Source organism: Podarcis muralis, chromosome 6 (assembly GCF_964188315.1).
Source record: "Podarcis muralis chromosome 6, rPodMur119.hap1.1, whole genome shotgun sequence".
Classification (NCBI taxonomy): domain Eukaryota; kingdom Metazoa; phylum Chordata; class Lepidosauria; order Squamata; family Lacertidae; genus Podarcis; species Podarcis muralis.
Window position 1 is genome coordinate 52,561,236 of NC_135660.1, and position 72,089 is coordinate 52,633,324.

General features: G+C 42.3%; 1 protein-coding gene and 1 non-coding gene across 4 annotated transcripts; one reads left to right on the forward strand and one right to left on the reverse strand.

Moving 5' to 3' along the window:
• Window positions 1–9,674: 9,674 nt before the first annotated feature.
• Window positions 9,675–48,333, reverse strand: CACUL1 (CDK2 associated cullin domain 1). 3 transcript variants are annotated; one of them, XM_077930282.1, is made up of 9 exons: window positions 47,936–48,332; window positions 43,655–43,781; window positions 36,975–37,077; window positions 26,161–26,256; window positions 21,761–21,863; window positions 18,577–18,666; window positions 17,337–17,475; window positions 15,227–15,270; window positions 9,675–14,321 (listed from the first exon to the last, which is right to left on the reverse strand). In XM_077930282.1, the coding sequence occupies exons 1-9, from the start codon at window positions 48,108–48,110 to the stop codon at window positions 14,281–14,283; spliced, it is 918 nt and encodes a 305-aa protein (XP_077786408.1). In that variant the 5' UTR covers window positions 48,111–48,332; the 3' UTR covers window positions 9,675–14,280. The 3 variants fall into 3 exon arrangements, with proteins under 3 accessions (XP_077786408.1, XP_028585943.2, XP_028585945.2); XM_028730110.2 differs by having other exon boundaries at window positions 47,732–48,330; XM_028730112.2 differs by lacking the exon at window positions 17,337–17,475 and having other exon boundaries at window positions 47,732–48,333.
• On the forward strand, window positions 25,836–25,913 carry TRNAQ-CUG (transfer RNA glutamine (anticodon CUG)). Its single transcript has one exon. It is a non-coding gene; the product is annotated as a tRNA-Gln (tRNA).
• Window positions 48,334–72,089: the final 23,756 nt, after the last annotated feature.

A 72,089-nucleotide genomic window follows, 5' to 3' on the forward strand; every position in this document is an offset into this window, starting at 1 on the left:
CAAGCAAATTGCAGACCCCTGGGGGAATTCCAAAAGTTATTGTTTGGGGCACCATCCATCAAGAGGTTCTCATTATGCTCTGAATTGCTCGTTCTGCCCCTAAATCCAGAAGAATGTGATATTATTGGCACCATCTAGCTATATCTCACGGCTTGCTCATAACTGACATTCCTGTAGCATGTGAAGTGTTGGCATAAAGAAAGCTTTCTATGTTCCATTGCAGCCTGTTGACAAAACTCAAGGAAGATAAAGAGGAAAAGGGGAGAGCAAAACAAAGCTTGTGGTGCAGAGAGAATGGGGGACAGGTGAGAGAAAGCAGTGGTAGGTTTCCGGTTCCATCCCTGACATCTCCAGGAAGGGCTGGGTGAGATGCCGGTCTGAAATCCTAAAGCACCACTGCTAGACAGTGTAGACAATGTTGAGCTAGATGGACCAGGTAAAGGGAAAAGGGACGCGGGTGGTGCTGTGGTCTAAACCACTGAGCCTCTTGGGCTCGCCAGTCAGAAGGTCGACGGTTCGAATCATGACCCAGAAAACCGTCTGTGGACAAATGCCAGCTCCCTCGGCCTGAAAAGCGAGATGAGCGGCGCACCCGAGTCACCTTTGACTGGACTTAACTGTCAAGGCAGGAGTGCCAACTTGACCCTGCAACTCCGAGTGTCCGGGGCCATGGGTGCCCTGCAGTGTGCATGGCCTTGGCACTGAAAGTTGTGGGTGCCTGGCCCCTTCATGGGGAATTTTGTGGGTGCTTGGGCACCCAGGGCCCCAGAGAGTTGGCATCTATGGTCCAGGGGTCCTTTACCTTTAACCTTTAGATGGACCAATGGTCTGACCTGATCTAAATCAATTTCCTATGTTGGCTGCCATCTTTTGAGTAGTCCCTGGAACTATGCCTTTAAAGACCACCTGGATGTACTGATATCAGCAGGTGATAATGCTTAGCTCTGTGCTTTATCAACTGGGTTCTGCATACCAAGCAGCTGTTAAAGACTGAAGAGCAAGCTAGGCTTTTGAAAATGAAAGGAAAACTGAAAAACGTAAAATACAGGGGGCAGGGTAAGAGATGGGGCTGGGGGTGGGGGGAGCCTCTGGGTGGGGAGGGAGAAAAAAGCATGCAGATTAAGGCAACCAAGATAATCAACAGTCTGGAAACCAAGTCTTATGAGGAATGGTTGTAGGGGCTGGGTATGTTTAGTCTGGTAAAGAGGAGACTGAGAAGAGGTAGGATAACCATCCTCAGATATCTAAAGGGCTGTCACATGGAAGAGGGAACAAGCTTGTTTTCTCCTGCTCCGGCAGAGAGGACCTGAAGCAATGGCTTCTAGTTACAAGAAATGAGATTCTGACTAAACAGTTCAAGAAGGACACTGACAAACTGGAACGTGTCCAGAGGAGGGCAACCGAAATGGTCAAAGGCCTGGAAATGATGCCTTATGAGGAACGGCTAAGGGAGCTGGGCATGTTTAGCCTGGAGAAGAGGAGGTTAAGGGGTGATATGATAGCCATGTTCAAATATATAAAAGGATGTCACATAGAGGAGGGAGAAAGGTTGTTTTCTGCTGCTCCAGAGAAGCCGACACGGAGCAATGGATCCAAACTACAAGAAAGAAGATTCCACCTAAACATTAGGAAGAACTTCCTGACAGTAAGAGCTGTTCGACAGTGGAATTTGCTGCCAAGGAGTGTGGTGGAGTCTCCGTCTTTGGAGGTCTTTAAGCAGAGGCTTGACAACCATATGTCAGGAGTGCTCTGATGGTGTTTCCTGCTTGGCAGGGGGTTGGACTCGATGGCCCTTGTGGTCTCTTCCAACTCTATGATTCTATAACATCAGGAATAACTTTCTGGCAGTAAGAGCTGTTAAACAGTTGAACGGACTCCCTCAGGAGGTGGTAGACTCTCCTTCCTTGGAGGCTTTTACACAGAGGCTGGATGACCATCTGTCATGATAATACCTGCACTGGACTAGATGACTCTTGGGGTCCCAACTCTACAATTCGATGTTTCTATATCCAGCCACAAAGATACCAAAATACAGTTCATCATGACAACAAAAACCAGCATCAGGACACAACTCGGGAGCAAGCAGACAGCCACAAGTGGATCTTGAGGGCTTTCCTACTGAGGCCTGTCAGCATAAAGAGAGTAGAGTGCGTCGTACAATAAAGTGCAGTGAAAAGAGGAAAATAGCATTGATGACGTACAAGAAAATTGGAGAAAATCTCACATACCTCATGAGGCAGAGGAGCATGCTATAGAGTCAAAAGGGAAGGTCAACAAAAGGGTTCAGAGAAGTAGTAGAGAGAGGAATTTGTCACCACTTCTGTCCCCCGAGAAGTAACCAGGCAGTGTCTTCACTCTCACAGCCCATGGAAGGGAATTTGTTTTGCTTTGTGAACTGCATTCATGGGAGCCACTTGAATATTAGACAGACGCCATCTCTGTTCTCTTTTCAACGCTTCCCTCTTTTCAGACCCTCCCTCTTTCAAGATCTTTTGAAAGATCCCTCTTGAGATCTTTCCCGGTCTTCTGTATCTGCATTGGAATTGTTTAAAAGACTTTGTATTGTTTTTTCCACTTGTTTGCTGTCCTGGGCTCCTTCAGGAGGAAGGTCAGGGTATAACTTTAATAAGTAATAAATGAATATAAATAAATAAATCCAGCAGAATAAATCTGGCGGTCACCCTTGCTGTTAACCTTCAGGTATCTCTTGAAATCTTTATTTTATGCTGACAAAAAGTAAAGTCTTTTATAAGTTAACTGTTGTTGGATTGTTTGTTTTTTAAGCTGAATTCAGCCAAGCTTGGCTAGAAAAAAAAGAATTCAGTGCAATAATTAAAAAGGAATCGAATCAACTGTATCTCAATTGCACCTGACACACATCTCAATCGTTTATAACCCTTCTGTTAGGCTTTGTTGGTACAGTTATTTCATGTAATTACCCCTTTGACTCTTTTACTATTGTTCTGTACAATGGTTGTATAAAAGAAATTTATACAAGGAACAGTATTTCAAAAGAAAGAATTAATCTAGGCACTACTTAATTTTCAGGAGTTTGTCCGAAAGCTGTAAGTGATCCAAATGCAAAGACAACATTCTTTCCTTAAGCGATGCAAGGTTATTCAAAACGTGGCAATCGTAGAATCGGAAGGGATCTCAAAGGTCATCTAGTCCAACCACCTGCCATACATGACTAAATCATTCTGTGGATCTATGGCACAGGGTGAGGAAATGTAAAACATCTGCAGTGACTCTGCAGAAATGTCCACTTCACACTGATGAGTTGCTGAAGGTCAGACTCCTTTGAGCAAACGGTTGCTAAAGCAACCAACATTGGCCGCTTGGACGAAACCTTTTGTGTATAATACATGTTTATGGAGCGGTAATTTCATTAGTGCTCTCAAAATAGATACTTGAGAGCACACAGCTGCTCACCAAACAGCACTGAACCTTCCGTAGGACCAAGACTTCGGTTGATAAGCCGCCCCCCTCTCCCTTAACTGCAGTCTTGAACAGTAATTGACATCGGTTCCTGGAAGCAAAGATGGTAGCCTGGGGGAAGCCATTTGAGTTTTTCACAAAGCCTTTCAGTAACAGATTCTTTAAAAGAGAGAGGGGGAAGTGAAGTTGATTTGGCACTGGAAGTAAATTCAAAGATTAAATGGTTTACACTGGCTATGTGTGTACCGCAAATTAGAAGGTGAATTGCGGTAGTTTGGGAAAGGTTCTTGCTAGTGCTATTTTTCTGGGGGTGCACAAGGGCACTTCCTGTAACAACTTCATGATGAGTACCAGCGCAAAAATATTTGTTATTTAACTTAATTAGAAGACTCAATTAGCAAATTAATCACATCATGGAGAATTTCATAGAAATGAAAACAAAGTATAAAGATGAGCATTGCCTTGGAACTTACAATTTATAAATAATCTCCAGTGTTCAGTCAATCTATTTGTTACCCTTCCTTTCCTATTCCTTCTATAATTTGTGAGAAATGCTATTTCCCTAACTCTTTTATACCACTATCAGTAGTTTTGAAGATTTCCAGTTGCTAGCAGTGACTTGCCTAGCTGCTCTTATCTAATATTCTGTATGTTTGAGATCTGATTCTTCAACCATTTCTTTTAAATTGCCAAAGGGAGTGGTTTTGCTGTCCTTGGGATATCATAACCAGTAATGGCTTCCATATCTCTCGCACAAGTCTTGAGCACAAGTCCAAAATAAATGTTACAGGCTTGCAATTGACATCTCCAGTGATTATCATCCTGAAGATTGTGTTTTCTGCAAATGAACAAACATCAGATACTAAGTTGCAAGTTATATAAATTCTCTTTTAATGTCACTGGAATCAGATTTATACAACCACACCCATTCTTCTGCAATAATTGGTTTACCAAATCTTCTCTCCATATACCTTCAAAACTATATGTGTGATCCTGACTTCAGCAGTTGAAGCCATTTAGGTTTATCACATTGACAGCAATCAAAACAGCATGTTACTTACATCCCTTGAGAATTGATAAGTGCGTCAGGTAAAGAAGTCAATGCAGTGAGATTGCAATGCCTAGCAAACTGTACGTTTTGTTACTTTCCAATCAACCCTTGTCAAAGGCAACAAACCTTCTAGAGGGAACAAGGAACCAGAGGAGTCAATCACACTTGATACAGCAATGTGCCTGCTTATATAACCAAACCCATGCATTTTACCTGAAATTTGTTGACAGACAATGTCATTTATCAGGTGAAGGAAAAACTCAAGAGGCATTGTTCTGAAGCTTAGTAACTTGTGTGTTGCATCACAGATTGGCTTTCTTTTCAAAAATTAATCTGTGGTTCAAGAGAAGCTACACTAACATCTTCAATCCAATGCCACTCTAATTCCACTTTTTAAAATGTCACTGCTTATGTAGCCTGTAAAGAGGAGAGGAGATATAGCCATCTTCTACATAGACAAACTCTGGTCCTCCAGATGTTTGCTTCTACAATTCCCATCATCCCTGACCACTGGTCCTGTTAGCTAGGGATGATGATGGGAACAGTTGTCCCAAACATCTGGAGGGCTGGAGTTTGCCTATGCCTGATCTAAAGGGCTGTCACATGGACGATAGAGCATGCTTGTTTTCTCCTGCTCTGGACGCTGGGACCCAAACCAATGGATTCAAGATAAAAGGAGATTCTGACTAAACACCAGTAAGAGTTGTTCAAAAGTGGGGTCAACTCTCTCAGAAGGTGGTGGACTCAGCTAATATAAACAAATTTGCAAAGCCATTTCCCCTAAAATAATGCATTTATGTGTGTGGGGGTGGTTTGAACTACTACAGTAGTACCTTGGTTCTCAAACTTAATCTTTTTTGGAAGTCCGTTCCAAAACCAAAGCATTCCAAAACCAAGGCGTGCTTTCCCATAAAAAGTAATGCAAAATGAATTCATTCCAGACTTTTAAAAACAACCCCTAAAACAGCAATTTAACATGAATTTTACTATCTAATGAGACCATTGATCCATAAAATGAAAGCAATAAACAATGTACTGCAGTCACACAATCAATCAATCAGTAGCTGAACTGGGTTCCACACAGTCTCAAAAACAAAAAAGCAGCAAAAACAAAAACACAAAATAAATAGCAAAAACAGACCTCAGCGTAACACTCAAAACCGAAGTGTAGCACTCAACTTGGAAGCGTAACACTCAAAATGGAGTACGTTCAGCTTCCGAAAAAAGTTCGCAAACCGGAACACTTCTGGGTGTGGGTTCCAAGTTGTTTGAGTACCAAAGCGTTTGAGAACCAAGGTACCACTGTATATGCCTTTTTAAGTGCATGTACCAGTCAAACAGACATCTATTAATGACTGGACTACTAACTGGGCCTTTCCAACTAATCTCAATACGTGGTACTGGGAGAGGCACCTTTTATATATTACATTAGAAGAGACCCCATGTGTTTCTTAATGCCATCATAGATTAATCTTAGAGAAATGTGGCTCTGGCTTCTGTCACAGTTACCCTTGCCCCGCTTATCCAAGATGGGAAGTTCCAGGCCACAGAACTTACCTGGAATTAGCCTTCTTTAGAGATTCAGACTAAACATCAGGAAGAACTTTCTGTCAGTAAGAGCTTTTTCAACAGTGGAACCGATTCTTGTGAGAGGTGGTGGACTCTCCTTCCTTGGTGGTTTTTCAACAGAGGTTGAATGGCCATCTGTCACGTATGATCTAGTTGAGATGCCTGCATTGCAGGGAGTTGGATTAGATGACCCTCAGGACCCCTTCCTACAGTTCTATGATTCTAAGTCACACACAGCAAACCTGATGTTTGCTAAGAATAGACAGGGACACCCCCCCCCCCAATACACACACACACACACACACACACACACACACACACACACACACACCAAATGGACAAGTCAAGCCCTATGGGAACAGAGCATGCTCACTGGACACAGAATGCTGATAGACGGTTGAGAGGGAGATGCAGAAAAGTGGGTGAGAAAATGAAATTGAGCAACTGGGAAAGGATGATCGGGAAAGTGAGGCAAGTACAGAGAGATGAAAACTTTCTCACTGCTGCCTGGTCCACAAGAGAAAAGGCCATTTTTAGATGCTCCCTGAGATGCCTAGAAAAATGAGAGAAATCCAGGATTTTCATTTAGCTGCCATTGCCCATTCTCACACTGAAAATGGAGGGGGAGGGAAACCTCACCAGCACCCAAATATGCTCAGTGAGCAAGAAATACTGAGGGTTGGAGAGACAAGAGAAGTTTTATATTTGATATCCCGCTTTATCACTACCCGAAGGAGTCTCAAAGCGGCTAACAATCTCCTTTCCCTTCCTCCCCCACAACAAACACTCTGTGAGGTGAGAGTGAGGCTGAGAGACTTCAGAGAAGTGTGACTAGCCCAAGGTCACCCAGCAGCTGCATGTGGAGGAGCGGGGAAGCGAACCCGGTTCACCAGATTACGAGTCCACCGCTCTTAACCACTACATCACACTGGAGGAGATGACAGGGAGAAACTGAGAACAAAGGGTAACAGAATGAGGTAACTAGCATTCTGAACTGAAGCTGCAGGCACCACTTTCCCCTTCCAATAGCAATGTGGCTCATTGGCTGGCTCAAATGGGTTGGAAACAAAATGGGGCTAACTGTAAGAATACAGGTTTCTGCATATCTGGGGGACCCTGAGCCATGCAGATGTTTATGGCTTCTAAAAGAAACCTACTCCGTTAGGACTATGTGCATAATAGCTGGGCAGATAGCTCACTCAGGCAGGTGCAGCAACTCAGTGGTGGTGGTAGCCCAGGTCCTGCTGCAGGGGATAATACTGGCTGCTCTGAAAGGAACAGAAGATGCTGCTATTTTGGATGACAGAGTAGGAGCATGGATTGATAACAACCCTGTGTCTGGTGGAATGCATGAAAGCGGTACCTAGAGCTTGCAAGGTGGTCCTTGTTTGACAGCCGAAGGAGGGAGGGAAGGATGGCATGTGGTGAGCGGATGCAAGAGATCCCAATGGACACAGAGAGTGGGGATGGGGGGGCAGTCTGAGTTGGTGGGCAGAAAGAAATGGAAGAGGGAAAGTCCTAAGGCTATGTCTGTGTACACACAAAGAGCAGGGATGTAGTTTGGAGAGCTTCCTGCAGAAGAGCAGTGAACAAGTGTATCTGAAGGTGTTGGCTGTGGCTTTTATAAGTCTACTATTGAGCTATAGAAGTAGCCCTCGAGCAGATTCATTTCTCTCCTTGCCAACTGAGGATTTTCAGTTTATCATTTGCTGGATTGGAAGCAACAGTGATTGACAGTATCCGGCAATTGTTTCTGACCTATGTGTCCCTCATGCCTACAAGGGAAGTCTGGTATATATGCTAAAGCTCTAAAGTTGGGTTCAGAGTCTGAAAACATTTACTAACAACCTGATCCTGTGGCCTATCTACTAGGAAACAGGCCCCACCTACTCAGGAACAAGGCACATTATAATGATTTGTACTACAAATTTTACCTATGCTGATACTCGTCCATCATCTCTCACCACTGCTTTCTCTTCAGCAGCTAATGCACCAACGCCAGTCAACCTGGCAATGAGGATAAACTTTGTGGCTCCCACCCAATATCCAAGAGCTAAGGTAACTCAATATGCATGAGACCCCGCTGCCACATTTTGCCAAAGGGCCCGCCTGTTCACATCCTATGTCTGACCACTGCCCTCCACCTCACTCACATTTGTGGATAGGGCCTAATGGAGCCACTGATTCTGGTGCAAGGAGAAAGGAGCAAAGAAAACTTGGTAGGAACAGTCAACCTCACCCTCCAACCCAGGATATAAAGAAGTGTATGTAAGTATGCCCGTTTATGAGGGGGGAAATTGGGGTCGTTGTTAGATGTCAACGTTGTGTATGTACCAGGCAAACGCCATCTGCTCTCTTAAGTTTTACGGGCAAGCAGGAGGTGCAATCACATAATTTACATCACTTGAGCAAATTAGTAGGTTCCCTTCTCACAACAGTGGTTGTGTTGTCTAAGCCAACCCACCACGTTCACAATTAAGAAGTCCTGGTAAAATGCCACAGCAACTATAGCATTCACTGCACAGTGGTACCTCTAGGCTAGGGAACCTCATACATGGGACTAACCCCAAGGGGACACATTATATTTTTTGCTGCTTGCTGATAAGAAATCTCCCATCACTATATGACAGATCCCTCAAGAGAATTGGCCTTCAGCTCTTAGGGGTCAGGACTCACTACTGAGTCACAGCACGATCCAAGGTGGTTCGCAACAGCAGCACTACCACAAAACAAATATATGATAAACGATTAAGAAATGGGCCACCAAAATCTATCTTTGAGTCTCAGATTCTGAAATAATAGGAGGCTACTGATCTAGAGAATAGAGCTCCAAGGTTATCTCATTCCATCAGCAACAGAAAGAGCAATCACTACCATTATATGGAGGATAGAGGGGGAAGCCATCCTAATCGGCCTAGATAGATGAATTTTTTTATTTAAAAAATTGTTTCAGAATAAGGGGTTTCTAGCCACACAATCACCCTACCCTAGCAACAAAAAACTGGCTGACAGCTTTAGAAATTAGAAAGGTTCATCCAGAGGGTGGAAATACATAAGCAAACAAGCCACAGACCAGTGAAGTGGCTAAATCACAACACTTTTTGTGATGTCTTAAATATGAACTGCTGTTCCATTACCAGCAAATGTAAACTGGCATAATTATGTCTGGCAGACAAAATAGGGATTCAGGAAATGAAGATCAAAAGATCACTATATATGCAAAGCACTTTTCATAGCTCTCCTGCAACCTAAAAAAAAGCAGCGAGGTATAAGACCGATGCTGAAAATTTGCTCATGTCAGTGAATGGCGTGTGAAGAGTTCGAACAGCCTGCAACTCCTATGTGCACTCTGCACAGTAATATATTCAACAGTATAATAGTAGGAACCTTTGCACAATAGATCCGAGGTGGAATTCTCAGAGAAAATAATGTCATTACTTCTCTGGCTGATTACTGCAGAAGCATCCTTCAAAAGGCAGGCAGAGTTTTCATTGGGACACTTCTGCACTCACTGTGTAATGCCAGCACTGTTACTGGCCATCAAAGTCTCTCTCAGCCGGGCAAACCAGTATGGATAAGTGCATGCAAGTTAAAAATGGAAACTTCAAAACCAAAATGTTTGTCTAAAAATATTTTAATAGAGCAAATTTCCCAAGAAACAAATCTGATATATAAGATGACACCTGATGCATAAAATTTTGCTATTTAGGTCTCATTTGAGGGAGGAAACAAAACACACACACACACATACACGTGTGGCAAGTTGTCTGATTCACAGAAGCACCATAGCTAAGACCATGCTGCTTTGGTTAAGTCATGGCTTTAGAGACCTGACACAGATTGACCAAGAAAAATGTCTACAGAGTAACCATTGTTTCATATGTTTTGTTGTGTTCTTTCATGCTCAGCTCACAAAGATAAAACCCTTTGAAGATAAGGAAACAAATGATTTCAGCATTAGATGCCAAAACATACAGAAATCTTAATACTAATTTACAACATAACACAACATTTTTTTTATTTTTACAAAAAGTGTTCAGTATCCTAGTCAGGCAAGATGCTACATAGGGCTAAAACATTTTTTCCCCAAAGAATGTGTAGAATATTGACATTAGAGGAAGGCTTTGTCCTAACTTTTAGAGAAGGACTGGTTTCAAAAAGGTAATGTCCTAAGACTCAACATTCAATGACACAAATAAAATTATATAACCTGAAACAAAAGTTGCATTCTACAGGTTATTTACAAATCACAAATTAGTTACGAGTTAAAAAAAAAAAAAAGCAACTCAACATACATAATAAACCTGCACACTCTTGGAAATCAAAAGGGTGTTTTATATTAACATTCTCATCCGCTTGATTCTGGTAGCTCTAGTTCTGCCAACAACAAAATATCAAATGAGAATCCCATTCTAATCCGTTGCAACATAGACTATGTGGAATATATTCAGTCTCAAACAGTACCAACACTCCAAATGAAGGGAATTCCATGGCAATGGTATAAGTCACCATGAATACTTTCTGCTTATGTTTCCTTCTTGCAGGAGTATATCTCATTGGTCAAAGCAAAAATGGCAGAAAGGTGGAAGATTTAACTACATGGCCTTTCTGGTTAAACAAGAACCACAAATCCCAGGCACGATCGTCAACCTCCCACCCTTTCAGTGGTACCAAATATTTCACTTGTGCTTCAGATGCTATCCTTCAGATTACTTTACCTCTGACCACTCTAAACGAAGATAAAGTGGACCAAACGGCAGAGGACCATTGGTAGGAAGTATATGATGGGTTATACTAAGCAATGCAGTGCTTTACCAGGGCGATCTGTAATGCAGTAGCGAGATTAACTGGGGAGGGCAGAACAATATGGGTTGCACCCAACTAAGTTGCCCCATGAGCACAAGGACTTCCACCTGTGCAATGGAACTTCCCGTCCCTCTCCTCGGTGCTTCTCAAATCTCTTCTGGAGGGTTGGAGGGGAAAGCCAGAACAGATTTGAAGGGGAGAAGGAAAAGGAAGGAAGTCCCACTGTGGAAAACCTTGCACTAATGAGATGACTTCAATGGATAAAACTCTTAGGTTTCCATCTTTTAGAGAAGACCCAGTGCCATGGAATGGCTGTAGGCATGGTGTTCCATATGCTTGGTTCCAGTCCTCATTCACTAACCAGAGCAGGGATGAGGAACCTATAGCCCTCCAGATGCTGTTCAGACTACAGGTGATGAAAAACAGCCCGACATGTTCCCCACTCCTGCTCCAGCCGTTGTAGCTCTGCCATCTTCTGCCACACAACTAAAGCCTGAATGGGAGGGTTCTGAGGAGAATGCTACAACAATAGGAATCACCTGGATGTAGTGAAGTACCCATCCATAAAAATAAATAAATCATAAAAATTATTTTCACAACTGCGGAAGCAAGTAGCTTTTATATCAGGGATGTTGGTTTTGTTTTCTTCAATCTGTTTTTGTGTGGTTACTAAAACTACTAAGTTGTGCATACATTCTGCACGCTCCATTTTCCATATCCAAAGGTACACTCAGTCAACTGGTGTGAGTGGCATTTGTACAGATACATTCTGCATTAAATACAGTATTGGATATATATGACCTCCCTACAAAAGATACCCCCCAGATCTTTCCAACATCAGAAGGCCTTATGTGAACTCTGTCCTTGAGGGCAACTGAGGTCTGGTGGGTGGGGTGCCAATCTGGAGCAGATGCCAACTGGGCTAATGTAATTCTAGTGGCATGACTATGTACTTGCTCATCACATTCAATGACTGGGAGCTCAGTGTGCAAACTTATGGACACTGAGTGGGATGTCACAATATACTGCTCATGGTATCAATTTGCTGGGGATGAAACCACAAAAAATGTTACACTGGTAAAGGTCCTAGGTGGTCCATTGTTTCTAATGGAAAACATTCCACAGCAGAATCTGCTCTAACAAAATTATACCCGCCTCTCACTTAGTACTTTTCATCTAATTAATTGTTTCGAAGAAAAATACTGAACAAACCAAGAACATGCAAGGGATTAATTTTTAAAACATTTCAAAAATTAACAATCTGTAATTTCCTAGTGTCTTTCATTTGAATATCAAAAGAAAGGAGGACAGCCTATGTAAAAGTAGAAAGGAATTTTCTTGCCATATCTACTGTCATGGTTTCTTTGAAGTGATGCATAATTTTTGACCATTAACTAGGAGCCCAGTTTTCCCATCAGGTCTAAAAGATTTTTTGATATTGCAAGGGTTTTGTTGTTCTTTTTAAAACAAACCAACACTTTTTCCAAGTACCATTTTGCTATTTAAGATTATGCTCTCACACCATAATGGACAAACATATCTCTCAAGAGTCCTACCCAATGAGATTTCAAAACTGTGCAGGGCACTCTGTGCACCAGATAAGCCCAGTGTGACCAGTGCACAAAAGTGGGGAAGGCATGTAATAAGATTATTTTTTTACTAATAAAGAGAGCTGCCATTTATTACTTCTGGAAATGCAAAATGCTTCCTCTCCATGGCCTTCCACGGGCACAACACTTATATTAAAGGTTCATTCATAATGAACTTCCCCTGAGCACTAACTTCTCAGAACAACTGCATCCAGTTTGGCTTTACTGTCTCAGTGGCAATCGATATCTGCACTTACCTTTTATTGCAGAGAACAACCTACTCTTTCTATTAAAAAAACCTCCTCATTGTGTGATATCCAACTAAATCCTACCCAGAAGGGACCTGATGAAATCAATGGACTTTAGACATGACTAACAAGTCTGCTCTATGGATCTACTCTGAGTATGACCTAGCTGGTTACCACCCATAAGACACAGGGGATCCCTTAGTTCTCTATGCATGCATGGTGCTTCTTCACAGAGAACACGGGGTGGGCAGGACAGCACCTTGTGACTTGCCTCTGATCTGGGACTAGAAGTAGAATACAGGGATCCAAATTCATCCCATATGAGGTACAGATTGCTGCATATATATTCATACCCACAATGCAGTGCAATCTATTGCAGGACGTTCAAGCTTTAACAAGAGGAAAAAATCCTTTACGTGCAAATCAAGTACACAATTCACTTACCTTCTGAAAAGGGTACAAACTTTTCATGGGTGTATAAAATTGACCTAGAGTACCTTGCTACCCAGAGGTAAGCTACAAGCAAAGTTTCAGCTACGTTCTTTAAATCTATTATAGCAGTCCAATAACAAGGTAATCAAACAGATTACTTAAAACCATAAAGAAAAATCTATCTGTACTGTCACAGCCCAACACGGTAGATGTGAGCCAATAACCTGACCCACAATGTCTTGTCAAATCCTTCTATCTGTATGTACCAGCGTTTCAACTCTGAATTGAAATCGCATGTGGGAACCGCTTTCTATCTGGGGTTTAAGCTTTTGCAATCATTACTGAAGCCAACAACAAAATACAATAAATGCTGAGACTTGCATTAATACTTCTCATGTGGAAGGAAACAGGGAACATAATTGCAATTTTCGTTCACTCTTGGTTTCCTAAGTGATAGGTTGCAAGAAAATCTTGCAAATTTGCAGCATGTTTAATCAAATCACAGCTTAAGAGAGACAAAGCTGCAAAGCACACAAGCTGAAATCAAGGAGACTGAGGGCACAGAAGGACCTATTAATAGATATCTGAATAAAGGGGGGGAATAGGGGGAAGGGGGCTGAATAGGTGAACCATATAGATCTGGAATGTCAAGAGCCAATAACATAAGACTGACTCTAGGATGCAAACTTTTTGTGGAACAAAAGAAATACTGCCAAGTGATCAATTTTTATTCTTTCTAAGCAAAACATTCCAGACAAAACCTAAAGGGCACAAGCTCAGCAATGTCCACACATTTCGAAAGTGCAAAGTTTCTTTCAGAGGAAGCTGCTTTTTTTTTTTTTTTTTTTGGCTACCATGTTTTATATGCACTGGTCTTTTTAAAACAGAAACAGGAAGGTCTGCTCCTCACAGGACTGCCCAAGAAGAACTTGTCAGGACTGGTCACATTGTTCCAAGTTAGCCCCCAAATAGCAGCAAACAGATATTTTATTACATGGCAAGAAACATGTCCAAACTCCTCTTGTAGGTATAGCTTGCATCAAAGAACCTGAGTATCAGTAGAGCCCAACGGGGCTTCTGGATACCCTCCCTTCCAATGTCACTCCAGTGTCCGCTCGTATTGAGAATAAAATACTTGTTGCAGTCACTATCTGCATCCTCTTGAGCTTGCACACGAAGCGGAACCATCTAAAACAGTAAAAAATAAAAATAAAGTTTAAAGAGAAAAATGATTCAAGGTAGCATCTTTGCTGGTGCCCTCCCACCTGATCCATTATCTCAAAAGACAAGCATCCCACCCATTCTTCTATGTGTACAAATACCCTAAGAAACTTAAAGGACATCTTTCCATATGCCAGAAAAGTACATAGATGGCTGTTAAGCACTAAAGCCCTAAACACCACCATATTATACAACACACTACAGTAGTTTCATCAGTTTGGAGCACCAAGGACTGCAGAACGACACTGTTTGGCAGAACAGACCTGCAAGATAAGGCCTGGGTATTTCTGATCCTGCCAATTCAAGTAGTATCCATTCACTGATATCATGCTGAAGGTAAAGTCAACCTACACCTACACACACACACACACACACACACACACACACACACACTCTCTCTCTCTCTCTCTCTCTTCAGTGATCCAATACTAAATTTACAACTTCTTGAATCTTGTTTTGCTCATCTCTACAAACTTTATTATGGGCTCAGGCTACCAATATTTTAGAGATGTAGAGCAGGCATAGGCAAACTCGGCCCTCCATATGTTTTTGAGACTACAATTCCCATCATCCCTGACCACTGGTCCTGTTAGTGAGGGATGATGGGAGTTGTAGTCCCAAAACATCTGGAGGGCCGAGTTTGCCTATGCCTGATGTAGAGGGAAGTGGAACTACAGAGAGCCAGTTTTTCTTACTCCTCAAGGTTACATTCCAAACCTTCTGCACCCTGGCACCTTCTCTTTGACCCATGTTGCAAGTTGCCATACACAGGAACTTAACTTGTTGGTGAGAAGGAGTTGTTTGCTTCACTGTCTCAAACAAAGCTTCTGTTGTTAATCAAATAATTTATAATGGTAATCTAAATTACTTACTGTAGGTTAATTCTTCTCCAGCTCTTTTACGTGACTGGTCACCTCTTAAAAAAAAAGGTAGCAATGGAAGGAATTATAGAAAGTTAGCATGAAGCCTGACATCAATATAGAGTTCAAAAACAATACAAGTAAAATATAATTTTTATCTATGCCAGAAGAGCAACAATAACAGAAGGAACAGAATGTACCAGAATCAATTTATTCTGCCTGACAAGTATTATCCCTAATATTTAGGGCCAAGTTTTGAATTACCTGTGTGTCAGGGTTTTACTTCAGTATGGTCTTATTCCACACCAGCAGTTATTTGAAAGGAGCAGCTGCAAAGCATAAGCAAATGATGTGCTTACTTCCCATGCTGGCAGCATAACGCTCTGTGGCTAGTAACACTGGCATGTGAAGCAGACACAAAATCTACCTATCCAACACAATGGCCACCTTTCTAAATGTTATAGGGACGGATCCAACCATGCAGAAGTAGCTATCCTACCCAAAAACATAACATGAGATTGACACCTATGGCAACTTTCTTTTGGAGGTGAACAGCAACTTCAATGAGGGGCTGTTTTCATTAGGATGCCGTAACCTTTCCCATCCATGCTGCTAACAGCCCAGAATGGGCTATCTTAAAAAAATAATTATAATAACCAAGCATGTTAGCAAACATACATATATTTAATGAGCCATCTAATTTTGCCTAAAAGATCTGAGACACAAGGAGCAACCCTGCCATTAGTCACAGGAAAGCAGCTTTATTTAAGCAGCTTATTTAGAAACTGGGAAAGGGCAACAATTACTAACATGGGGAGTTTCATTTGGCATTTGTGCCTCAGCCATCAGACTAGTTAGTGTCTTGATGAAATTTCTCAAATTTACTATTTCTCCAAAGGGGTTTGAACTGAGCATCTTGGAAACCACACTCATAAGCTAATGAAAGAAATGCTACCAAGCCAACATTGTTCCATTTAGTGAACAAAATGGAAGAGTTAACATTCCTCCAACATATGTATGACTCATAGCTAAAACTATTTTGTATTGTAAGTGACCTCTAGCACTACAGCTAACTTATCCTCCTGGAACATTGCTAGTGCTAAATATCGGCCCCAAGGCTAAATTTACCGAGAGTCACTGGGGAACAGCAGTTTAAAATTCAAAATGAAAATGAAACAAAGCACTTGATCAGATTTCCAGGCTAAAGTGATTGGTGTAACTGCGCAATAAACCTACAGCCATTCTGCAAGGGTTCAAGTACAGTGGTACCTCGGGTTACATACGCTTCAGGTTACAGACTCCGCTAACCCAGAAATAATACATCGGGTTAAAAACTTTACTTCAGGATGAGAACAGAAATCGCTCGGCGGCACGGTGGCAGCAGGAGGCCCCATTAGCTAAAGTGGTGTTTCAGGTTAAGAACGGACCTCCGGAACGAATTAAGTACGTAACCAGAGGTACTACTGTACAACCTTTTAAGGAGGGTGTTGAGAGAACTCCTGCTTTTCCTGGCAAAAGCTGAAAGTGTGCACACACATACATAAGAAGGACATATAACAACAAACAAAGCAGAACAGTAATAATTCCCATCCACTCCGCCATCACAACATTCAAAACTCTAGTAGCTGGTTTATCAAGGCTATCATATGGCTTTAAGCAGACAGCTTTGGGTGCTTTTGTAGCAGTTGTTCAAAAGGCAATATCTTTGTTTTGTCCTGTTCACAGTCCTTGAAAACTGTCCCCATCCCGGATAGCTCCTCAGTGAACACATTCTCCACGGTCAATGGAAACACCAAGGAAGAGAACAAAGAAACACGTGCTCCTTCCCCAAAACATTTACAGCAAACAGACAGTACAGGGGTAGGTAATCAGGTGTTATTATTGCACTTTAAACTCTACTCTCAGGGCAGTTCATAAAATGTTTGCTTTACACACAAAGCTGTTCTGACTTTTCTGGGCAAGTACAAGGACTGCTGGCAGCAATTATTCTGACTGTGGCTGCACTTTATTTCAGCTCATAGTCATAGCCATGACTGACCCCACTCCCAAACCCCAACAACATCAATTTGAGACACTCGCTGAAAAAAACTGGGTACTAATTTTTAAATGCCAGGGTTATTACCTAGAAAATCCTTCCTGAATAAGTTCTTGTTGGAGTTTCTGGTCTTGAGCAGCATATTCCTCAAGCTCAGATTCTACAGCAGGAGGGAGGATGTTTGGAATAAATTTAGAAAATAAAGCTGGTGCCATCTGAACCCATTCTGTGTAGAAATGGAAAGTAATAGTGAATGAAACAAAATCACTCGCACACACACACACATTTAATTCATATGGCAGGCCTGTAACATCCTAGCACTGAGCTTTCACACAACATAGAAAGGATAGCTCAGTTGGTTAGAGCGTGGTGCTGATAATGGCAAGATTGCAGGTTCGATCCCCGCATTTTCTTGCATTGCTGTGGGCTGGACAAGATGATTCTCAGGGTCCCTTCCAAGTCAACAACTCTATGATTCTATGAAAGGATTAAATATTATCTTGCTGCATGCTTAATGCATGTACAAGGCACCAGATTGCTTATAGAAGAGAAAGATGTGTGTCAGGGAGCAGCCTGGTGGAGTAGGTGTTCCTAGTGTTTCGACAGCAATCATAATCACAAATGTACCACAAATGCATCCAATTTCCCATGTGCCACACAGTTTTACACACCTTGATATTAATGGCTCTGATCTAGGACTTCACCTGCAAGTCCACAATCTGGCCAAAATAGATTATAAGAAAGGACTGTAACACGCGCACACACACACACACACACACAGAGAGAGAGAGAGAGAGAGAGAGAGATACGCCTTCTTGTTGATCTGGTTATTGAGACTTGCCTAAAATATACCGCTCTGGAAGGCTTCAAAGCCAAGCCCTTTAATTTTTTGCCATGCGTACATAAGCCAGGCCATGATGCCAACAGGGCAGAAGTCACAGAATCATGGAATTGTTGGAAGGGACCCTGAGGATCATCTATCCCAACCCCTTGCTATGCAGAAGAATGCAGCTGTCCCATCCAGGGACCAAACCTTCAACCATGGCATTATCAGCACCATGGAGACAAAGGAACTTGCTGCTTGATTTTCCAGGGACATCAGTCCTGTTAATTTTAGACTATTCAAAAGAAAAATGATTTAGCTCATTTCCTATGTTTGTATTCCTTCTGTGAAGCGCAAGATACACTACGTATCAATATTCTTTATATCTCCTATCCATCAAAATGTGATCACCAATTCTCCCTCATTGTGTTATTGTTTTCTAAACGATGTGCAAAATTAATAAGAGTATTTAAAATAATAATAAAAATAACAATAATAATTTACCTGGCCTAAGCATATACAATCCTTTGACAATGTTTGCCATAGTGGAAGGGTCTATCCAAAAAGGCGTGGTCTGAGCTTCTAGGAGTAAAGCTGAAATGATAAAATAAACTCACTTAACATTAATTGTATGCCAATTAAGCAGGTAATGGTGGCATCCAAATAACCTTTTCAGAAGACAAAACTGAATGAACCATATTATCAATTGTTAGTAGTTCAGAAATGAGGAATATTCTAATATTTTCCAACAACCTTTTCTGAATATAGAGACAACTGCCTTTACCATCTTTATTAACAACAGTATGAAAATACTGGATCGCTCCAATATCTATTGATACCCCCACATGACACAGTAAGAACTTTAAAGCCTGTTAAAACTTCCCAAGATAAGAAAACATTTTAAGCCTCTTAAAAATAAAATCAAGTAAGATAACAGTTTGTATTAAAAACAGAGGAAAATCTCTGTATGCAATGCTAAGTTAACAGAAGAGTTTGAAGGTAACCCTGGGTGGGTTACGGGGACCCCCTGGTGTCCATGGACCACCAACTGGGAACCACTGCATGATGAACTGCATGGAAAATGTACTCACCCATTAATATAACTGGGTGGCCAAGATCTCTTTTATTATGAGAAAATGGGTGAGGAGTTGGCTAATAATAATAATAATAATAATTTATTATTTATCCCTGCCATCTGGCTGGGTTTCCCCAGCCACTCTGGGCGGCTTCCAACAAAATATTAAAATACAATAGTCTGTTAAACATTAAAAGCTTCCCTAAAAAGGGCTGGCTTCAGATGTCTTCTAAAAGTCTGGTAGTTGTTTTTCTCTTTGACATCTGGTGGGAGGGCATTCCACAGGGCAGGTGCCTATACGAAGAAGGCCCTCTGCCGGGTTCCCTGTAACTTGGTTTCCCGTAGTGAGGGAACCGACAGAAGGCCCTTGGCACTGGACCTCAATGTCCGGGCAGAACAATGGGGGTGGAGACGCTCCTTCAGGCCCATGCACTTTCTCCAAACCAGACATACATTTATAGACCGCTATCGTGTTTCGATTGTCTTTTCTCCATACTAGAAAACCTAGCACGTCAACCTTTTGATTGTTCCAAAAAATCCCTTATATTTACTGAGGTGACTCAGCCTTTTAATGTCTATTGATTACGCCCAATAGTGGCACAGGAAATTACTTCTTGACTTTTAACAATGCCTTTACATCTAAATGCCTTGACCTTTACACCTAAATAAAAAACTGCTGCCATATGTCAGACGCATGAGTCAGTCTCACTAAAATTATAACGTTAATGATTTAGAAAAAGTATCGGTTGCAAGTACAGTGGTACCTCAGGTTACAGACGCTTCGGGTTACAGACTCCGCTAACCCAGAAATAGTACCTTGGGTTAAGAACTTTGCTTCAGGATGAGAACAGAAATTGCGGGGTGGCGGCGCAGCAGCAGCGGGAGGCCCCATTAGCTAAAGTGGTGCCTCAGGTTGAGAACAGTTTCAGGTTAAGAACAGACCTCCAGAACGAATTAAGTTCTTAACCCGAGGTACTACTATAAATGGATCTGACGCTGAAGCACTAAACAGCAAAAAGGTAGAATACTACAAAATGGCATTGCTGGGTGTTCATTAGCTGTGGACTGGGATGTAAGAAGTGAAGAACAGACATTTCCTTTTATTGACTATGATCAGTTGTTTACCTTGATTTGATATAAGGGAATTTTAAATAAGTGCTATTAAACTACTAGCAGAAAGCATTCAGATGCAATACTTATGGGACTTTAGGGTGTATCTAATAATTCTTACTTACACCTCGGTTGGGCTGATACAATGACAGTAACAAGTTTACCTTAATCAAAGCCGATACAGTCAAACCTCAGTTGTTGAATGTAATCCGTTAAGGAAGCCTGTTCTGCTTCTGAAACATTCAGCAACCAAGGCACAGCTTCCAACTGGTTGCAAGAGCTTCCTGCACTTAAGCGGAAGCCGGGTCAGACATTCGGCTTCCAAAAAAACATTAAAAAACTGGAGCATTTACTTCTGGGATTTTGGGATTCGGGAGCCGAAACATTCCAAAACAGAGCCGCTTGGGAACCGCGGTTTGACTGTACAGGTTCACAAAAAGCAGGTGGTGCAGCTCTCCTAAAGACAGGCATGGAAAATTGCATGGTTCATGCTTCCACACATACAAAAAAAATGAAATATGTAACTCATTATATGCAGAAAACTGGTGACAGTTTATGAAAATGTCTGAAGAACAGAATTTCCATGAACGATTTCAATGGAGGCCAAAGTAATCACTGAAGTGTTCTTATTTTCTTACTGGGTTGGTTCGAATCCAGAGATGGTTGCTGTTTTGCCAATGTCAACATTGACATCTGAAAAGGACTGTTTCCATTTATAGCAAAAGATTTGTTAAAAAGTAACAAAAAGCTGGATGTTGTAGTAAGAACAAATCAACAGTGAACTCTGTGGCTGCAGACTTCCTGGCTTACAATGGTCTTTTGTGAATGACCAGCATGCTACTGTATGCTTCCCAATGTTCCCACTAAACTCCTTTCCAGGCATGAGCAGGACAAACAAACTCGGAAGCCCAGATCTAAACTGTGGATCTCCTTAACTACCTCGATGAATAACCTTCACCTCCCATGGCTTAAGGTTAGCTAGAGATCAAGGCTTGCTAGGGAGAAACAAATCACAACCCCCTGTTCAGATGGAACAGGAAGTCTAGGCTTTCTGGTTAGTATATCCTGCTCATATCAGGGATGGAGTGCAGTGGAAGTGACTTGGCATGCTGCTTGTTCATAATAAAACCACAAAAGCCAGAAAATCTGTGCATGGAGCCAGTTTTTCCCAGTGATACATTATGACTGTATTTTAGTACAACTTAATACTGTCAAAGACATCTGCTTCAAACCTCTTCAGCAGATAGCTGTATTTATTGAAATAATCAATCATATTGCATTTTCTAATATAGGCCAGGAATAAATGACATCCATCATCTGGTCTTCAAAGCCTATTTTGAAATAAGCTATTAAAGGTTCCTTGATATAATATTTGGTCTTAGAATTTTTACATGTTCAATTTCCCCATTAATATTGAAACTTCAGCATTTTGTAACTCCACAATACAAAAGAAGCCAATTAACTTAATATTTTAGAAAACGTAAGCCCAAGAACTTTACTTACGCATTAGGCTGTAAATGTGCTTTTCTGCAACATGTTCCGTAAACAGTTTTATAAGGTCATTTTTTAAGTCTCGATTAAGCTTGGTTTCTATGTAAAACTTATTCTGAAAAACAAAACAGAAGAAACCATGTTAACTGTTTTGGATTTACAGCAACACAAAAAAAAGGCCTGTGAAAATCTTCAGAAAAGCATCATTCATCATCACTCCTTAGAACCTTTGTTGTTGTTGCTTTTGAGCACTGTATTTCTTCAGGGATAAACTGTTGGGGACCACATGGTGGTGGTAGACATGGGCTGTACTAGAGACACAAGTGGCCCAACTTCTATTATTATCCATTGTTGTTATTACAAGGTATTTATAGGCAGCTTTCCTGCATGATACCCATTTCAAGGGGAGAGAGGAAATCAACAATACAGAAGTTAAAAACCACTAGATCACCCCAAGATTTAGGAATTCTTTTCTCTTTCTCTCTCTGCCACTCCCCTTTCCCTTGTTTGCCACATGCATGAAATTAGGCCAAGGGGTGCTTGAAATGAAAATGAGGGCTGCATGTTGCTCATACCTGTAAACATAGCTTTCTTTGAAAGTGATTCTAACAACTTTGCTACCCCATTACGGTACATAGAAAGTGTTCACAGAGTGATAAAACAGTTCAATGTAAAACCACAGTAGAGATATCTTGCTTATCAGTACTGCAGGTATCACATATTTCTACAGGAGCCGTTTCCTGTTTGTATCACTGCTGTTCTTCAGGATCACACATCAGTTGCCATTATGGTCCTCCAGATAGCAAGCATATAAAATGAATACTAATGATACCTGTCTCTGCCTAGCTGTTCCCACTATTACTTATTTAGTTAATTGCATTTATATACCACCTTCTTCCCCAATGAGCTCAAGGTGCTGCACATAGCTCTCCTCCTCATTTGATCCCCTGTTAAGTAGGTAAGACTGAGAGACAGTGACTGGTCTAAGGTCACCCAGTGTGCTTCATGGCTGAGTGGGAATTCAAATCCTGGTCTCACAGGTCATAGCCCAACATTAACCATTATGCCACACTATATTCTACCACTATCAAATGCAACCTAGCAGATGTCAGGAGACAAAATGTGCTGGGGCTTCTAAGGTGATGATGATTTTTTAACATAGAGCAAAGAGAAAAACACATCATGTTTTGAATCCTCCATCCAAACGTATCATGGGAATTGGGGTTGCTTGTGTGTAACCTCCACCTGCTCCAAACTGCGTGAGGCGGTTGCGTTTTCCCCGGCTGAGCAGCCCCCCTTGGGCACGACTGCTTCAGTCGCTGGCAGAATCCGTCAGTGGACGTTTCCTAAACTTCTTCCAACATAAAAATTCCTTAACGGACAGCCTCCTTCTCGCCTCTCTGCGCGGCAGCCTTCTGCGCAGAGTGGGCGTGCCTATCGGTGGTCCTCCACTCTCCTCACTAACCTCACTTGAAGAGTCTCGGAGCCTCCCCTCCGAAGTGCTCTCCAACCCTCCTTTCTTCCTGGTGTCACCTGATTTTCCTTCCCCCGCGGGAGCCCTCTCTCCTCCTGTACTGGTTCCTTCTCCGGCATCATTGGAGAGCCTCGCCTCTCTATTTTGCTCCGATGTCAGTTCCCTGACAAAACGGCTCCTTAAACCAAGGTTACATTTACCAAAATGGAATGTCTACTTGTCATTTGGGGGCAAATCAGCTCGAAAGTCTTATTTTTCAAATAATGGACTGCCTGTGATTGATTATCTGTTAAACATCTGGCTAGTTCAGATGACAACCTTGAGCTGGGTTAAAAACTCTGAGGAGTTAAAGAAGAAACATCACTTGATCCAGGGACAGTCCACATATATATTGGCCTATTCCGACCTCTTTTTCTTAATGGTGACTGCTCCTGTTCAGGCTCCACAGAAAAAGCATTTCGGTTCCTGAAATTCATTCCAAGTGTACAGATGAAATATATTTGATAGAATTCTACAGGATGTGGTATTAGGGTGTGAAAACAGTCCAGATCCAATGATCCTCAGGCTTGAGTGCCATTGGGAGATGAGAATACAGAAATTATTATATGAATCTAAGCGAGTGAAGTCTATTGGATTCAGCAGAAGCACACGGTTGATTCAGAGACAGAGCAAAACAAGAACCAAGACACTGAATCTGACTAAAGCAAAAGTTAACACACTGCCCACTTCATACTCCATTTAGAATCACTACAGACCTGAACATACCACCCAGAGATTTCAGCCAAATACAGGACACCTCCAAGCACTTCATTTTCTCTTGAGAGAGACACATGCTTCAAAACAACTTCAAAACGTTCCTCACAAAAGGTCAATTGTGAACTAGTATACTAGCACATATTCTGATAACACTAAAACCCTTCAGTACCGTTCAGAATTTTTATCATTTAGTCAAAAGTCATTAAAAAAAATCAAATCAAGAAATATTACAACACAAAAGAAAGGCTACATAATGACCAGGCTCAGGTAGTTTTAAAGGACAACACCATAATCTTTACAACATTCATTTTAGTTGTTGCCATGGCAAATAATATAACCCTCCTAATGTGTGTATCATTATTCAATACTATGAAGGATAGCTAATGGGATGCTCTCTAAAAGCAATGATACCAAGGATACCAGCTAATCAGTTTTCTGGTGACAGTTTGGAGATGTGCCTAGATCCAGTCATGGGAGTTACAAATGGCCTCCATGGACCAAGAGCTTTCTAACAGCTTAGCTTGGTTTGTCAGCTGAGATTTCTGGAAAGAAACATAAAAAGCACCTGAAAAGATGTTAAGTTACATATCTTTAAAGGCTCTTAATGAAACACAAGTTTGCATTGGTCCAGTGTTCTTTTAGGACTACAGATAACATGATCTGAAGTCAAAGGGTTATAAACATTCTCTGTGGTACAGTCATTTAAATCAAACAATTACTAAGCAATAAAATTATGGCACATATTTGTAAATCTTATCTGTGACCTGCCAATACACTTCTTTTTAAAATCTGAGATCTAGTAACAGTTGGCTCTACGTGGATAAGAGAGTTTTGACAAAACCCAAATCATAACTGTGCATAAACAAATCCTATTTTTGAGATGGTGTGTTGACAGAGGGTTGTTTTTAATTACAAGCTTATTTTGGTACATTAAAAACACAGCTAGAGCCAAAATTCAATAAATGAATGAAGTGGTCTTGCAATAATAAGCATTACAACTTCGGCTTCTCGGCATGGGACCAGCAAAGGAGATCAGAACTCTCTTGATATGCATAGTTATCAAATTTCTCAAATCGGTTTGCAATGTTTTAGCTGCAAGACATTTTAGAGCAGAACCCATCTAATACCCCTTCCTCATGTAAATCACATTAACATATGCAATGTAAGTGCATGTTTTGAATTAAATAGTCTGAATATGTAAAAAAAAACCACAAGAAGCAAACCTTACTGATCCAGGAAAGATTATGCAAGATACAAAATGTCTATAAATATGAAAGCCTGGTAACCCATCTGCAAAAAAATAAATGTACATACACACTTAAGCTTAACACACCAAGCTAATGGCAGAACTGATTCTTCCAAATGAGTTCTTATACCAATTTTAGAACACTCATGAGCAATGCTTGATGCAGTACAACCATACTCAACCCGAGTGGTTGCCATGCAACTCCAGGCACTTTTAGATGAGATTAAGTTAACTGTAACCTGAGTTATGCAAGCATGTCCTCTTTGCTGCACCTTTCTGCAATCCCTTATAAAGCCTCCCAAGCAGCCAAGGGGAAAACGGGCAAAAAACAGGTACGGGCAGCTTGTAAGAGCCAAACCTCATGGTTGCATTGCAGATTGACCAATGCTGCTGGGTTTCAATACCACCAGCCATGGCATGCTTCTGGACAGGCTGTTTGGGTTGAGAACAGAATGCACCGTGTTATGATGGTTCTGTTCCTAACTGGGTGGTTAATTTCAGAAGGTGGCGCTGGGGGATAAAAGAGTGCAGCACAGAAGTACCTCGGCACACTAGGCGAGGTTCTGTTACGGCCTGGGCTTTAATTAAACTGGTGGAATAAGTCCAAGTGAACCCCTGAGGGATAGCTCAGTTGGTAGAGCATGAGACTCTGAATCTCAGGTTTGTGGGTTCGAGCCCCACTTTGAGTGAAAGATTCCTGTGTTGCAGAGGGTTGAACTAGATGATCCTCGTGGTCCCTTCCAACTCTACAATGCTATGATTCTATTCTATGAGCAGAGAGAGGAAATCTGTGGTTCTAGCAGGTGATCATCCCACTTAACTCCCAATTTGAGTCTTCAGGAGAATCTAATTGCTGACCACTGCTATACCTCGCACCTAATCAGTTCCTTCCTTCCAGACTATGCACAATTTGAAAAAAATAGTCTAAAAACTTACCATATATATGAAAAGAGGCACAATGCTCTGTAATGCTCCCATATACTGTCCAAGTGCTATGTTAAACCTTTCGATGTAGATGTCTGGAGGGCTGGCCTGCAAGAAAGAAAACATAGCTGCCTTACTAGAATGAAGTAACCAGGTTGGACTTGCAGGTAAAAAACAAGACTAAATAAGGTGAAATAATACAATATCTAGGGTCATATTGGCTAAATGCACTACTAATTTGTCCTTAAGTGGGGGGAAAGAGCTTGCTCAAAAATTGAAAATGTGCAGGGAGAGCCAAAAAGAGCACCACTGTATCTGCTGATATAATATCATATTAATCAGTGATGGGTAGCCTGCAGCTTGCAGGCTTCATTAGGCCAGCCAGGATGTTTTGAGTGAACCAAGGACACTTTTCCATGCTTGGTGTCCTATGATGTCAAGTGTGGGAAAGTTCAAGAAAGAATTCAAGTCATGGCAGGAAAGAAAGAAAAAAATCTTCCTTTACTGCTATGAGTTGAAGTTTCAATTATCTGGTGTCAGGTGATTAGCAGGTGGTTGATTACGCTCACTTTTCCAAGTGGTCTGCAGAGTGCCACTTTCAGAAACCTGCTGTATACCAACAGTGAAATCACTCCATGAGTGCGTAACCTTATGTAACCAAATTGGGAAGTTATCAGCAGGCTTGGGCAAATCCCCAATGTTTGTAGGTAAAAAATGTGGTGGGCAGAGAATACTAAGGAAGGGAGAGGACCTGAAACCAAGCCGATGAGGACTGAGCATGCTCAGTAGCCACAGAATGTCAAATGTCTGTTGCAGGGGACAGGGGGATGGTATGGAATATCCCAGAAAAGGGCATGGCTGGCTGGAATCTGGAGCTGAGGCACTGCACCATAGTGGTCCAGGTTCTACTTGCTCCAGGTTTTATAAAGCATGAAGAACATCAGTACACACACATTCTATTAGACTTTTCAGGGGGGAGGGGAAATCCGGTTAAATTATTATTTATATTCAAGCAAAAGAATGTGTGTTTGTATCCTAATTTTCCTAAAGAGCATCTAAGAATTGTTGAAGGAATCATTATATCTGTACTCTATTCTGCACTAACATTACAATTACTGCAACACTTACTGACCAAGAAATGCTTTTAGCAATCATAATTGGGTCTTGATGACGTCAAGTGTGGGAAGGTTTAAGAACAAATTCAAGTGATGGCAGGAAAGAAAGAAAGAAAGAAAGAAAGAAAGAAAGAAAGAAAGAAAGAAAATCTTCCTTTGTTGCTATGGGTTGAAGGATCTCTTCTTGAAAGGGACACTTCAGAATATTCCAAGAAGTCGGCATCAATTTAATGTAATTATTTCTGTTCTGAGGAGGAGCATTTGCTCTTCCACTTGTAACTGAATATGCTGAATACACATCAAAATTCAACAGTAATTCTCTTAAAAAAGGTAAAGCATAAAACTCAGGCTCAACAAATCCCAAGTTGCATATGCAATTCATGGAGGGAAGCTTGTCTAGCACAAACTGATTTCCACTTGTGCAACAGGACTTCCATCCCTCCAGTCCTGCCCCTGTGTGCGCTCTCCTCAAATCTGTTCCAGAGGGTTGGGAGAACCCCTAAATAATGCCAAGAGTGTATAGGGGAAGAAGAGGGGGGAAGTCCCACTTTGCAAGCAGAAATTCTTGCGCAGACGCAACCCTGATGCAGTGCTATGCTAGATACAAACCAATACAACTATCTGAAGAACTCCCTAATAAGTTAATTGCTGACACTTAAGGTTTTTTAAACAAGCTGCACAATGAATTGGTGGAAATTGTTGCAACAGGCTAACACAGCTACGTTACCCCTCTGAAAATACGACTGAGAGTTAGTTTAATTTTTTTTTCAATTTAGTTTAATTTTGAATCACATCTGCAAAAACCAGAACCCTTTGCTTCACATATACCCTCTGCCCGCAAAAATGTTTATCCCATGTTGTAGAAAAGATTTCCAAAACCTAATGTATAATAGAGACAATCTTTTGGCATAAAAAAAATGTGATTCTCACAGTATTTCTGTCAGTTTTCCTTAGTATAGAATGAAAAGTGATTTTCCGAGACTGCTAAATTAAAAATTCATATAAACTGTGAAGAAGTTCAAAAGATACCTAGGGAGTTCTTGTATGCATAATTAAATTCATTATTAGATCAAGTGCATACTGTAACAACTTTCAAACAGACTTGCAAGGGCAACAGGTCTTCCAGCATTATACTTATTTTTAAGCACAAACTTTTTCAGCTGATACTTTCTTATTGAAGCATGTTCCTTTTTCTTCATTATATTCCTTTTCTTTTCCAGCAACAGTATTTAAGAATTGCCAATCTGTTTGCTTGAAATTTCTCTGTATGAATTATCATTATTCTTTTTAAAAAGTTATGCTTCACTTCTACAAGCTACTATACGGGAGGATTATTTCCAGCACTATGATTAGGGTACAAAGGATGGTTTTGCACTGATGCTGGAAGCCAAACCTAAGTCCTACCTTTCAGTTTCAAGTCTTAACAAGTTAAAATTACCCCTTCAGGATGAAATTACTCAATGCTAAACTCAAAATGAAATACTGAAATGCATTCAACCATTTGAACGGTTGGAAATGGAGAAAAACACCACAACATAAGGTCAACCAGAAAAAGTGATGATTAGCTAACATTTCATTTATATAAAGAAAAGATTAGTATCACCCAGAAAAGAAAGAAACTGAGGGTGGGGAGGCACAATTTTTCCATATGAAGGACTACAGAAATACAGTGGGACCTCGGGTTGCGAACGTGATCTGTGCGGGAGGCACATTTGCAACTCGCAGCATTCGCAACCCGCAGCGCCGCGTCTGCGCACGCGCGTGATGCGATTCAGCACTTCTGCGCATGCACAAAGCGCAATTTAGCATTTCTGCGCATGCGCGAGCACCGAAACTTGGAAGTAACCCGTTCTAGTACTTCTGGGTTCAGTGCGGTCCATAACCTGAAAACGCGCAACCCACAGCGTTCGTAACCTGAAATATGACTGTATCTAAAAACCTGCAAACCTCTACTAACACTGCTGCTAAGAACATCTTGCTCCAATAACATTTTTGCTTAAGATTTTGCTTAAAGGTAAAGGGAACCCAGACCATTAGGTCCAGTCGTGACCAACTCTGGGGTTGCGGCGCTCATCTTGCTTTATTGGCTGAGGGAGCCAGTATACAGCTTCCGGGTCATGTGGCCAGCATGACTAAGCCGCTTCTGGCGAACCACAGCAGCGCACAGAAACGCTGTTTACCTTCCCGCCAGAGTACCTATTTATCTACTTGCACTTTGACGTGCTTTCGAACTACTAGGTTGGCAGGAGCTGGGACCAATCAACGGCAGCTCACCCTGTTGCGGGGATTTGAACCACCGACCTTCTGATCTTCAAGTCCTAGGCTCTGTGGTTTAACCCACAGCGTCACCCGCGTCCCTAAGATTTTGCTTAACCGAGGTTCAATTCAACAGGTAAGATTAAGAGTTTTGCAAGGCACAAGAGCAGACTTCCTCAGGAGCTTGTGGACTCTCCTTCCTTGGAGGTTTTTATACAGAGGTTGGATGGCTATCTGTCCTGGATGGTTTAGCTGAGATTCCTGCATTGCAGACAGTTGGACTAGATGACCCTTCAGGTCCCTTCAACTCTACAGTTCTGTGATTAATTTCATATTTTCAGGGGAGAATGAAAGTTTGCCTTATGCTGCTTCTTACCATAAAATAATTTAAGAGGTGGCAATGGTGGGTATTTTTGCTTGTACATTATTTAACATGCTAGAAGCTTCATAATGAATGCCTTGACTTTCGAGTGCCTGCTTGTGTTTGGAGGGAGGGGACTGCCTTCCAGCAAGCCTTACGAGGTGATGATGGCTGCGTGCAAGGCTGTCTGCAGAGTGCTGGAGAAGTTTTGGACAAATTATTTTCAAGCAGAGCAGCAGAGAATTTTTGAAGAAGTTAAAGGAAGTTTCCAACCCGCCCTTCCAACCCATCCACTGTTCTACTTTAACAACAATAAGAATAACCATCCGTTGATTTCCAGTGTTCCACAGGCAGCATTTTGAAGTCCACAAACCTAAAGAAACATTAAGAAACCAGAGATACAGTGTGCACAAAAGTACAGAGACAGAGTACCATTTGGCCAACTTGGGGCACTTGGCTGACATTTCGTTTCACCATAGTGAGGGGTAAAGACATCTCAAATCACTTGCTATTCAGCCCTAGCAAAGGTGCTGCACACCTCTAGTAAAAGTATGTGCTCCTCTTCCTTCCAATCCACTGCATGCAGAGCTGGTGTGGGGATAGAGTGTGTTAGAGTTCCTGCTCCATGATTGCAGTCATGGGATTGTTGTCTATCACATGATGGTGTACGTTTTCATTCCACAGAGTGGGAAGTGACGGAGACAGGATATTTGTGTCACTGTGTTCCGTGAAGTGGGACTATTGTCCTTTGCTCTTTTTCTCTTTGCTGTCTGATGCTAGAGAGAGAGGGAGCCATGTTGTAGTGCTCCGTGCGTGTTTATATGTAAATAAAGTAGATTAGCCAAAATGCTGAGTTACTGAGGTCTGTTACGCAAACCGCGAACACTCTGCAGATCCCTAAGTGTGCCGGTGTCCGTTGGCATCGGTCGCTGTGATGTTCGGGCAGAAGAAAGCTTTTGAAGCTCCCAAACGATCGACCAGGAGGGAGAGAACATGCTAGTCAGGCATGTGTCTCTACCAGGGTCCTATTTGAGAGTAGGACGAGCTCCTGACAGAGAGGGGCTTGCCAAGGACCCCATGCCCCTGAAAAGCAGAAAGGCAAAGACAACCTATCTCCATCTTCCCCTCCACAATTTAGAGTTAGGCAGGAACGGCAGAGTTGTGCCTTATTTTGGCCCTCCACTTACATCCAGCAAGGATGGAGCCAAAGCAAATCTGCTCATCTCTGGGGCTGGGAAAAGGGGACAAGAATAATCTCTGCCCCTGCAGTTCCATGGTTTGGAGGAACTCTCAGATTTTGTTACACTTGCCTGAAGATGGCTAGGCAGTCACTATGGAAACCAAGATTGAGCCCTGCAGCTGTTTATGTATATATTTTGACAAAATGTTTGTTTCATTTTCTTTTTCCCTTAGAGAAAGGATCCCAAAGGGGAAATTTATTTATGCTGCAGACATATATGCAAAGTAAATTCAAGAAACCACCCGCATTTCCATTCTTTATAAAATGCTGAATAAAGCAGTCCTTCTATCTGAAGCAGCAGCAAAACGAAAACCTAGCATGTTCTCTTTGACAGAAAAGCCAATATATAGTTTTGTTCACTGCACTACCTTTCTGATTAAAAAAAGTAAGCAGTGTAGACAGCCATTTACCAAGCAGTATCTTATCATATGCCTATATAACCACTTGGTTAGCCATTATTGAATGTCACCACACTGTGCCTGAAGGACATGATACTTCTTTGCCTGATAAAAAAAATCCAAGAAAAAAGAGAAATTGCAATATTCTCCCTACCTCTTGGTAATACAGTAAAACCAAACTACATGCCACGTGGATATATGCAAATAGTTAAAGTTAGTTACCAACTAATCAGTAATATGAGTTTATTATGAATGTTCATATATAGCCACCCAGGGCTCAAACTAAAGCCATAGTATTCTGACATAGCTCAATGGAAGACCAAAAAAAGAAAGAAAAATCACTCACAGTAGTTCCACTATTCCTAAATTTAATGTAAAAAACAACAACAGATAAGCCCAAGTATAAACTCTGAAGTGTGTGTTCAACACTTTCAGTGTTTAAAATTTCTGTAAAATAGCAATTCATGTATTTTTAATTATTTCTAGTTCTTAGCAAGTGACTCATAGAGTCAACCTAACTGCTGTTGTCTAAACCAGAGCTTTCCAAACTGTGTGTCACGACACGTCTGTCGCAGCAGTGTGTAGGTGTGTCGCACAAACACTACTCGCACTCCTCCCGGGGCTGGAAAGGGGTTAGTTTCGGTTTTCTAGTAAAACTTTATCACTGTGTCGCAAATGATGCACATCTATAAAGTGGGTCACCAACATGGAAAGTTTGGAAAGCTCTGGTCTAAACTCTGGTAACCTCCGGGCTAGACAACTGCAATGCATTGGGGCTGCCTTTGTTTTTTTTTTTTTTAATATTTTTTATTGCTTTGTTTTCCAGGGTCAAAGTACAACATCGATACATCGTCAATAACACAACAAAGGGGCTGCCTTTGAAGACAGTTCAGGAACTGCAGCAGGTGCAGAATTTGGAAGCCAGGTTGCTCACTAGGACAAGATGGTCCGAGTACATAAGATCAGTTCTGGCAGAACTGCACTGGGTCTTGGATGTACTGTACATACAAACCCCTGAAGTGTTTTTCTCAGGCTGTGCTTCAGATTCCATTAACATCCATTATAATACAATATGCCAAGTAGACTTATGCAACCTTTCTATGATATTTAGACAACTGATTGTCATCCACATCTATCTCCAAGACCTGTTGAATGCTTACAGATGCATAATGAAGGAAGGGTAATTACAGAGTTGTTACTATGCTAGACCAAACCTAGCAGTTACTATGTGACATAAAGGGGGGAGGTATCAGGCATAAGCTGTATCTAGTGTAGTGCATGTGGAGGATAATAGGGAGGTGATAAGAGATACAGAAAATAGTTAGTATGGAACAAAGCTTCAGGTTCTGTAAATCTATGAGACAATCTAATGCACAGGAAAGCTACGAGGTTTTCAAAAGAGAAAATCTATCTTGTCTTTTCTGCAGTTTAAACAGTATTCAGACAGTGAAAGCATTCTGCTGCCACCTACAGTACAATTTACAAAATGGAAAACCCTTTCCCCTCCCTTAGCTGGTGAAGAGTCCACAGTAGACCTCATCTATTCAGGCTGCTCACTGCAAGTTAAGCTCACTTGTCACTAGTCACACAAAAAGCAAAATTAGTACTTCACTGCACTATATAGAAGAATGGGATAAGAGCTGAATATTATGAAGAAATCCATCGAGTGCTAAAATAATGACAATATTTAATGTTAAATGAGAGATAGGCAAAGACTCTCTGAATGATATATTACATCCTGCAGAAAGACAGAACATTCCTCTGCGGCTGTCACAGATCACGCATAAGCTTGTGCCAACCTATGAAAGGCAAACACATTCAGCTTTAACCTGCTTATCTTATCCCTACCCTCCCTTTCAAGCCAAACCTTGCTACAGTTTCACCAGTGCAAGATTGCACCAGCAACAACTCTGGCCTCATCTTGGATACTGATCAGCTCCTCCTATGATTAAGCAGGCCCCTTCAGAATTCAAGCACCTTTACCAGCGCTGGGAACTAGGAAGAGGAATCACCAAAATCCTAACACAAACAGAGGAAAGGAATGAGCTACAGAAATCCTAGCACTGTGAACATTTTACACACAAACGTTCTCCCGTTTGCTCAGGCCTGGGCAATATGCAGTTAGTTATGTGGTGAGATCTTTAAGCTCACTTTTCCAGTCTAGAACGGAGCAATCAAGGCAGCTTCTATCTAGTCAAGAGAAATAAAAACAGGATGACAAGAAGGGCAGTGAATGAGAACCTATGGCCCTACTCCACAGGTTGGACTGCAACTCCCATAATCTGACCACTGACTTTGCTAACTGGCACTGATGGAAACTGAACTCCAGCTCCAATGAGGAGTCTCACAGGATCCCAATTTGTGCCATAAAAACAAAAAATTGTTAAACAAAAGGGGAGGTCAAAAGTTTTACAAATAAAAAATGTATTATGGGACCTTAGGGTGAAGGGCAGGTTAATAATTAATAATAAGAATCAGAATAAGAATAGCAGAGATATGTTAGCCACTCTCTGCTATTAATATTATTAAGCAAATCACATGACAGAAGGAGTTGTGCTTTCTGGGCACCACAATGAAACAGGTGCTGTCTCATGTTCCTGCCAACCTGCATCGGATATCTGCTGAAGGGAAGGGTATAAATCTCTTAAGTAATAAATAAGTACAGTTGGGAAACCATACATAAACACAGGTCTTTCTGGTTCCCATGAGTATCTCAATGTAGATCCAAGAAACATCTTGTTTAAAAACGGCTGATTATTTAACTTGTAAATACTTACAAACGGACACTTGCTGCTGCTGCCTCAAAACATTCAGCTACCAATGTTGACATTTTGCAATGAAGTCTTTAACAAGTATAAGGAAGCACTACTTTTAATAACTAATCACGATGTTCAACCTTATTCCATAGGAAAACAATACGCGAGTATCTGAACATATACTGAAAACAGTATCTGAAAACAATACGCGAGTATCTGAACATTTGAATTTACTAGGGAATAATGCTTCAGAGGCACAATGTGCTATCCAGCGGCAAGTTTTCTTTTTAGCAAACAACCTTTATACACTGACACTTCACACCAGTAGAATCATTGCCAATAAAATTGTGTGATGCTGAAAATAAGATTTACAGATTATAGAGTGTGTGTCTAAATAATTAATTCATGAAAAAGCATCAGATTACATGTAAATTATGGCATCTTGTTAAAGAAACTTAGAAGTTGGGAGTGAATCATGTTTACTTTCCCATCTCTATCAGGACAGAGGAGCAGGGAGAAGACTGGAAGAGGCCAGAAAAAAGCTAGCCTTTCCCATAGTAAATGCCTGCATTTTTTTTAAGCGGCTTGCCACACACTTTTCTGTTCCTCTCCTTATGGGAATATTCATTCCAAAGATTGACAAATTGAGATACAATAAAATCTGATATGTGGATCAACATATTTTGGGGGGTGAGCAGGCTTCAGGGCTGCAAGATCCCTGATCTGAAGGCACGTAAGACCACTACCTTGCTGAAATAAAGCAGATACCTGGATCTCTGGCAGGTACTGGATAGGTACCTGCCAGAGAATCACATGTTCATCTCCTTGAACACGAGGGTACAAAGGTGGGATCCAAGTGTAAAGTTTGTATTCATTTATTTAGCCAGAACATTGGGGTGCAACAGTAAAGCCAGTCACAAAGCAAAAGCCTGGGAGAGGCCAGGTAACTGCAACTGCATGTTGGATACCACAAGCCATACATCAGGATGACTATAAGAGGCACTACACCTGACCCCAAAAAATCTACACAAAAACTACATAAAGACCTACTGTAGGTACGGTGATTAAATGTATTAAGGCTTGTGCATTTAACATAATACAAACTTTATATGCCTATCAATCTCAGCATCCACCTCTGAAATTTATCCATATCAACCTCTGCCTTGAAAGGCTTGCAGAAAAGAAAAGAAAGACCTAAAAACCCTGTTTCCAACGGGAAGGAAGCCTAAATTCAATGCTGATGCAGAACTCTTGCACTGCATTGCATCACTAAGGACTGAATAGTTTAATGAAATCTAATAACAGTTAAATTCAAAGGTTAATCCAAGCATCTATCTGAAATAACAGAGTAGTATTTGGATGATGTTCACAGCAGAAAATGCAGATTCACAGAAGATAACTGGCAGCAGCAGCAGCAGCAGCAGCAGCAACAAAGGCAAAAGTAAAAACAAAGCAACACAGATTTTTTAAAGGGATTTGATTTTTTAGAGATTTTTTTGAAAAACAAAGTCATTTTTACAAAGGACATTCAAAGCCAGGAGGAAGAGCAGACAGAGACCAAGAAGAGGTGACTGCAGAAGCAGAGGGGTACAGTAGGCCATGTCTACCCTGAACCAGGTTAGACTTCCGTTATGGTGGGGTCTGTAAGCATATGCCTTTCCCCGCTCAGCCAGTACAAGCAAACAAAAGATAGTGATGGATTAAAGGGAACAGTAGTTGCAGCAGCTGCTCTCAGGAGTCCTCCTCCATTAAAGCCCTACATTCCAGTAAAGAACCAGTAAACATGCATGGGGATAGGAACTTCTAGCCACTTCTCTCATCTTTCTCCAAGCCCTGAGTAAGAAATTGACTTAACAATTTTTCTTATTACCACTCACTTTTATACTTTTTCTCTTAATGTACTTCTTTCCTTTGCACCTTGTTGCCCAACTTTGAACCACGAGTGTAAACAGCTCTACATGTTTTAATGTATAGCATAGAGGTATTAGGATATTTGTAGCTCAGTACTGAGGGTAGAACTAAATGCTTGCCCCCATCATCGACGGCAAGCAAGAATGAACAAAAAGAAACTTTTATACTCTAAGAGAAAGGGGAGCTCCTCTTAAGATGGCAATGTCACCCACAAGTGACATTGGCTAGGTAAAAACAAATGTGTATCAGCAGTTTAAGTAAGAAGTCAGCTTTAAGTCAAAGCTGAAGTTCTGCGATGGATTTGTGGTCAATCCTAAAACACAAAGGAATTTACCCAGGCAAAAATATAGTAATGTCTGCTGCTTTGGGAGCAAACAATGCACTTTTGTGCTGACCCGGGGTAGGTTACGATGTGCCATAATTAACCACTAAGGAAATGTTTTTAGAAAATTTAAATATACATTAATAATTGCACTGGTTTTGGCTCACTTTTATGTTATCCCAGAGAAGTCTAGAGGTCTAAGAGTCAAGAATATTCCATTGCATCTATTTCAACTTTTGGTTCATGACAGTTTTATAAAATACAGGACCTAAGCAAATACAGTGAAACCTCATTTTGCTAGAGGAATCATTCAAAGGTTAGTGCTCTACACTCACACATTACACATAAGGTTTAGTTGAGTTCTACATAAGTAACAGCTATGATAACAATCATTTCAAATGATCGGTGGCACACTACTCCCAGTAAAATGCCAAATCCCAGGAAAACAAAATTGTGCAGCTTCTTACCTGCAGCTCCTTTGAGACTCTCTCTAAGTGGTTAGTTATCTTTTTTATTAGGTCACTATACATCTGTTCCGAATGCTGCTGGCACACACATTTATACACACAACTGCAGAAATAAATACAGGAACAGTGATGAATTGACAACAGTTTGCAGCACAGGGGGGAAAAAACAAGAAATGTCAAGCCAGTAGAAATTCTGCTTAAAATTAAAAGGAAACTTCAGCAATACGCATCCTAAACAAAGACCCTATTTATCCAACAAGTTTTGTAGCAGCCTACTACCTGTGCTCCCTACAGACAGCCTTGCAAACATTGAAAAGCTAAGGCTGCCTCATATATAATGTTTGGGATTTTAATAGAATAGCTTGATTGTATCAAATTGTTATGGAAAGCCATCAAATAATTATTCACATGACTGGAGTCTGTATTAACATGGGCCACTTTCTCAAGCTATATGCAGTTTAACCACAGCTTCATCTAATTCTTTCAAAGAGTCTTTACTTCTGAACATAAAGGTATTCCTGTCAACTAATTTACACTTTCCCTGCTAGGCACAGAATGCTGGTTTAAACCTACAAAGCCCCACACAGCGCAGGACCCCTATACCCAGTTCTCTCATATGAACCAACCAAGCCCCCAAGGTCATTACAGGCCTTTCTGTCTGTGCCCCTCCAGCAGAAGTCTGGAGAGTAGTTACAAAAGAAGAAGGGGTTTTCAGTGGTGGCCCCCATGCCAATGGATGCTCTCCCTAAGGAGGCTTACTTTGCACAGACTTTGATATTATTTTGGTGTCAGGCAAAAGTGTGTGTCATCAAGAGGCAGAGGAAGCTTGAAAATAGGCAGGAAAGTAGAGAAAAGTACTAGTCTGAACACCCCTTCAATGTCTTTCACTTTAAGCAAGTAATCTTCACTCCTTTATTTTACTCCTAGGCACTTAAGTGCAGATATTTTACTGCTACTTCTTCGGAGCGGATTAAGTTTTAAAGGTTAGGTGATCGTATAACATTTGTTGGGATGATGAGGTTTCATTGCTTGATTGCTTAAAGAGTTATTGATCTCATCATTGTAGTGAGTTCTTTTACAGTCTTTAAACTGTTGGTTTTGTATGTGATATTGTTTATAATGTATATTTTGACATCACCTTGAACTGTTCCATATAAGGAAGATCTAAAAATCAAAATAAATAAGGCTTAGACTAATCTAAGCTAGTATTTGTTGGCTTTCCCAGCAATGCAAGCTACAAACCACAAACAAAATAAGTAGCACAGAAATACCTGCACATTACAAGGATTTAAAGATGCTATTTCTGAATGGAAACTGACAGTTCTGCCGTTAGTAGTAACCACATTTGGGCAATCATCTGTGATCAATGTTCCATGACATTGTTCCTGATGAATAACCTTTGGACTATAATGTAACTTAAATAGAAAACTATCTTTAGAAAGATTTTTTCCCTCCAAAAGCATTTTATTTTAAAAATCCAATTTAAATTTTAAAAAATCTGATTTAAATCCATTTTAAAAAAAAACATTGATCTACCCTGCTTTCCTGCCTATTTCCAAGCTTCCTCTGCCTCTTGATGAAACAAATTTTGCACAACAAAACAAATGGTGTGAAAATATAAGCAAGTCCCACTGAACTCAGAAAAACTTGCATGAAAAGCTACTGGTATAGATTCCACCTAAGACGGCCAACATTGGAAGTGGTTCTGTTCTGAGCACCTATCTAAAGTATGGCTGAAATTCCATCAAAGCCACAAAACCTTAAGCAGCATAAAGCTGTTCCTTCATCTTGACCTAGAAAATACCACAGATCAAGGGACATGAAGCCACTTCAGATCAAGCCCAAGTAACAAACCAAAGAATGCTGTTTTAGAAGTATTCAGACCTTCACCAATGTGGCCTGAAACAAAAAGAAGGTTGTCTATGATCCTTCGTACCCACTTTGGAGCTATACAGGATAGCACCTTCATCACAATCCCTGCTCACACTGTCACTGACGGCAGGACAACTACCATGATTCTTCATATGCAAATCAATGGAGACAAGAGGATCCATGCTGGGTGTGGACTTCTTCACTGTTGCCAGCCATTTTCAGGGATGCAATATTTATTTTCTTTCTCTGGCAACTGCCCCAATGTGAACCAGCAGAGAAACTCCTGCTCACATTGACAGTGGCTGTCATGTAGTCAGCAGGTGGACATCAAATGACTCAGAAAATCAAAATCAAGGCTGTATCCTGAGTACAAGGTGAAACAGGTCCCACCCAAAGTACAGAAGTTGCTTCTGAAGCAATTTGTGTGTGTCTCCAGATCTCTACTACATATCGCATCGATTTAATCGGGCTCAAAATTGAAATCCATTGAAAGTTATTATCTATGTAGATCTTAACATCTAAAGCCTTTATTGCCAAATACTACTGCGTTTAAGAACTTTCCAAAATTGCAACAGCAGCAAAACTATACACGGGGAGTATATCTAGTAATGCATGCAGTGTTCTCAGATCAAAAGTAAAATAGTAAAATGAAAACAAAATTATATTTAAATAACAATTATAACATGTGGGACTCCAAAATGCTTCATTTGAACTTTTAAGTACAGTGGAACCTCCGTTTTTGAACATAATCCGTTCCGAAAGACTGATCAACTTTCGAAACATTTGAAAACCGAGGCACAAAGGGCAGTCTGCAAATTTACAGAGAAAATTGAAAAAAAATACAGTGGTACCTCAGCAGAAGACTTCCGATGCACGTTAGAAAACAGAAGCATTTACTTCCGGGTATTCGGCATTCCGAGTTCCAAAACATTCATCAACGGAGACATTCGAAAACCAAGGTACCACTGTATTAATTTCAGAAACACAACTACCACAATTCTCAGATACAAGGCCATAATCATTTTTCTACTAGAGTCCTTCCACGCCAAATCACCTGATTTTAATACTTGACTGTGCTCTCATGACTCAGATTTTCTTCAAAAAAAATTATGTGTAGATAACTATGAGATAATCTCAAATTAATTTTTTAAGATTTTTTTGGTCCAAAACTGGGCACAGGAGAATTTTTTTAAAAATTCGATTTTCACATGATATAGATTAACGCAATTTCTGCATCAGCTTAGGAAAAAACCTCCTGTTTTGCTTATTTTTCAACCAATTGGGCTTATTTTGGTATCAAAATAAAGCTAATTTTTGTCTCTTTCAAAAGAAGCTATAAAAATAGTATTACGTGCCACAGAAAAGGTTCACCGACCATTCAAAGTGAATTTTAGTCATTTTGTACCTTGGTAGGTTCAATAAGCCATAGCACACAAACCACAACTAAGACATGTACCATACTTTTTTTGTAGAATGGGCTAACCGTCAACTTGTTATGTTTTAAAAATCAGAAGGGTGTTTATTTGGTGGTAATGAAATATTTTAAAATTAAGTTTTATTAATTAATTAATAATAAAACCCCATACGTCTTGGAACCCTTGTTCATTTTATTGTGTAAAACACTTCTGCAATGATATGGTCAAAGCTCTTTTGTTTCCCATACGTGTAATATGGTCAATGGTGCTGTTTTGGCCACTGTATGCAATATGATGTTTCTGAATCACCAAGGAAAAAAATGCATTATTTTTTTTTTACTTTCAGATAAAAAAAGTCTAACAAGTTTCTTGTGAATGAAATCAAAGCATTTAGGAAATAAGTCTACGTGAGTGTGCCTGTCCTTAACAGGAAAAAAACAAAAACAGCAACTTGCATTGGAATGGATGGCAACATTTTCATGAGTGAGCCTATCTTAACAGGATAAAGCAACAGAATGAAACAGCTTCACCAAAATAAATGGGACTAGTGTACACCACAACTAAATTTATATCGATTGTGTATAACTCTGTATATCTCCCTCTCTTCAGCCCCATGTTAGAATTCCCAGCACAACAGAGGAAATGGAAGCACATGCATTCAATTTCTTTGACACTTGGTACATGACAGTACCCTGATCCATATTTTCAAAAAGTGAGTGGTCACCTCCACTGTCCTTCTCTGAAAGATAATTTTACAGTGGGGCAGATGAAGCACAAGTCAGATGGTGTCAGCTTACAGCAAACAGAATGCTGTTTTTAGACACTGGGCTGCTTTTAGACAAATATTTGGGTGAGCAATAGAGAAAATTGGTTGGTCATGGACAAGACCCAAACATCTCTCGGCCTCACATGGAGTCATTGCAAAGCTCCATGAGATAAGCACTGCAAACCACTGTGTGTACACATAGCAAGTGACTAGAGATGAGGAAAGTAGAGGATAACAAAGAATTTAAGTTTAAGCGCCATGGGTATTCTGCCAGCATTACAGCTTCTGTTCATTTCCATGGGGTCCTCCAGTAAACCATTATTCTCAGCCCATTTTATTGAGGGTTCTCAACACCCCCAGTGCCAAGCTAGTGTTGCCATTAAACCTGTATTTGCTATTTGAATCAGAGTTGAAGGTACCAACAACCCAATCCCTGCCCAAAATCACCGAGCTCCTTTTAACTAAAAAAGGCCACTTCATATCTCTTGAGGAATTATTGTAATCCAGACTGTATTTGGCTGGCCCTTGAATATTCCATAAATTTTCACAATCATAGATGATCCAGGAACTATACCTAAGACATCAACACACTCAGAGATTCTGAGTCAAGGAAATAAACCGGCAAGAGTTTCACTGAAACATAATTCTAAATAACCTTAATGCAGTCCTTGGAACATTAAAAACCACCCAGCAATACAAACAAAGAACCCCTGGGACAAATCATCCCTAAGTGATGGGTTGAACATATCTATAGATCTGTCCCAATGGAAGAGGGAAGAACTAGGTAACAGAGGTGTAGGGATACATGATAGCTATTCTAAGAGCTGAAAGCATCATAGTGGAAAACATTATGCCAGAGACATTTGGAGAGAGACACCATTTATAGGTGTTTACAGTGGTACCTCGCAAGACGAATGCCTCGCAAGACGGAAAACCCGCAAGACGAAAGGGTTTTTTGTTTTTTGAGCTGCTTCGCAAGACGATTTTCCCTATGGGCTTGCTTCGCAAGACGGAAACGTCTTGCAAGTTTGTTTCCTTTTTCTTAACACCGTTAATACAGTTGCGACTTGACTTCGAGGAGCAACTCATAGAATGCGGTGTGGTAGCCTTTTTTGAGGTTTTTGAAGACTTTGGTGATTTTTGAAGCTTTTCCAAAACTTTCCCAACACCGTGCTTCGCAAGACGGAAAAAAATCGCAAGACGACAAAATTCGCGGAACGAATTAATTTCGTCTTGAGAGGCACCACTGTATATGACAATACTAGAAGATTCCAAGACAAGATGGGAGAGCTGAAGTGTTTGGTTTTAAAGAACAGCATAGATATACCAGGCATAATGGAAACCTGGTGGAACAAAGAGAACAAGCAGCACACAGTCATCACTAGATTCAAACTCTACAGAAAGCACAGGAAGTGCATCCTAGGGATGACACAGCACTGTAAGTCAAAGAGGACATAGTCAAAAAAGCTAGAATTCCCAAAAGGGACAGGCTCCTTTACAGAACCACTGTGGCTGACACTAGTAACTTAACTGTTAGGGACATACTGTCATCGCGCACCACCCGAGCTAAAATGGTGAATTTGGGATTGTAAATCCAAATCAAGGAAGCATTCTAAGGAGGAGGTGATATAGCAATAGGAGACAAATTACACACACATTAACTGGGTGATTGCAGTCAGGGATGTAAGATTTCAGGATGCCCTAAAATGTCTGCCCTAATGGAGCTGAACAGATGGGAACAGACACAAGACTTAAATTTAACTGGTAAAGAGGGGATGTAAAGTCCTGTTGAACCAAATGCATACTGTATGACAATGCTATCAAGTTCAACATATATGGAAGTGGGGAATTGCCAAGGAAACTGAAAGCAGTCACACACATACACTTCAAAAGAGGAACCTTCTCAAAATTCAACAGAAGGGTAAAAAGGGAAGTTGAAAGGGAAAGTCAAGAAAGTAAAACCTCTTCAAAATGCTTGGGAGTTATCTAGCTCAGCTAGAATGTATATAGCATTTCAGGAATTAGTGGTGACTGGCCAGGAAAGAAATTTTGGGGTCAATGTGGATAGCTCAATGAAAATGCTGACCTAGTGTGAAGCAAGCAGCTGTAAAAAAAAGAGAATTCTGTGCTAAGGATCATTAGGAAAAGGACTTAAAATAAACCTGCCAATATCATAACACTGTTATAAAAATCTTTGTAATTCTGCATGCAGTTTATTGTAGAGCTGGAAAAGATGCAAATAAATAAATAAATAAATAAATAAAAATGGCAACCAAAATCATTAAGGGGGTGGTGCAAATCCCTTATATGGAAAGGTAACAATAGAAGCAGCTAGAAGCTTTTTCTTCATTTTGTATGCATAACCCAAGATTACTTGAAATTATTCACCTTAGTTTCCAATAAATGAAAGGTTCAAAAATGTGTTACCTGGTTCATTTTTTTATTATACTTTTACCCTGCCTTTCAACCTTAAGTCTTGAAATCTAATATTAAAATGAACATTGTTACCCAAGAATGCAATACTAGTGCATTAAAAGTAGCTTCTGTGCATACAGTTGATATACAGCAAATGCAAAATGCAAAATAATTTATTCCAGAACCATACAAAGCTTGTAAAATTTTCTTACCTGTATATTTGTTCATAGGAGATGGGGATGTAGTCACCAGGACACTGAGTTAAAAGCTGATCTATGGCACTATCCAACTTTGGCCAGTATGTGCTCTTATAGTCTTCTATTGTTATAACATTCATTACTACAAGAGAAAATAAATCATCTTAATGCACTTACGGAACACAATGAAAAGAATGATAAAATAATTGCACCAACATTCTTAGCAACATCTGTAAAGCTGTCTTAAATTTAAATAATCTCTATAATGCAAAAAACGTATTTTTTGAGATGCAAGCAACGCATTTTTCACTGTGATACAAGAACAAGAATTTGTTCTCATCAGTGTGCTAGAGACATTAATATGTTTATTTCAACACAAAACATGTTTAAATACGAGACATTATACATTTGCACCTAACCCCAAGCCAAACCATGGTGAAATGTGAACAAGCATGTGGGTACTCAAAAGAAAAACTGGAATTGAGCCATGGTCTGGATTAGCATTACATCTCAATCCACATTTATGGTCCTTTTTGCTGCAGACAAATCATGAGCTATAACCAAGGTTTGTTCTTGTCTTACTGCTCATTGTTTGTGTGGTGGGGAAAATTCAGATGTAACAGTAAGGCAATCTATGGCTTGGCTCTGAATAGTATGGCACTGGAGGACACAGCCAAAAAAGCTGATAGATGTTTGCATTCAATTGCCTCCTGAAACACACAGAAGTTTACATAGCAATTTTCCCAACTCAAATATTTATACTTTTCTTAGTAAAACAATAGGGCAAACAACATGCACTTCCATAAGCATGTGTGTGCACGCATGCAAAAGTAAATGCACATTGGGTAACTTTTTATACTTTTATGTTGTTGAATTGTTTTTGTTGATTATGTTTTATTGTAAGCTTCTCTGGAAACCTACTGGTACAAGAGGCATTTTATATAACCCAGTTTTCCAAGCACTCCAAGTGCCTTGCACACTTGATTAAAACTATCCTTCCAACTACCCTGTAAAATAAGCCATATGCAGTGCTAAACATAACAAAATGGTTTGGGGATTAGGTTATTTGAAGGACTATCTTATTCTGCATAAATCTGACTGTTGGTGTTCAGAAGAACTGTACAGCCAAAACGATACCCACATATGTAGCCAAACTAGGGAGGGCAGCAATTCATGCACACACTGTGATGATGTCAGGGAAACAGTTTAAGCAGTAAGAGGCACCATCCTCATCTGGAGGACATATGGTGACAGGCATATGAGAGGAGTCTCTAGCGTGTATAAGCACACAAATTCATGTCACCAGAGATCAGACAGATGTCCCATAGTTGGTATTCTCTCAACATTTCCATGTGTAGCACTTTTTAACTGTGGAGCAACTTGGACAATAATCATAAACCCACAACTGAAGAGAGAGCATCAGCGCCTCACCTGTTAAGACAGGTACAACCAGAATCCCATCACCCTAGGACCCTCGTACATATGGGACCGCCTCTCCCGGTATGCCTCACGGAGGACCTTAAGGTTCATAAACAGCAACACCCTAGAGGTCCCGGGCCCTAAGGAAGTTACCGTATTTTTCGCACCATAGGACGCACTTTTTCCCTCCTAAAAAGCAAGGGAAAATGTGTGTGCGTCCTATGGAGCGAATGCAGGCTTTCGCTGAAGCCTGGAGAGTGAGAGGGGTCGGTGCGCACCGACCCCTCTCGCTCTCCAGGCTTCAGGAAGCTATCCGCTAGCCGTGGGAGACCCAGCTCTCCCACGGCTAGCGGAGCGCTGCATTAATCCCGAAGCTTGGGGCGTGCGGAGCTCAGCGAGCCCCAAGCTTCTGGGTGCCGGAAAGGTCTCCGCTAGCCCTGGGAGAGCCCCGCGACGTCGCGGGGCTCTCCCAGGGCTAGCGAAGCGCCGCGCTAATCCCGAAGCTTGGGGCGTGCGGAGCTCAGCGCGCCCCAAGCTTCTAGGTGCCGGCAAGGTCTCCGCTAGCGCACAGAAGCTTGGGGCGCGCTGAGCTCCGCACGCCCCAAGCTTCGGGATTAGCGCTCCGCTAGCCGTGTCTAGGCTGCGGATAGCAGCCTGCTTCCCAGAGCGTCGGGCGCCCTTAAAGCAGAGCTCCAGGCGCTTCGGGAACACATCCGCAGCGTGGGGAGCCTTGCAGGAATTCCCCACAGGGCTCCCCACGCTGCGGATAGCAGCCTGCTGCCTGGCGGGTGGGGCGCCCTGAAGCAGAGCGCCCCTCGCGCCAGGCATACATCCGCAGAGTGGGGAGCCTTGCAGGAGTTCCCCACAAGGCTCCCCACGCTGCGGATAGCAGCCTGCTGCCTGGCGGGTGGGGCGCCCTGAAGCAGAGCGCCCCTCGCGCCAGGCAGACATCCACAGCGTGGGGAGCCTTGCAGGAGTTCCCCACAGGGCTCCCCACGCTGCGGATAGCAGCCTGCTGCCTGGCGGGTGGGGCGCCCTGAAGCAGAGCGCCCCTCGCGCCAGGCATACATCCGCAGAGTGGGGAGCCTTGCAGGAGTTCCCCACAGGGCTCCCCACGCTGCGGATAGCAGCCTGCTGCCTGGCGGGTGGGGCGCCCTGAAGCAGAGCGCCCCTCGCGCCAGGCATACATCCGCAGAGTGGGGAGCCTTGCAGGAGTTCCCCACAAGGCTCCCCACGCTGCGGATAGCTGCCTGCTGCCTAGCGGGTGGGGCGCCCTGAAGCAGAGCGCCCCTCGCGCCAGGCATACATCCGCAGAGTGGGGAGCCTTGCAGGAGTTCCCCACAGGGCTCCCCACGCTGCGGAGAGCAGCCTGCTGCCTGGCGGGTGGGGCGCCCTGAAGCAGAGCGCCCCTCGCGCCAGGCAGACATCCGCAGAGTGGGGAGCCTTGCAGGAGTTCCCCACAAGGCTCCCCACGCTGCGGATAGCAGCCTGCTGCCTAGCGGGTGGGGCGCCCTGAAGCAGAGTGCCCCTCGCGCCAGGCAGACATCCGCAGAGTGGGGAGCCTTGCAGGAGTTCCCCACAAGGCTCCCCACGCTGCGGATAGCAGCCTGCTGCCTGGCGGGTGGGGCGCCCTGAAGCAGAGCGCCCCGCCCGCCGGACAGACATCGGCCAGCCCCACAAGCTCGGGGGACAGCAGGGAGGCGCAGCGCCACTATCCCGCTGTTCCTCGACCTGGTTCGGTTTCCCTGACCTGCTTTTGGGGGGGAAATAAAGGGGAAAATTTTTTCCTTTATTTCCCCCCCAAAAAACTAGGTGCGTCCTATGTTCCGGTGCGTCCAATCGTGCGAAAAATACAGTAGATTAGCCTCAACCAGAGCCAGGGCTTTTCCAACACTGGCTCCAGCCTGGTGGAACGCTTTGTCTCATAAGACCAGGGCCCTGCGGGATCTGATTTCTTTCCGCAGGGCCTGTAAGACAGAGTTGTTCCACCTGGCCCTTTGGCTTGGAGTCAATTTGATTCCCTCCCCCTCTTTCTTTTTTCCTTTCTCCTCCTGTGATGAGGCTGCATTTTAATGTTGTATTTTAATCTTGCTTTTAATTTGTATTCATTCAACTTGTTTTTATTATTGTTAGCCGCCCTGAGCCCGGCCTTGGCTGGGGAGGGCGGGGTATAAATAAAATTTATTATTATCATCACCCCAGGGAGCAACTGTCGTTATTACACACACACACACCCTGCAAAAAAACCCCATCCTTTCACTAAGATGCGAGGACAGAGCAATGCCACAGGGTTTACAGGCCGTAAACTGAATGTTGGTTTCTGGGAGCCACTATTTGCGGAGGACCCTGCATGTGGGCACCCTGGGACATCTTTGGGTGGCCACGGTGAGAACAGGATGTTGGACTAGTTGGGCCCCTGGCCAGATGCATCAGGGCTTTTCTGACGACCTGAAAAAAGGGCCAATGGGCCGGGATGCTCCGTGCCTGCCCCCTTAGCATACACTCCTGGTTCTGCAATGAAAGGGGGAGCTGGAGCCAAGCTGGCCTCCCCTGCTCAGCCCCAACAGATCGACCGTGATGGGGGCGGGATGGAGGTGGCGCAGAACAAGGCCGCTTGGGCCCCGGCCTCCCTTGGCCAGGAGGGCGGCCCTTTTCGGCCTCTCTCTCACTCACAGAACTTGGAGGCCGAGGGGTTGATGTTGAGGTTGATACTGGAGCCCCCCTTGACCGGCGTGGCTTCGCAGCCCTTCCCTGGCCCGTTGGCGGCCTCGGACATCATGTGGATCTCCAGCTCCTCGTGGGGCGACAGAGAGGCCCTGTGGGGCTCCCCGGGGGACGCAGAGGCCGGCCGGCGCCGCGTCTGCCCGTAGCTCCCACCTCCTCCTCCCGCGGCTTCGGCCGCAGCTTCCCAGTTGTTGTGGTTCTGGTCGTCCATTAAGGCCTCGTAGCTGCTGCTGCTGCTACTGACGCTTCCGCCTCCTCCTCCTCCGCCGCCGCCTCCTCCTCCCGCTCCTCCGCCGCCCCCCTCCTCCTCCATGCTCTCCTCCTCCATCCCGACAGGCCTGGAGGGGCCTGCTCTGCCCGGGCAGGGAGGAGGGGGCGGGCACGGAGAGCGCCACCTGTCACAATCGCCTCCCGCCCATCGCCGAACGGCGCTGTCGCGTCTCCAGGTTACGCGGAACGGCGAGCGGCGGCAACGGCTGCCTTCGGGGTGGCTCACTCCGGAAGCGGATCCGACCCTGGCAGCCGTAAAGCGACCGTCGCCCGCGCACCTCTCTTTCCGACGGCTCTCCCCACCCCTAAGCAGGAGTTTGCGGCACAGCCCGGCCCAGTTAGCTGTCGCGGGGCATGCTGGGAAATGTCGTTTAATGATTGGCCTCCCCGCCATGACACGAGAGGCAAAGGATTCCAGGAAACCTCGAAGCTGCTATAGTACTAGGGGCGAAGCAGGGGCGGAAGTGGTAGAAGAAACACTCGTCTTCTTTCTCCGCCTCCCGCTTTCCTGTTATGTTATGGGGTGCTAGATGTTTCCAAGCCCCAAACTGAATATTTTGTTGGAGGAGAGCAATTCTGAAGAGTGAGGAAAGCAGGCTCTGTCTAACACATCCATTTACAGTGCAGGGGGCAGAGTTCTTTTTTAAAAAACCACAAAGCAGATGGTCTCTCGTTACCCCTAGTTCAACCACAGACAAACTCGGCCCTCCAGATGTTTTTTGGGACTACAACTCCCATCATCCCTAGCTAATAGGCCCAGTGGTCAGGGATGATGGGAGTTGTAGTCCCAAAAACATATGGAGGGCTGAGTTTGCCTATGCCTGCCCTAGATGCTCACTACCTGCTACAGACTCTAGTTGGTTGGCTCCCCGCCTCCATTTTGCTTTCCTTGGTTGCTGTTCATATTTGAGGGCACCCTGGGCAAGTGGTGGGCTTCCTTTTCTAGCAGGCAGGGGCAAGACTAGGCTTTATTTCACCTGGGTCACAAACCCAGTTTGGCGCATACACCCCACACTCATTTGTGTACACAGGCTGGGAGCCTCAACAGTGCCCCTTTGGAGGCTTCACCTGGGGCAAAAAAACCAAATACCATCCCCTGCTAGCAGGCTTACCTCCAAGCCATGTTGGACATCTTCCTACTTACACATTTCCCACAGTGGCACTAGATCAGTCTGTGGGCAATCAAAGGGTGACTAGGTGCAGCTGCCTTTCTTGCTCAGTGTGTTAGTCTTAAAAAATAAAGGGGGTCCCAGGGTTGACATCAGCTGTGGGCCCTGTTGGCACTGCCTAAGTATGCTAAGCAGCCCTGGTGGCTATGTTCAGTTGTTAAATTTATTGCCCATTCTCCAACAGCAGGTCCCAGGGCAGGTTACAGCAATTTAGAAACTCATATAAAAAACAGTTAAAACAAATTACAGTCACAGTTTCAGGAAAGGGGGAGGCCTGCAAACACGCCTCTCAGGTTTCATAGGCCAGAGCACAGAGATGTATCTTCTGCATTCATGAGAAGCTGTACAGAGAAGGTGTCAGATGCACCTCTGTACAGAAGGAGTTCTGTGATTTAAGGGCTGCCTTAAGGGGTCATGGCTCAAAACTCGCAGTCTCTACCATAGACTTAACTGATAGATCACACAAGCCCTATTTAGGCAAACCATTCAGGTATTCTATCAAAATCTGATAGCGAGGGAGCTTTCACATATACAACTAAAAGGTCCCTATTAGGTCAATGGGGATTTATTTATAATACCATTTCCTTTTAATTTGCAAGTATACAAACTTCTATACCTAAAGATGTATGCATGTATTTGTGTAAAGCATTGTTTTATCGCCGTCTTGTACCAAAAAGGCTCACCGAGCAGCTTACAGTTCAATTTTTAAAAAACAAGATAATCCCTGCCCTTGGATTTCCACAATAAAAGACAAGAGAGAAAAGGCACCAGCTCTTAATGTTACATTTCTCATAATATGGTTGTTATAATTTGGATGGAAATAGTTCAGGGTGGTAGCCTGATGGAATGGGTGCTTCTCGCTGAAAATTTGGGGAAAGCCAAAAGCAACTAGTCTCCCAGCACAGTGACAGAATAGCTAATTTCCTTTACCTCCCTTTGATCTGTAGCCTGCTGGAAGGGCTGGTGTTTGGAGATAGTTAGGGAGAGCCAAAGGGATCTTGTCTCTCAGCAGAGATGGAATAGCCCTTCTTCCCTTCTCTGCTGCAGCTTGACAAAGTCTGGCTTTCACTGCTTACAAATAAAAGCCCAGATTCAGTGCACTTGTATACTCATAAGTGTAGGGGAAGCCTGTCCCCGAGTCATGTTTTTCCTCAAGACAATTAATAGATCTCTAGTCATTTGAAAGAAACAAAGAAAGTAACCTTTTGGGGGAACATCTAGTGGTGCAAGATTCTGATGACTCACATGAAGTATCAAATGGTCCCCATCAATTTAGAATCATAGCAATTCGTTTCAAGCAGCCTGTAACAGTTGTAACCCGCCTCTCAACCTGTAAAGTTACTGGGGACTGTTCTTCAATTTTCAGAATTTCAAAGTACATGCAAAGTTCAAGTTTACTTACAAATTGCAAAAGAAGGTTAAGAATACACTTAAAATATAGGTTGTTTATTTCTACCAACTATAATTTGGAATCTGCTCTATTCGTTTTTATGAAAAAGGAAAAGATAGACAAATTATGATAAGCATATGCAAGTCATTATATAGTTATAATGTGGTCCCTTGATATCATACCTCCAGATGCAAGCCAAGCGATAAAAGCCACTCCGACTGCTTCCTAATCATAGCACCCATAATGTGCCACTCATTTCTGTGGAGGCACACATACTAGTGCACAGCACTGGAAAGTCTGGAGGGAGGTAGAGTTAACCAATGTGACCACAAAGTCTTGTAAAGTATGAATGAATAAAAGCAGGGACATCACATTCTGCTACATCTTTTCACACAAAAGATTACCTCAGCATGGCACATTAATTTGCTGTCTCTGCTATGGCTAGTTTTTATTGATGTCCTGCTATCCCTGGCTTGCACATGGGGGGAAAGAAACAGAGGGTTAATTTATTGCCTTTGTTTGGTATTAGCTTCACATCGCTGCTCTCTTGGTACACCAGGTGGTTTGCTGTTTTTAGCAGCACTGGAGCCTATTAGGATGGATATAAAACTCTGGAACCTCGGTCAAGAAGCCATTTCTAACATAATTTCTGGTCCCTGCACAGCTCCATATGCGAATCTGCACATCATTCTCGATAGCTATTGAGAAGCATTTTATATTATTCACCAGCAGGGAAAAACGATCACCGTCCTGCAGACCTGGCTGTCAGTCTCAGTTATACAATTGTCAGGCATTTAGAATTGGTAGACATAAGGAGCACCGCAGAGGTATTTTTTTTTCTCCCTCTCGCATCCTGTTTTTTAGGAAATGGTTTCATTTGTAGCCCTCAAATACACACTGAACTGCTGAGATTCTTGAAAAAAAGACATGGAAAACAATGTAGTTTAGAAATAATAATAAATTATCTCTGTACATGTCCCCTGGTAGGGATATACAGTACTATATCCTGACATTCTTCCCTGTGAGAACAGGAGGAGCTAGAGCAGGGGTGGCCAACACTGGAGTCCAGCAATATTTGGGGAACACTAGGTTGACTAACCCCTGAACTGGAGGCCTGCTAAAAATGAAAAATGCATTTTGCTGGATTCTAACAAGGGCAGAGAAATATGATATGCCTTCTGATCTTCTTCTTATTTGCTCATAGGTAAGCTCCCTGAATTCAGTGGGACTTATTCCAGGTAAGTAGGGGGGAAGTCATTGCTTATACAAGAGTAGCTATGCAGGACGGAGCTGCAAGTTGCCTGGAATGTAGTGTTCGTTCTATGCCACACACAAAAATTATCCACACACACACACACAAACACCCATGTTGCCGGACCCTTAATCCTAAAACTGATTGTTCCATGGAAGGGGTTCAGGGGTTCAGAATGCTCGGAAGAGTTGGGCCTTTCCTCCCAGCTGGCACCTCCTTAAAAACATCCACTCCCTTATGTGGTAATTAGGCTTATGAGGGAAAGCTCTAATTCAAGCAAATGATGGGGGGGTGGGGGTGGAGGAAGGTCTATTCTGTGCAGGATCAAGGGAATAGATAGGATCAAGGGAATAGAGAACATCGTCCAGGTTCAAAGACAACATGGGCTGCACCCAATCACAGTCTGGCAGTTCTCTACCCTTAGTTTAAATACATCAAATATGTTATATTACTTCAGGGGCTTTGTCAGATAGCAGGAATTAAGGAGTGCAAATGTCTAACCTTTTTGTCTGATTGAAGACAAAGTTTCAAGTCTAAATGCACGGGTTCCCTGAAGGTTGGCTGATTCACATCCAAAGAGGCTTATAACAGGGGGAAATGTATTCTCTTTCCTGTTTGCTGCTGACAGCTGTATTCCTGTTACTTTGCCCACTGTGTGGAGAACCTGAAAATATGATTTTGATAAAAGTAAGCCAGGATGAAGACGAGAAGTGTGAGGCCCCCAAAATACATGCAGAAAACACGAGCGGATTATGAATTTGTTAAATGTGATGATTGACAAGGAAATTGTTCCTGAACGCATAATACAATTGAAAGCCTGGCTGTAAAGCAATATGAGTGATCTTGATTTGAAGTTAAGAGGATTAAAAGAGTGTAAATAATTCAAGTCCCAAGGGCTGCATTTAGAGATTATTTTTTTCTTACAATTTATACATGCATCCACTCGGGGGAGTACTTTCAATTTGATATTCCTTTTCATGTGCTTTTCTGCTCAGTGCTTCTTTCCCTGATCAGAATGTCAGCTTTCTATTCAGCAGAGAGAAGGCGATAAGAAGTAGTCAGAAAAGGAAACTTAACAAATAAGAATTATAGGAGCAGTCCTGGGAGCGGCTGCCTCAAGAATTGCTATCAGCAAAAGTGTCTCTCCAGACGCTGTTAGTGGGGAAAGGGGGGCGGAGAGAGAGAGAGAAAAGGCATAAAGGCACAGCAGCCATTTAGTACTTGGTTTTAAAGCACATAATTGGAGCTAAATGTGGTATCTGCTTCCACTTGCCAGTGGAGCATGAGGAAGCCCTGCACTCCACCATATGAACCATATACATATCCACATCCTATTAAAATTATGCTCATTTCATGAACTACTGTTCATATCACATTGCTGCAAGACAGAGCCATCCATTATTTTTTTAAAAAGATGATAAACTTTATCAGTTGAAAGCTTACTGCTTACTAATAATATATTTTATGGGTACCTCTTTGAGGCTTTGACAATTAAAGGTATATACCAGTAGGTAAAGGTACCCCTGACCATTAGGTCCCGTTGCGGACGACTCTGGAGTTGTGGTGCTCATCTCACTCTATAGGCCGAGAGAGCCGGCGTTTGTCTGCAGACAGCTTCTGGGTCATGTGGTCAGCATGACTAAGCCGCTTCTGGCGAACCAGAGCAGCACACGGAAACACCGTTTACCCTCCCACCAGAGCAGTACCTATTTATCTACTTGCACTTCGACGTGCTTTCGAACTGCTAGGTTGGCAGGAGTAGGGACCGAACAACGGAAGCTCACCCCATCGCAGGGATTCGAACCGCCGACCTTCTGGTCAGCAATCCCTAGGCTCTGTGGTTTGGACCACAGCACCACCCGCATCACTAAAGGTATATAAATCCTGTTAAATAAATTCACATAACATTACAAGAATTGCTGCATATATAACTAGGTGCCCATGTGTTACATGATGTAGATAAGCCCTGTTCAGAATGCAATATAGACAGAGAGCAGAGAGGGAACAGGAGACAACAGGGCTTGATCAAGAGTAGTGAAGTTTGCTGCTACTCATCGATCAGAGATGCCTGGAGTCACTTGAATTCCAACCTACAATACCTGGTTTTGAAGGTGTTTGGTTACATTGCTAAAGGAATCAGAACCATGGACAGCTCTTCTCACCTTGGAAGCATGCAGCGATTACCCTAAAAAGGACGAACTGTTGGAGAAGCTGTCTTGCAATGACTTCAGCAACTAAGAACAAGGTGACTGTAATAGGATTTGTTTTAATGGGTAAGCAGGAGTCAGCAAACTTTTCCAGCATTGGGTCAGATCCAGCCCCCGAGCCTTAGTTTGCCTACCCATGGGTAAGACAAGTATCCAGTCACACTAAGGCATCCAAAATTAGGTCTGCATCTGCTTCCAAAGGATTCACAGGACAGCATCTCATTAAAGATCTGTGTAGCTGTGTCAGCACACAGCGAGTATCATGCACTAACATGGTTAGCATTTGATACAAACATGATGGTGGTGGTGGTGGTGATGATGATTTTATTTGTACCCTGCCCATCTGACTGGGTGACTTCCAACAAATATAAAAGCATAATAAAACATCAAACATTAAAAACCTCCCCATATAGGAAGGCAGGACAGATATCTACCCCAGCACTATAAACAAGGTTCCACATTGTCACTCGCAACAGTTAATGAGCTATTGTCCTCTGGTAAGTGCAACAAGTCCCAGCCTTGGAGCTGCAGAAGGGGTGGGAATCACTCCTGAAGTTACATGGCAAATCCCATCCAATTTCTAGCTCCAAAGTTTGGGGAAAGGCTGCATTGCCAATGCAATCCAAAGGTCACAGAAGCTCAAGTCCAGACCAACAAACCTCTACCACCCTTTTAAGCCCCAAAGCTGGATGGAATGGCAAAGGTTCTTTTGGCCACAGCATTGTCAAAGTATCTGGACTCTCTCAGCAGCACAGAATCAAAAAGACAAAACCCTCCCCCATCATGCTTTCTAACTTCAGACTTGGACCTGGAGAAGGGAGGAGAGACACAAGGTCAGAATCAATCTAGTGGAAGAGTTCTGGTGTCCTTACATCAAAATCCTCAATTCCCCCTCCCCCAGAGCAATCCTGGTGGAGAGGGACTCATGCGATCAGCTCTGCACACGTGGGGCTATAAGCGTGATGTAGCACCTTGAGATGAACCCACACAAAAATAACTCCCACCCTGCTGCTTTAATATCTAAAAAAGATTACTATGAGAGAGAGAGAATTCTTTGCCCACTTTTCTGACAGTAAGCCCCTTTGAATGCAATGGGACTGATTTCTTAGTAGACACGTGTAGGATTGTGCTGCTGCTTATTGTGCTTGTAAAGCAAAATATTTGAAAGTGGCCCAGCTGTTGCAACTGTCACCTCTTACTCCCTGTCACCCCATGACAGACCTTTATCATGCCAGTTTAAATATGGCTTAACGTGCTGAAAATGAGCAAATCAAACATTTCTGTAAATCAGCGAATTCAGAGACACTGAGAGATAAGAAAGACACTCACGATATATGTTGCATTGGCTGCTTTACACTAGGCCTTTATTTTGCAAGCATTTTTATCCAACATTAAAGTGGTTATATTATGCTGCTTGCACTGACACTCAATTTTAATCAGTGGTTCTAAAACCCAGCCTGCTGTAAGTTTCTCATTTAGATTTCCACTCTACAAGGCTAGCTAGCTGCCTGTCAGAAGCTTGGCTTAGACACACTCCTGCCTGAACAAAATGAGTTGGCTGGCTTTCCCTGCATAATGCACACCACCTGTGTTCTGGAGGAGAGAACTGGCATCCATTTGTTTTCATTGAGGCTTACCTACATCTATCTGTCATTTCAGCCCTTGCATCACGAGTTCATGAGAGCTTGGCAGGTTTGCGGCGGTAATGCAAATTCAAAAATCCCAAATGGTTCTTAGTTACGCCATTATGTTAGGCAAACATCCTTCACTAGAGCAATGGCTGAGTTGTCTCCTGATGTAGACACTAGGAAGGCATTCAATATTCACCATTTTTTAAAAAAAGAAATTGGGCGGGGGTATCAGAACTAATGCAGAAATGCAGTAGAAATTTATCCTGAAAATCCACTGGATGGATGCTTTTATTGTTAGGTCAATGCTCCTCACGTTTCCCCCCCACCCTTTCTTTTTTGCAGCATCTCACCAACATTGTTGGCATTAAAATGCCAGCCCATGTTTTTCCCCCATTTAATCCAAATTTATCCTTTTAGGAGGAAATCAAATAAGTTTTAAAAATGCAGCTTGGAATAGCTCAACAAACTATTTCAAAGTTCCTATCTGAAGGAAGCCTTAGGGCACAGACTTTACCCCTGGCCAGCTGCAGTGCAGCTTAATGGAGCGATGCAACTAGCACTGCACCCACTGTCTCTATGCTCACACCAATCAGAACAGAATGGGGGCGGCGGGGATGCCCCTTCACTGTTTCAGATCCCAGACTGGCACAGTGAAGAGGACCAGATCAGGGCCATTGCTATTGCATGACAACAGGATGCTCAGCACAGGAGCCAGCATCCCATCTTAGCCTGCACTAGCTTCTGCCCACCTGCCATTTGGGTAGGTGGGAGCATTGGGGTGCTTCTCACTGGCAAGACATCCCCACTGCCAGTGGATCTCCCCACTACCAAGAGGCCAGAAGAGTCAGGCAAGGCTGGAAGGAGGGACATCTCAACCCTATCAAAGCCCTCTTCAGCCCATTGGATCAGAGTGGATCCTATAACCTGTGACAGTTATGTAGAGGAGGGAGTACTATCTAGTCACCCTACTCCTGAAGCTTTTTACCCTTATTGCTGATGCTCCTTTCTAGACTCATGACATATGTGGTCCCACCCAACCAGTACCATGCCATGAATGGAATGATTTTCGTTAAACAGTTAAACTGTCATTCTTTGCAGAATATACACGTTTTTTTCTTTTCAACTCTTGAGTAGTAATTAATCCTTACATTGAAACTTGTGGCCAGAGTTCTTGGTTTATCCTTTTCAATGAATGGAATGATGGCATAATGCTACATAGCCAATCAGATTTGGATACATGTTGACATCTCTGAGGGCAACTGAGAGTGAGGGCAGGTGGAGGCAAATTAAACAAATACGTGGGGAATAAGTAAGAGAGAGGTGCACCTTGTATTCTTTACACAAAACATGACAAACCACCTGTTTTGTTTACAGCAAACTCTAACCAACATTGGGCATGGACAAAGCCCACCATAAATCTCTCTCTTCAACTGTCTTAGGGCCTGTTCTCAAGAACTCCTGAGCTTTGTGTCAATCCTGAACTGGAATTGCTCAAGATGCTTGAGAACTCAAACATGTAAAGCACACACTGGATTCACTGTAAAGCACACACTGGATTCCCTTAACACCGCAAGTTGTATTTTTAGCATGGCTTGAAATATTTGCAAAGAATAGTGAGTATTGTTGGCTCAGTCCTGGGTGGAATCATGACCATGTGCAAAAATAGCACCACACTTTTATTCTATTGCATGATTTGGAAGCCATGATGGTAGTGGCAGCTATTTTATGCCTGAGAAAGAAGGGCAACCACAACAATATGCGCAATTCCTGCTGCTTGGTTGTGCTCCTTTATTTCCTGGCAATCTTTCTTACCATCTCGCTAACCCTGCATTTATGTGGCCAGACCATTGAAAGCTTTCAAAACCTCCTCCATCTCATGCAAGTCTTTCTTGATTAAAAGCATAAAAGGGAACTGAAACTTTCTCAGGGAAGGAAAGTAGTCCCCCCCCCCCTTTTATAATCTTTGAATCCTTCCTTGTTTTCTCGGTTTGTTTCATATAATAAAGGATGGGAGAGAACAAAACCATCCCAGCCAAAATATTCCAGTGCGGGAGAAATAATCTTTAATCATATGTCAATGAAATTTTGTGTTTCTTATAACAATCTGCCAACAGGGCTTTAAAAAAAACAACCAAAACCTACAATTGCATTCTTTGGAAAGAGCACAGTAACTGAAATTATGCCCACAAAAGGGAATAAACCTCTGTAATTCAATTTGGTTTTATTTATTTAAAATGTGTTTATAGGGGCTAGAGTTGGCGCCAAACTCCAGAACAGTGGTGGTCCAGATACCAGATTTTGTCTTGGAGACTGGGTGAAATGCTCAGATTCCATACTGTCCTGCAAACAGCTGGATTTATTTTGAGTCTATCCCAAGGGCCGTAGGGCTGGTGTGAGGAACTTATGCTTGTTGCTGTTGCTAGACTACAACTCCCACCATCCCTGAACACTGGCCTTGCTGACTGTGTGCACACCTACTCATCTGTAGTGCAAAGTCGTTTTCCTCAAGACAGGATCATGGGTGCTGGTCCTCAGCAATTCTGCTTTCAACCTAGATCAATTCTAGATCCTGCCATCCACAAGGGTCAGTGAGTTTTCACAATGCACATTTGAAAATCATTGATTAGCTTATCCACTTCAATTCCTCCCTGCACATACCCCAGCGGAATGAAGAAAGTAGTGGTGGTTGCAGTCTTGGTATGGTATAGTATGTTGTGGGTTCCACTTCCTGTGATGGGACTGTCATCTATCCATTTACTAATGGATACACTGGAGAGCAATGCAGAATCAAACGGCACTGAGCTTTTACTTTTGGAATGAAATGATTGGTCTGGAAGAAACCATACTAATTTTCAGATTCCAAAAGGTAGCCAGGTAGCTTATGTGCCTTTCTTGGTTTAACAATAAGATTGGGAGGGTCTGCTCATCTGTTATAAGCCATTACTTACAGTAGAATAATTGTTTGTTTGGTCTGGTTTGTTTTTAAGAGGAAACGTGTTCGAAACAGCAACAGGGAAAACCAATTTCAACACATTTTGTTATTTCAAAAAGAATTACTGTTCTTATTGATCTCCATTTCGACATCTTCCCTGCTATTGAGCAAAACAGTATTGTTCTGGAGCTTGAACCACAGGGAATGAAATTGACTAATCCAGTTTTATTTTCCATGTTGAATGGATATAAATAGCATAAATGTTGTATTACATCCACTTTTTCAAGCTGTGTGCAGTTTCCTCTTCCTCAACAGCTCAGCGCTGATCATAACTATGAATTAGTTATATAAGATGGCTCATAATGGACAGTTCAGTCAGAAGAGCAGGAGATTCTAAATCTCATGGTCATGGGTTCAAGCCCCATTTTGGGCTATTTCATTTTTGCTTATGTTCCTTTGTCTCTAATCTATTATCTTTAAAAAGAAAGAACAATGCATAAGAATAGGGGATCTTGTTTGAGTGTGAGGGGAGAAAGATAATAACCATGGCCCAAATACAGCCGAAGTTAGTTATTAGTCACCCAGACACCAATGGAACAAGTTAATCATGGTTGGCTTAACTCCCATTACTTTCAATGGGGTTAACAGTGCAGTCCTGTACATGTCCACTCAAAAGTAGGCCCCATTAACTTGAATGGGGCTTACTCTCAGCAAGTAAAGGTACATAGGATTGCAGCTTTAGTCATAAGTAACTCTCATTGTATTGGAGCCCAGAGTAAAAAACATTTCAGTGTTGATAGTGACTGTTTTTGTAAGAAAACCTAGTCTGGCAGACTATTATGAGCTTCTCTCTTCCATTTAATTTCCTGTGTCAAGAGAAATGATCTGTGATAATTACATAAATTAGATAACTTCATCTCACTTTCCTTGACTGACAGTGCAATTTAGTGCATTCTAAGCACAGCCTGCCTGGAAAAACCCACAAAAATATCCTTAATAATAATAATAATAATAATAATAATGCTGCATATCAATCATAACACAGACGGCTAGATTTTAATTAGATGGTCTTCTCCCTACAACAAATGGTTGAGTGTCTGCCATCCATTTAAATCTGTGGCCATGTTTGGTGTGATTATATCAAAAATTTGCTTTAACCATGTTCTGGATGTTTTTGTGACTAGAATCCTGTGTGTTTCAGGTTCTTTTTTTTTTTTTTTAATTGTAGGTTTGTTTGTTTTTATATTACTCCAAACCTTGCCTCCCACACACTTACCAGAATCATGGGCTGCTAGGCTGGAGTGCTTCTTCCTCTTTTTACAGTTTATTTATTGATATATATAAAATTTATACTGCTGCGTCATAAATATATGTCACAGTGCTTTATTGATATAGGAACTGAAGAGCGGCTTGTGAGAGCCATGCAGTCTGAACTGGAGCAACCAGTTGAGACCTCCTCAAACACTGAGTTTCTCAGATAAATGGAGGGGGAACAAAGGCTTGATTACCTAGTCCATGGGTAGGCAACCTAAGGCCCGGGGGCTGGATCCGGCCCAATCGCCTTCTAAATCCGGCCCGCGGACGGCCCAGGAATCAATGTGTTCTTACATGAGTAGAATGTGTGCTTTTATTTAAAATGCATCTCTGGGTTATTTGTGGGGCATAGGAAGTTGTTTTTTCTTCTTCTTCCAGAATATAGTCCAGCCCGCCACAAGGTCTGAGGGACAGCCCCCTGCTGAAAAAGTTTGCTGAGCCCTGATCCTAGTCCCTTCCAAGGTGAGCTAAGCCTAGCAGGACAGCTTACTCTATGGTTACCCTTCATGCATTAATTAGACTTAAGCATGTTGGTTATATAAGGCTAGTTATCCCACAAAAAAGTACTTAATATATCTATTAAAGGATAGAAAAATATAGTTACATTTGTTTGGACAACATTTTACTCTTATCTTCACTCTCAACAGGAATTTAGCTACAGTTTATGTAATAATCTTATTTGTAACAGACAAAAGAAGAAAAACAATCCTCAGACAGTATTCTAGGATACAAAGAGATTAGTGGATTAACCACCTCTTTCTGGAGAGCTTGATAAAAGTTACAAAATAATAAAAATATGGCTTACTGTTTCAATTTCATCTGAATCACAGGGGCATACCCTATTAAAATAGGCTATCCCATTAAATCTCTCATCGGCTGACAGTATAACACTGAAACATACAAAAGAGGACCCCCTCCTGTATTTTAGAATGCTTAAATTTTGAGAATAGTTGGCTTGCAAATTAACAGAATAGAGTAAATGCTGAATAACAAATGGGAGTACATCTTATTTGCTACTAAAATTTATTTGAAATTTTATATCTTTGATGTTCTGAATAATACAAGATCTCAGTCCAATACAGATCATTGACATATCCCTAGATCAGCCAATTCTCTAATCTTATCTGAATTAAAGTTCATTTTGTGGTCCATATGCAGCAAATCAATGATCTCAGACACCAGTTCAGGGATCTGAATTGCCTTCCTAGGATTTTACCATAAAGAGAAACACAGCTGGGTTCCCTATGCATATGTTGATACTATACTCCAGATCTGCAGGTGACCAGGTTCTATGTAGATGTTAAATAGTCTGGCAGAAAATATATAATCTTACAGCACGTTGTAGGCCAATAACCACAAAGTGAAGCATCAATCTTTTAGTACCATATTCTGAGAGATTCACTCCAGGAAGGACTGGAGTCACTCCAGAATGGTTTCCCTCTATCTCACATTGACAAGATGATCCTGAAGGATATTCCATTGAATTGTCCAAGAGAATTAAGTAAGTCACCCTCCTCCTATTGGTCCCTTCATAAATGTCATTGACTAGGATGTACCTGTTCCAGAAAGTCAAAGTCAATTCATCATCTGTTGTGCTGTGATTCTGATAAATTTAGCTAAATTGATGCATATTTTGAAAACATGGCTGTTAGCCGACCTTAAAGCATTTAATTTTGGAATGTTTAACAAACAAAGACACTAACGGACACTGGCACCCAGCTGCCATTTTTTATTTGTTTGTTTGAAAATCTGACTTTAATAATCCATTTGGACAAGATGTATGGCGATGCATTCAGTGCAAACTCTTATGAAGCCGATGAAGCAGATACAAAGATAAAGTATACCAGTCAGCTACCATCGCAGCGGGAAATCTAAATCAAATCTAATTACCTCTAATATGTTTTTCTTAAATTGTTTTCTGCAGAGGTGAAATGTGAAGTATCATACAGTGTGAGTGAGCTTCTACCTGCTGCTTTATAAGATAACTGTCATGCATAAATTGCTATTATGAGTTTAATTTGCTTCACACAGTTCATCCAAACACTGTATAATCAGCCTTGACACAACCAATAGAACAATTGCTACCTATTTTGCCTTACAAAAATCGAGAATTGCTGCCTTCTGCCTTCCTTCCTTGTTCACCTCCCCTGTGTCCAGTTAGAAGAGAAATGACATACCAAGGGGTATCTTCCACAAGATAAGAAATCTGAAACTCCATACACATGAGGAAGCTTCAGTGTGCATTATGGAGAGCCTGCCTACCCAAGTGATTTGCCATTCACTTCCAACAGTGGAGGAACATGCCATGTGTTCTGTGTGCAGCTGGCTGGCATGTGGAGCTACTCTTGATCTGTGAAAATGAATAAGGGATTTTTTTGCTCATAGGACATTCATGCATGTAGAAAGATGTATGCACACAAAGCTTGAGTTCAGGTCTGTTTTACTTGTTCAGTCCAAGCACAATGCTTCCAGCCAGTGGGAATTGGTCCTTCTCTCCAGATCCCATTATACTGGAGAAAGCTTCAGCTCACACCACTCAAAAAGAAGCAAAAAACAAAAAAAAAAAACAACAACATTATGTTGGGCTTCCCTTCCAATAAGCATTAAATCATTGCAAAAATGCATATATAAATATGAATATTATCAATATAAAGGTAAAGGTACCCCTGCCCGTACGGGCCAGTCTTGACAGACTCTAGGGTTGTGCGCCCATCTCACTCAAGAGGCCGAGGGCCAGCGCTGTCCGGAGACACTTCCGGGTCACGTGGCCAGCGTGACAAGCTGCATCTGGCGAGCCAGCGCAGCACACGGAAACACCGTTTACCTTCCCGCTAGTAAGCGGTCCCTATTTATCTACTTGCACCCGGGGGCGCTTTTGAACTGCTAGGTTGGCAGGCACTGGGACCGAACAACGGGAGCGCACCCCGCCGCGGGGATTCGAACCGCCGACCTTTCGATCGGCAAGCCCTAGGCACTGAGGCTTTTACCCACAGCGCCACCCACGTCCCTAATATTTATATTATATAAATATTGATAAATATGGGTTTGGGTTTTATATCCCCAAGAAGGTGAGAGGCAGAGAGCGGAGACTAATATTTGTGGCTCTGGCTTCTCCTTCTCTAATTCAATTAACAATTATCTTACAATTAGCTTCATTTTGACAAGTTGGCAAAAAGAAATCCTGCTGTGAGGAGGCTGATGTACAGCTTCAAGTAGCAGAGCGGTTTAGAAAGGAGAGAGTTAAATCAAAAAGCCTTTTTCAGAGGCCAGCAGCCCAGCAAGAAAAACAACTGACCCATTTCTCTTTTTTGTTTTATTTTAAAAGAACTTGCGGTGGTTTTTTCGCCTCTCCCCTACTGATCTAAATTTGATAAAGCATTAGCTAGATCTAAGGAAGGAAGAGATGAAAAGTGGATATTCCAGAAACTATGCCAGAAGCTAAAAATAGTTACCTCTGGTTTACTGAAAGTAAATTAAACAAAAAAGGGAACTAGCTTTGATTCCAACTGCTTTAAAAATGGCTACATCATGCTATGTTCAAATATATGGGGAATAAACCTTTCTACAATGAACTTTTAAAAAGCTATGCCAGTATGAGAGAGCTTGAAAATGCACACACAAGGAAAGAATTCTTTCTCTACCTAATTGAGAATAGTTATGTAACTCATCCCACAAAAATGTTAGGAATTACGTAGAGTGACATTCTGGTTTGAAGAAAAGCCTGTGGACATCACTAACCATAAAAAATCCTCTATTGTCCTCTAGGTAAAGGGACCCCTGACCATTAGGTCCAGTCGTGACCGACTCTGGGGTTGCAGCGCTCATCTCGCTTTATTGGTCGAGGGAGCCAGCGTACAGCTTGCGGGTCATGTGGCCAGCATGACTAAGCCGCTTCTGGCGAACCAGAGCAGCACACGGAAACGCTGTTTACCTTCCCGCTGGAGTGGTACCTATTTATCTACTTGCACTTTGACGTGCTTTCGAACTGCTAGGTTGGCAGGAGCAGGGACCGAGCAAGAGGAGCTCACCCCATCGCGGGGATTCGAACTGCCAACCTTCTGATCGGCAAGTCCTAGGCTCTGTGGTTTAACCCACAGCGCCACCTGCGTCCCTTTTCTATTGTCCTCTAGCACTCTTCAACCTTTATCTCCTCCAATAGGAAAATCTGACATCAAACAAGGGCAATGTTCGTCACTTGCACAAGCAGCCTTGCTTGTCCCAGCATTGTTACTAGATCCCAGGCATCTGCACCAGAGCTCTGGATCACAGTTCAGCAACTAAAAACCCCAGGACTAGTCCAGCCTGAGTGGGAGCTGCCTTTCTCACCCTCACCCATTGGCAACCCAGAAGCAGAAAGCAACAACCCATGGTTGTGCCAGTGGGACTTGCTGGTAATCCCTTACTCAAAGTGGTCAGAGTTGGCTGACCAGGCATATACAGTGGTACCTTGGTTCTCAAACTTAATCTGTTCCGGAAGTCCATTCCAAAACCAAAGTGTTCCAAAACCATGGCACACTTTCCCATAGAAAGTGATGCAAAAGGGATAAATCCGTTCCAGACTTTTAAAAACAACCCCTAAAACAACAATTTAACATGAATTTTATTATCTAATGAGACCATTGATCCATAAAATGAAAGCAATAATCAATGTACTGTACTATAAAATAAATAAGACAGTCTTGTAGATGATAAAAATTTTTTAAAAATAATTCTTACCTGCACTGATGACAGTCATTGTTTGGATGGGGGGCTTTTATCCATTTCCGCAGTCGCACAATCAGTCAGTCAGTAGCTGAACTGGGTTCCACACAGTCACAAAAACAAATTAACTGAAAAAGCCTCAAAAACAAAAGCGCCAAACTTAATCCATTCTGGAAGTCCGTTTGATTTCCGAAATGTTCAGAAACCAAGGCACAGCTTCTGATTGGTGCAGGGCAGTGGCGTAGCGTGGGGGTGCAGGGGGGGCCGGCTGCACCGGGCGCAACATCTGGGGTTAGGGCAAATCCACGGGTTAGGGGGCGCAAATCCACGGGTTAGGGGGCGCAAATCCACGGGTTGGGGGCACAAATTACTTGCCTTGCCCCGGGTGCTGACAACCCACGCTACGCCACTGGTGCGGGGCCCCCGGAAACAATAGCAGACAACCACATTGGATGTTTGGCTTCCAAAAAAAAACATTTGAAAACCGGAACATTTATTTCTGGGTTTTCACCGTTTGGGAACCAAGGGTTTTTAGTACCAAGGTGTTTGAGAACCAAGGTACCACTTGGTATTAGAGCTGCAGGGATAACAGTATCTGTCTAAGACATTTTTCTGCCTGAGGTGGAATAGATAAATCGTGCTTCAAGATTCCAAAGCCAACCAATATATATTTGCCATTGTAACAGAAAATCTCACAAACTCCTCTCCTCCTCCCTGGCTGTAATAATAATAACGATGCAATAATAAGAAACAACTAGCAATTTTCTGCTCTTTCATGACATCCAAAATTAGCTGCCTGAGGCAGCTGCCTTACTCTGCCTAATGGTAGGGCCTGCTCTCGCTGGGGAGAACAATGGACCAGGACTGGGGACAGAATTGGCATGGCACTGTCCCTATTGATTGCTTACACAGGCATAGGAAGATGAGGCTTGGACAGTCTCCAGGACATTGAAAGACCACGCAAGCCACCACGTCAAAGGGAGAGCTAGTACAATGGCATCTACTTTATCTTCTCTCTATGTCGGCATTCATCCCAGAATGGTTTGGTTTCTGTACATCCAAAATCGACGCCAATGCATTTTTGAAACTGTTTTCAAATGGTTACTTATTTGAATCGGTTGAATCAGATCAAAAACTGTGCACGCACACACACACACACACACACACACACACACACACTTTGTTTAGCAATACACCCTGGGAGCACAAGAATACCTTGGGGGCTATGAATGGATTGTGGTTTATGTATTTCTCATTCCTATTCTGCGTTACATACCCGCATTCCCCACAACTGACAACATTCATTTTGTTGCATATGTGCAGCAGAGTCGACAGCTTCCAATAAACTCAGGGGGCTTATTCCTTTTGAAATAAAGAAATGAAGGTCCCTCAGGACCTATTCTCACAAACTTCATGGGATCCAGGAACTGTGCAGACTCCCAGCCTTACTGTTCATGGATTCAAGTACTTACAGAGATGTCAGTAGGCATGCTAAAGTCGCATGGATCAGATTTGGGTGCCTTGTTGCAGGAATAGCCTTTGAACTTTTACATTAATGTGCCAAAAGCTGGACTGAACTAACTTCAGCATGTACATAACCAGCTCTACCATGGTCAGAAGGTGGCATTTGGTCACTGAAAGCCATGTTCCCGAAGGATTGTGAAAACACACTCTTTTTTCCTTTGGGCTCATTCACTCAGAGAGCCCTATTCCTGTCTACTCATCCTCACCCCACTGATGTCACTGCAGCTGATAAAGCTCACCTTCTCTGGGCAGCAGAAAAGAAGAGGGAGGAAGCTACAGCAAGCCAAAGGCAGAGGCAGGAAATCTTTTTCTCAGCCTAAGGGCCACATTCCCTTGTGGGCAACCTTCCAGAGTCAGAGTGGGACAGCGACCTCAGACAGCTGGTTTGGGGTGTCATGACAGACCGGCAATCTTTAGTAGTAGTAGTAGTACAGTGGTACCTCAGGTTAAGAACTTAATTTGTTCTGGAGGTCCATTCTTAACCTGAAACTGTTCTTAACCTGAGGTACCACTTTAGCTAATGGGGCCTCCCACTGCTGCCGCCACGCTGCTGCGTGATTTCTGTTCTCATCCTGAAGCAAAGTTCTTAACCCGAGGTACTATTTCTGGGTTAGCAGAGTCTGTAACCTGAAGCGTCTGTAACTCGAAGTACCACTGTAGTAGTAATTTCATGCCATGGTTACACTTGTGGAATTTTCTGCCTCAGGTTCCAAAACAACTTGGCCAGCCTTAGGTACCACACACCTGATTCAGGCAGCAAAGTGTCTGCATTTAGGGCTGATGTTTCAAAAACAACTATGCTGGTAAGAGGAACAGTCTAAAGATCTCTGGGAATCTGTAGCAACTGCGAGCCGACACCTATTTGGCCAGCCAGGAATTTCCGTACAAATGGGAACTGGTTCATAGCCTCCCACGTCGACCAAGTCTGTCATATACATTCAGGTACACTTTACAAAATCTTGCAATTCAGTAAAAATATGAGCTGCGTATATTTCAAGCTGTTGTGAGATTTATTTATTAAGAAACAGTATTATACCCCTACCATACCAGTTATGTCACATGGAATTTTTGAGGTGATATGAATGGTCTCTCTGGGGGGTTTGCCTATGGTGGCTGCTTCACTCATTCTAGACATCCCTCAAAGATACTTTCACTGACTGATGAGCAGGCATGTATGTGATCTAACATTTTCGAGACTACTATCAGTCAATGTGTTCTTTTGTCAGGTGGTTTGGAAAGATTACTTTCTCTTCCCTCTACTACCTTTTCCTTTCACTACAAATGTCAGTTTGGCAGCTTAAATAACAGGTCCTGAAGGATTAAATGAATATTGTTATGTGCTACCCATTTCTCTAAGAGCAGCGGTGTTCATGGGCAGCACTAAGCAGTTTAGTTTCATGTGGCTGAAAGAAAAAGCATTGCAGGCTTATGGGGGTTTTTTTGTAGCATTGGTTTGTGTACAAATAGACAGGCGGAGCACAGCTGAAGCAAATAGGCTCCTCAAGCAGGCAGCACCACCACTGATCCTGCTTCAGATTCCCAGCTAGCTTAGGCTGCAGCCTACCACCAAGAGCTTCACTCCAGTTTTCTTGCTAATTTTAACTCTGCCATGGTCTGCATCCACATTCAAACTAACAAAATACATCTCCTTTTCCTCTTACTCATTGAATTCAGCAAGGCTGGGTTACATGGGACACAGGCCTAATATGGCTAATATGGCTGAAAAGACTGGTAAAGGGCTCCTACAATGACATCACAGAGCCAATGCTTCCAACCTTCACTCTGAAGTTTAGAGTTTAAATAGTAAAATGTTTTCCACTCTGTTCTTAGTCTTCCCTCTGAACAATCAAACAATCACCCAAAGTAGGGATGCTTTTATGCAAGAGAGGAAAGTGTTCACAAAAAGCACCCGAGTTTGGGGCTCATCCATAGTTATTTGAATAATATTATGAGCTTAATCGCATTTTCCAAAATATTTCTAGATAGAATTACTATGATCAAATCTCTCCAAATTATTTGCCCAGTTCATGTGAGGCTGTATCATCAAAGTAACCAACGAGCACCTGGAACTGAATCTCAGTTCTCATGCTTAAATACCTTCAAATTTCAGCTATATTTGGTTTCTAAGTGGCTTCAAATACATTTTATATTCCTCAGTATAGTAGCCTGACATCTATTGTAAATGAAAATACTATATTGTGGGCTGTGCTAAAAGGTTTGATTATTTTGACAGTTCCTGTTGCTGAAAGATGAAAATGTTAGTTTATGAATAAGACCATGAATTGCAGGCAAATGTCTGGTTTCCAAAATTAAAAAGATGCAGATGTGTTATGAAAATTATTATGAACTTCCCCCAGTAAATCAATCCTATCATTTAATAAATTATCACCCGTGTTTCTTTTGATGGGAAGAATTTATTTCCATAGATGGGAAAGGAGAAATAATACCCAAATTTAATGTTTTTAGCTCTTCAAATGCATAGGGATGTGAGTATGCTTGGAAACATAAACCCCAAATAGTGTTGCCTACTAACAGGGATCCTATGGTTTGGATCCTAAGATTAGTTAACTTAAGGAAATTCACAGAGGGTGATATTTTTGTCCATCCTTCCCACTTCAACTCCCTCTGCACACACACACACACACACCCCAAATTCAGGGAGCTGAAGAGTCCTCCAGAACCATGTAGGAAGAGACTGTAATAGGAGGTTCACCAAAAATTGGGTGAAGATTCTCCTCCTCTAGCTGTCTCCTGTGCTTCACTCCACATTGTTCAAGAGGGTCAATCTTCCAGTGGACCTTGTCAGGGTCCACTGGCGACTGCAAGCAAAAAGAGTGGGTGAAAAAAATTCCCACTGTGAATTTCCTTAACTTATCTTAGGATCGAAGCCAATGTCTTCAGCAGTCACATGCTGGGTAGACATTCAACAGCTGATGCTTTTCCTGGCATGGCAATATAGGGAAAGGTTTATGAGCTAGATTTTTGTCTGCTGGGCAATTCTTAAAGATGCAAGGGCCCTGCCAAAAGAAACTCAGCAACCCAAACCCCCAAATCAGTTTTGATTTTCTCAGTGATTCACCTTTTATGTAGAGCTTCTGCAGTCCTGACAAAGCAACAGAAGCTGACCGGTGCTTTGTTGAACAATGTAAGTGTTTGCATCTGCCATTGTGGATTGGTATCCATTCATTATGTAACTGAGAAAGTGACAGCTACAATCAATCTTCTTGCATATGGAGTTGATTGATACCAAACAAAATTCAAGGGCTGTCATCAATTTAGTCACCACAGATGTATAAAAATGTGACTATAGTTGAGGAGGGAGGTTCAAGCTCATTCTTAGAGCTTGTGTTAGAGAAACAATGATAGCAAAATAGCAGAAGTGCATTAATGTGACACATGATTTAATATATGTACATACACACATACAAACACACAAACACCAGAAACAGCCACACTCATCAGTCTTACAGAAAGTGACACAATGTGTTAATGTGTGCCCTTGTGGAAATTGTTAGCATGTGAGTGGCTCGCTCTGCTGGGATATGCACTGTGTTTCAAAACACTCACACAATGCAAGACCGATAAGAGTTCAAAAGCTGCAGGCTGCCAAACAGGTATAATGAGGGTAAAATACAGGTCCAGTTAGGTGTGAAAAGCTGCTCTGGGGAAAGGATATTGAAATGCAAAGCAAGGTTCTGTGAGGACAATTAGCAGCTATGGCAAAAGGTCCTCAGTGGCCTGTGTCTACTGCCATCCCAGCAGGAAAAGAAGCAAGATTGTTACATGAATATTTGATAGTTGGCAAAAGTAAGCCTCCCTGAAATGTCAGAACAAACCTTTTGGATTATACTTTTGTCCTGTGGAGCAAAGGAATTCTCTTCAAGATTGATTTAAAAGGGGGGGGGGGCGGGAATCAAGCAGCATTAAAATCACTTCATATCACTGGCTTGGCTTCACCATGTTCATGGTGCTCAAACCAGTGCCCACATGTCTGGAAGTCATTGTGGCCAAAGCAGTTTATTGAGCTCATTCAGGGTTATTATTTTTTTAACACTTTCTCCCTTCAGGGAACACTTATGACATCAACTTGACTGTCAGTGATCCCGGACAGCATGCTGGAAGGATTCCAATATAGCCAGTCTTTAGCAGTTTGAGCTACTAACATTCTGGTCCCTTTGCAAATCAGACGTGTGGATTAAGGGACCCCTCTAAACTGCAGTTCTGACCTGAACATGGTCAACTGTCAGGGACAGGCTGGGTGCTGAGGAATGATGGGAGGCAGCAACTGGGAAACCCCCAGGGGAAGAAGGGTCAGAGTGAGGGGAGTGATGGGTGGCAGAGGAAGAGAAGGGAGCAGACTGGGAGGAGCAGGTGTCAGAAGCTGGAGAGGAAACAGGGTTTGGTGAACAGGAAGAGGCTGGGGCAGAGAGCAGTTCAGGATGTGATATAAATTCTATGAATAAACAACACTTCTTTCTGTCTCCTGTCCTTCTCTATCTTGCCTACTGTAATCCTCCACCTTAATAGAGCTCTCTCTTAATACGGCTCTGACATCCTTTCTTCTTCACAGCACAAGAAAGAAAGAAAGAAAGAAAGAAAGAAAGAAAGAAAGAAAGAAAGAAAGAAAGAAAGAAAGAAAAGCCACAAGCCCAGTGGATTTCCTTTACTGTAATAACTATATAGGTCATGTTCATACCAGACTGAAGGAACAGAGAATATCCTTTGCTAGCAAAACTCACACATTTAATTGTGGGCATTCAAGATATGTTCTAGTGTACATGACAAGTCGCCTTCTCATAAATACTTGTGTGGCAAAAACTGGAAACTTGCATTTCTTTGTGCTCATAATTCAAAGGGAAGTTTTAGGGCTATAGAATATTTTACTAGAATGTTGCCATATGCCTGATTCTGTTTGCTGGTGTCAATCTACTAACACAAATCTGTGGTACATTTGCTTTTGGTGCATTTGCTGGAAGGATCAGAGCAGATGAATTAAACTATTAACTATGTAAGCCAAAGATCAAAGGCAATGGGTGTTAGGCATTCTCTGTGAAGATCTTGTCATGATATTTGCATGTGGTTCAAAGTGAGCAAGAATGGATCAGCAGAAGTCTATAGGAGTACTTTTGCTGTTGCTGGAGAGAAGGAAGCTCAGGGCAAATGTAATAATTGCATGAATTTGAGGGGAAACTTCATCAAGAACATGGTGGAGAGGGAAAGGTTAAACTCTCCACTCTCCTGCATTTATACTACTGATCAGACCCCTTGTGGCTAATACTGACATTTTGTATTTAAAATGTGCACATTAGCTGCATTCACAAAATTAAAGTTACATCTAATTTGGCCCTTAGCTTGAGACCCAAGCCTCACAAAGGTTTTACGCAATCTGTATGATTTTTAATAGTTCATTTAGCCAGGTCTATCCATAAAGTACTCTAAAACAGGAGAATACTTTGACCTCAGCTAAATAAAAACTAAGACGCAATAATTAAAGGAAGTCATTTTTCTCAGAAAGGTACTGAAGTACAGGTGCACTTAATATTCCCTCACACCTAACCTTCTGGTCCTGCCTTTTCTACAATCCCCTGACTAGGAATAATCCATTTCCTGACATTCCATCCTCACTCAGACTTTCCTTGCATGGCACTGAAGTTTTTGTTGTTACTACTCTTGTTGTTAAACAAGCCACCACAGACAGCCTTACAGTCTTCTAAAGCTGGGGTGGCTAAACTTCGGGCCTGTCCACACCTCAGTGAAATGTAGATTGCTTACCTCTTCTGTCTCCTTTAATCTCCCCTTCTCCATGTGTCCTTCTCTCGCACATTTTTTTCTCAGTAGAGCTGATGCTGCGGAAATCTAAAAGGGAATCTGTTCTGGTTTTAAAAGGGCTTTTCAAACCATCCATGGACACCAGTCT

Coding starts and splice junctions, on each gene's coding strand:
- CACUL1 (XM_028730110.2), bottom strand. CDS start 48,110: ATGGAGGAGGAGAGCATGGAGGAGGAGGGGGGCGGCGGAGGAGCGGGA. Junction 37,078..43,654: donor TCCTATGAACAAATATACAG/GTAAGAAAATTT, acceptor TTATTTCTGCAG/TTGTGTGTATAAATGTGTGT. Junction 15,271..17,336: donor ATTCAGGAAGGATTTTCTAG/GTAATAACCCTG, acceptor TTTTTTTTTAAG/AGGTGACCAGTCACGTAAAA.